Source organism: Sinohyriopsis cumingii, chromosome 13, assembly GCF_028554795.1.
Source record: "Sinohyriopsis cumingii isolate HCF-2022 chromosome 13, ASM2855479v2, whole genome shotgun sequence".
NCBI classification, from domain to species: Eukaryota; Metazoa; Mollusca; class Bivalvia; order Unionida; family Unionidae; genus Sinohyriopsis; species Sinohyriopsis cumingii.
The window spans coordinates 55,148,813-55,220,901 of record NC_142973.1 but is presented as its reverse complement, the minus strand read 5'-3'; the positions used below and the strand labels follow the sequence as shown (position 1 = coordinate 55,220,901).

General features: G+C 33.9%; 1 protein-coding gene across 2 annotated transcripts; it reads right to left on the bottom strand.

Annotated features, from left to right (window-relative positions):
• Nucleotides 1–12,926: 12,926 nt before the first annotated feature.
• On the bottom strand, nucleotides 12,927–57,596 carry LOC149785599 (uncharacterized). Of its 2 annotated transcripts, none has more exons than XM_089979407.1 (3): nucleotides 57,440–57,596; nucleotides 16,495–17,599; nucleotides 12,927–13,398 (listed from the first exon to the last, which is right to left on the bottom strand). In XM_089979407.1, the coding sequence occupies exons 2-3, from the start codon at nucleotides 17,597–17,599 to the stop codon at nucleotides 13,325–13,327; spliced, it is 1,179 nt and encodes a 392-aa protein (XP_089835533.1). In that variant the 5' UTR covers nucleotides 57,440–57,596; the 3' UTR covers nucleotides 12,927–13,324. The 2 variants fall into 2 exon arrangements, with proteins under 2 accessions (XP_089835533.1, XP_089835534.1); XM_089979408.1 differs by having other exon boundaries at nucleotides 16,600–17,599.
• Nucleotides 57,597–72,089: the final 14,493 nt, after the last annotated feature.

The window sequence follows — 72,089 nt, the reverse complement described above, 5'->3', positions numbered from 1 at the left end:
TGTGTGAGAGAGAGAGAGAGTTTTATTTCTCTGCTGAACTATGGTCTATGCATATTTAGAATTCTATCGAAAAGCCTGCTTACCGTCTCCATAATCCAAAAGTAGCTTTAGTTTCAGCCAAATTTAGAATTGCAACTGAAGAGAATGTTAACGTCTTTTTAACGTCAGTTTTTAATTTAGTCCACTATTTTCTAGACCTAGATCCAAAGCTATCTAATCGCGATCCATCCCAAATAATCGACTTATCCTGACCTTACTCGGTGATACATTGTTAAAATGTACATGTAATATACAACTTAAAAGAGCAATTGAAATATCAGGGCACGTAACAAATCTCTCTCTCTCTCTCTCTCTCTCTCTCTCTCTCTCTCTCTCTCTCTCTCTCTCTCCTACTTTCAGCTATATATTTCAAAGTTTTGTAACGTCGATTCCGACTTTTATTTTTATTTCCCTCGTTGTTGATTTAAAACAATATTACGTACACGCAACTTGCAAATATTTTACGCAACATTCTTTGCGAATGTCGAAAGACTTAGTGCCAGTTGCCGAGGGTAAATAATGTGTTTTATAGGGGTGGGTGGTGGTAGTGGCAGGAGAGAACCTACAGGTACAAACGAAATAAATTATGGCAACAATACCGCTAAAAATCTTAATACACACAGAGTAACACAGACAGAGACACGTACACACACACACACGCACGCACGCACGCACGCACGCACACACACACACCTACGTACATACATATATATATATATATATATATATATATATATATATATATATATATATATATATATATATATATATATATATATATATATATATATATATATATATATATGTAACCTTCAGGAAAGTTTCCTCCGTTGATAACATTCGATCTAGGATTCTCCTTCTCTGATGATTTAGCATCTGGATATTCTTTGGGTAAAGAATTACGTCTCTGGTCCACTGATGGTACATTTGTATCATTTCCAATCATAAATTCTTTGGTGGAGTGGCTAATCGTGAATGAACCATCTACGAGTTGTTCGTTTATACTTGCAACTGTTCTGTTTCCTATTGAACCAAGCTCATTTAGCTTGTACTGGTCATCTGAGTGTATAATGCTCGTTTGGTTTTCCACTTTAAAAGAACGCTCCTGTGTTGCATTGCCTTCATCGTATTGTGACAATTTCAAATATGGTATATTAGACAATGTTTGAAAAATATGAGATAACAGAGACATATTGACTTTGCCAGAAAACAGCTTTTCATTTATAGCATTTGGAATATACGAGACACGTCTATTCAATTTTTCCATATTTCTCTGCAAATACTTGCATGTGTCTTGCAATTTGTAGAGTTCAATTAAGACGTTCTCGATCGACGTTTGAAGATCGCCGCTTGAAGTTATGCACTTTGCTTCATTGTACCAGTTTTTCAGGTTGTCTTCAGTGTTTGTGGCGGACAATATATTCATGCAAGAAATAAAGACAAGAACTGAAGATGTACCCAGTCTGATAACACTAGAACCCATCATCAGTTTTTTAGAAATTTCAAGAAGACGCAAACAGTAACACACATGTAAAATTTATACTCCTGTGCCCGACAATTATAATGAAACTGAACTGAAAGGCGAACAGCGTATTGAAGAAACGGAAAATGATTTTCCTTAATGAATGTGAGAAACGATAAAGTTTGAAAGCAGCCACAGCTTATGGCAGCATATTTATTTATAGAAATGCAAGTGGTGTAATAAGTAAATACACTGAAATGAGCTTTGATATTTATTTAGTGAAATTTTCCCTGTCTTCCGGCGATGGTAATTAAGTGTCACCTTTATTCAATCGATATCGATATATTCCTGAATGAAAAGACTCACTTCTTATAATACGGTTCCGAAATACACATATATTGAACTCCTCCTTGTCTCAAGCTCTGAGTAGGTGTTACGCTTTCTCGTCAATGGTGAAACAATTCGTACGAGTTTAGATTACATTCCACACTGGTACGAGTTTACAGCTTATTCCATATCAGTTCTCATTTGTTGAAGACTCTTCGCTTGAAAGGTGTAGATAGTCAATCGTACGGAAACTATACCTGAATAATATCATCCAGAAATGGTGAACAACTCTTGAACGGTGGAAACTTATCAACTGCTTTGAAAGTTTTCTTGCCAAAATCTTGTTTATGCAAGAATATAATATACTCAAAGTATATTTGCAAGAAATTTGTTATATTAATGTAGAGCCGTGGTTACCTTCGGATTCAACAGAAGAAAGTCATAGTCGAAGATAGGTCGATAATCCATCTGCGTTAAAAATGAACGGCTGTATTATTTTGAACTTTCAGCCAAAGTAATTAGCCAAAGTATAAAGAATCTGAATGATTTTCCATTCATTCCTTGCCTGCAGGAACGTTTGAGACAAAAACACAGAACAAAGTTGGAAAGAAAGACCAATTAGCGTAATTAGACAAAAAAGGCAATATTTAATTTCTTCCATTTACTTGCGCATTTCTTTCAATGTGGTATATTCCTTTCGTTTTCTGAGGCAACAATATTTTATACTTTAACAGATTTGTTTTCTTGGGAAAGCTAGAGATCAGAATGTTTTTTTATTTTAAAGTGGGAGTGTTTAAGGTCAGAATAGTTTTAGAAACTGAAATATAATTTACTCTTTCTTTGGAATTATTCCATTACTAATTGTGGTTGAAAACATATTGAAAGATGTGGATGACAATTTTGTTTTCCAAGACTGTACCATAGAAGCCAATTTAATGTAAATTCTAGTGGCAAAACGTGTTGTTTTTGCCAAAATAACTGTTCAAAATAATTTTCATATAATCAGTGGTTGAAATCAAACCACTCCTAGTAGTGTCATTTAGTTCACATACAACTGACGACTGCAGGGAAACACATTCTTTTATTTTGAATAAATATGTCAGATTGTGTTGCCACGATAACTATTCAAAATAATTGTGATATAGAAAGGAGCTGAAATCATGCCACTCCTTGTAGTGTCGTTTAGTTCACATTTAACTTATACATACTTGTTCACTTATATTTTAACACGATAAACCATCTTATCTGATTGTATTTGGGCACCAAAACTGCAGTATTTCTGTCAATAAGTCATTCAATCGATCGGTCGATTAATCAATCAGCCAACCAATCAATCAACCAATTAAGCAACTCATCAATCAACAATGCACCCAACTAACCTATATATATTTATCAATCTTTAACAAAGAAATTTGGAAAGAAAACGAGAGTTTGAAGAATATGACTGTGGCAAAAACATTGCACTGAAAAATGAAAGATTCAAAAACACGAATTCGTATTGACCACGAGACCAGAGATGAAATATTAAATTACGCCCGAAAACACCGCAGTTATAGAACAGAATGGTTCATCTGAAAAACATGATAACAAGGCAACAAGTTGGCAAAGATAAAACGAGACAACATCGAAACAAGGTTAAGATGATAAACCAAGAGGTATTTGAAATATTCTGAATATTTTGCTATTAAATATTTTTTTAAACTGCGAATTTATTTTATGCCGATCGATAGACGAAATAGAGTTCTATAATATGATCAGCAACTGCAAAGAAACATGCAGACACATGTACGTGAAGTAATATAGGTAAATGACAGTGACGTCTTATTTGCATTCCTTTTCGATGTAAAAGGCCCATTCGACCAGGTACCAGTACATGTGCCTGATTGGGCATTATTACTACATGACAACGCACCAGCGCATAAATTCCAACGCCATCAAAGACTTCTTGACTGGGTACAGCATCCAAACTTTTTAACATCTTCCATAAAGACCTGATTTAGTTCTAAATGTTTTTTGGCTTGACACCGTTATCAAAGATTTGTTGAGGGGTAGACGATTTGAAAATCGCCTTGCAGTTTGAAGTTCAGTTTTCAGGCTCATGAGAAAAATACCAAAACTTCAGGATAAAATTTCATTTCCCCAAAATAAATCTTTTCTTCCCCAAAACACAATATTCATATGCAGACCACTAAACATTTTTGAAAGTGGACAGTTCTGAATCCATGAAAATATACAAATCAGAGTGAGACATGAAATTGTTGGCAGATTCATCCAAACTGGGCAATGTGGTTTCATAATCTTGCTGTCATACTGCCATTTAATACACTTAGAAGAGTTGGTGAAATTAGAACAAAAAATTCACTTTTATTTTCCAGATGAGAAAGCTATAATCAACCGTTTACACTGTTTGAGCTGATGGAACCTCTGAATAAGGCCCACTATACATCCACAGGGCCTGACGAAATACATTACCAGTTTTTGAAACACCTCCCAGAACTTTCATTAACAGTCCTTCTGGAAATTTTCAATAATTTATGGATTACTGGTAATGTACCAAAAATTTGGAAAGAATCAACAGTAATACCAGTTCCCAAACCCGGTAAAAATAGCCAGATCCTAACAGCTATCGACCAACTGCACTCACAAGCTGTGTGTGCAAAATAATTGAACGAATGATAAATTCTCGGGTTGTCTGGTACTTGGAAACTAACAATTTAATATCTCCTTTCCAAAGTGGCTTTCGATATGGCCGGAGCACCAACGATCATCTGGTTAGACTAGAAACATTCATTCGCGATGCATTTATCAAGAGAAAGAACACTTAGTAGCGGTTTTCTTTGATTTAGAAAAGGCCTATGACACGACATGGAAGTACGGGATACTAAATGACCTGCACGATCTAGGTCTAAAAGACCGTCTGCCCTCTTTCATATCCAACTTTCTCTCAGACAGAGAATTCAAGGTACGAGTGGGCTCTACTCTCTCAGATCTGCACGAGCAAGAGATGGGTGTGCCCCAAGGCAGTATATTATCTATGACACTTTTCAATATCAAAATTAATAGCATCACCAAGTGTTTGACTCCTGGTGTGGATTGCTCGCTATTTGCTGATGATTTTCTCATATGTTATCGATCAAAGCACATGCATACAATTGCAAGACAATTACAGCAAAATATAAACAAGATACAAAATTGGGCCAGTACGAACGGCTTCAAATTCTCGAAGTCAAAAACGGTATCCATGCATTTCTGTCAGTTACGACGACGCCACGATGAACCTAAACTCACGCTGGACGGAACACCTATTCCAGTTGTTGAGGAAACAAAATTTCAGGTATAATCTTTGACAGAAAACTGACTTTTATTCCACACCTAAAGAATTTGAACGCTAAATGTTTAAAAGCACTTGACCTACTTAAAGTAGTAGCACACACTGACTGGGGTGCTGATAGAAAAGTCATCCTAAATTTATATAGAACGTTTATTCGCTCCAAACTGGACTATGGTTGCGTTGTGCATGGTTCAGCCAGAAAGTCATATTTGAAAATGCTTGATCCATTTCATCAACAGTGAATAGGACTGGCTCTGGGAGCATTTAAAACATCCCCGTGTGAAAGCCTACTAGCTGAAGCGAACGAACCACCGTTATCGCATCGTAGAGAAATGCTTTCCGCACAGTATGCTCTCAAATTAAAATCAAACCCTCTGAATCCTGCTTTTTCGGCTATTTTTCAACCGAAATACAAAACCTTATACGAAAATAAACCAAACGCCATACCTACCTTTGGCATTAGAAAATCATCAGGCCGTGACATTAAAAAAATTGATCTTTCTAAAATTCAGAAAACGACCATCTCCGAAACACCACCCTGGCTACTTAAACAACCAAAAGTACTTTTTACGCTACACGATGGAAAAAATCTGAGACAAACCCTTCCGTCTTCCACAACTATTATCAAGAACTCCTCACCGAATTTAAAAACTACACAAGAATTTATACCGACGGATCAAAGGATGAGGAAAAGGCCGCTGCAGCTTTCGTTTGTGGAAATCACACAACGTAAGTTCGCTTACCAAATGGAACATCAATTGTTTCAGTCGAAATCAGAGCAAAAGACCTTGCCCTGCAACATATAGAAAACTAACGTATTTTAAACAGTATCATCTTCTCCGACTCACTATCAGTACTTCAGTCACTACACAATAGAAAACTGGAGAATCCATTAATGAAAAGCATGCTCGTTAAAAATACCAAGCTGAGTGTCTCCCACAATATAATATACTGTTGGTTACCTAGCCATATTGGTATGAAAGGTAACGAACAAGCAGATCGCTCTGCTAAAATGTCCTTTACTCAAGAACCATCTGTTTTTAAAATACCGTATACTGATTTTAAACCTACTGTCAGAAAGTCCTTATGTCAGAAGTGGCAGGCATCATATAATGATGCAGTGAATAACAAACTTCATGCAATTAAGCCAACTCTAGGAGAATGGACTCCTTCCTACAGAACCATGCGTAGGGAGGAGATAGTCATTGCAAGAATCCGAATTGGTCATATTTATATCACCCACTCCCACATACTAAAAGGTGAAGACCCACCAGAATGCGTTTCTTGCAATGAACCATTCACTGTCAAGCACTTTATGATAGAGTGTTTTGACCTGCAACCTACGCGCGATCAGTATTACAATGTGCATGACATGAAGGAACTTTTTGATACTATAAACATCACTCGTATGATAGAGTTCCTGAAAGCAGTGAATATTTACTCTAAACTCTAACTTTTATGCTATCACCTTGTGCAGTTTTATGCAATATATATACCCTCCCTTTTTAGTACCTTTTCATCATTTTTCATTAACATACAACATTTACATCCCCCGTTGATCGGGAAGCTTTATTTTGCACCGTTATCATCTTACCGTTTTAATTTCAACTATTTGTTTTTTATATCGCTGGTCGATATGAGACTGTTTATTATTTTATAAGATTATACATATAACATTTTGTTTGCTGATGCGTCGTTAAAACTAAATCAATCAATCAATCAATCAACCAGATGAGAAAACTTCTGACTGAATGTAAAATACCACTGCCTGATAACGATCCGTTAAAATGGAATAACAACAACACATATATGAAAAGTCATTTTGACCCACAAACAGTTCCTATTCCAACAGGGCATGAGTAGAGATACATCAAAGACAAAAAGAAGTCCTTGATCTGATAATTGGCCAGAAGAACATGAATATTTACATCAAACTTTTAAGGAAATTGCATCAGCTTTCTACTGTGGACAAAAACAAACATACGAGTCAGCAGGATGCACTTCTTTCTGCCGTAAAGGCCTTTAAAATGAAAATATATCCATACTGAATTGAAGTATCAGAGCAGGTGTAAGATGCATCTCGGATGCACATTTCCAAAAGAGATCATATATTACTCAGTCCGTTGCATTGCTACTTGACTGTGTTTGTAAAAGAGCCGTACATTTCCAAACCAGAATATATATTACCCAGTATGCTGGGTCGCTACCAGGCTGTGTTTTAAAGGTGACGCGGCTACTAATTCTCAGGCAGCAAGGTACAAAATAGATGTATAAAATAACGGCCAAATTTTGATAGCACACCAAAGATTCAAGTGAAATTAGTCTTTGCTATTAGAGTTGACACTATCAGATGACATGGCATGAAAATGGGTGGTATGATTGGCTAAAAAACACAATTAACAGAAATCCATTGGCTCGTTGCAACTGAGGTTAAGCGTTACCATTAATATTGTGATAGAGGAATTCCAAAAAGCTGATAAAAATGCAGTAACAAAAACACGTTAGAGAACAAACAAACAAAGTGGGTAAAATTATATATACACCAAAAACTATGACGCATTTCCGAAGTCCCTATGGAACAAACAGAAGTTATCTCTGACATGGTGACGTTAGGCGATTTTAAACAATATTTATCGTAAAATACCAGAACAGTAATTTTGATACTCGTGGTCGATAGAAATCGGTAATGAATCTTTAACAATTCTAGTAGCTTTTGTACGAATTGTGCGAAAATGCGGCTGACAAACTAGCTAAAGAGACGATTAATGGGAAGCATTCGGCTAGTAATGAAACAATGTGTCCAGCATTCTAGACTAAATATACTAAGACACAACCATCACTTCCAGGCAACTGAAACTCAAGCAATTAATGTGCTACAATTTTCTTTGCTCTTTTGGTCATTTTAGAAACAACTTACCTAGAATAACTGGAGAAAGTAGGTTACTTGGGAAGCGGAGCTTAGAAGAAGTGGGGCTGGAGTTTGAAGAAGAAAAAAAAGAGTATCACATACAACATTTGTTTTGGACAGAGCAATTGATGATATTGTCACTGCTTTTGCCATGATTATAGCAGCTCTTGTAAAAAAAACAACTGTTCTTTAAACAATTACTTGACCTTACAACTAACATAAATTTTTCCTCAGCTTGCTCTTTTCTATATTATCTAAAAAGTGCTCTCCATCTAGTTACATTTTTGTTATTTCAACCCTTTGCAACTGTTCCTGAGCATTTTTGTTTGAGTCTTTGTCATCATATTTGGCCATTGTAAGCTGTGTTTTTTAATCGTTTGCACACTTCGACTTCATGTCTAATGAACTCTATTTTTAACTGGACAAATTTCATAGCATTTGCGTGGTCACTTTGTCCCTTTTCCTCTTGACTAGTAACTAATCTTGTTTCACTTCCTTGAGTAAAGCTGCTATCGTCTTCCTTGGCCTACGCACCATATGGTTTATTTGTGTATGCTGTTTGCATCTCTGCTCCTATGCACTTGTTTAGGTAGCCTGATTATAACTGGTGGTTCAGAGGGATATTCTGGCTGTCTCTTCTTCACTAGGAATCACCAATTTCCTTTCTTGCCCCATCCAACCGAAAATAGTCAAACCCCTGCTTTCGCACATGGTTCGAGGAGCCAGTATTTTGCAACGTGCCATTCCTCGATATTTAAACCGTACGACCATATAACAAAGCGTTCTAGCTTTTATTGTCGCGAGTTTACGATCGTAGTTTACGTTCCACATTTTACCTTTTCTGTACTCATCAACATAAACCTGATGCACACATACACACATACATACATACATACGTACATACATACATATGTTGTTGCTTATACATACATACATACATACATACATACATACGTTATTGCTTACTCAATGGAAATTGTAAAAGTCTCCGATGTGAGCTATGATGTAATGACGGTTGGTGTAACACCTGATTTATGTAGCATAAAGAAACACGTATATAATACTTAGATGAAAATAAATTGTTGGTAACTTGAATGCTAAACGATGGCACCCCATGCTTTGCCGTCAGGGGATATAATCAAACCTGGCAGCAATATTAAAATCTGATACCCTTAAATACATTACAAATCATTGCAGAACGCAGAGGTTTTTCAAGTTCAAGAAATTGCTACAGCAATATCTGACTCCTTAGCCTTCACAGGGTGCACTAGTCTATTGAAGTTATCTCATCCAGATGGGTCAGATAAGAAAATGTTTAAATTGACAAACTTTAGAAGTATTTCAGAGAAACACGACAGAATTTATTTAAAGGGGGACAAAACGAATGACTATTTAAATGGAAGATTGGAAAGTCAAAATTTAGTGACTCTTTACATGAACAAGTTTATGATGCGTTTTCGTTGTATATCCCTATTTTTGATGATGGTTTTCATGATTTAAAAACTATAATCAAAAACAAGAAACGGGTGAGCCAATATAAAATGAATGAATTGTAATATTTGGTAAAAAGCAAGTAAAATAGTATTACCGGCACAAATTCATTCTAAATTGAGTGGGTTTAGTATTTATGTTGCTTACATATTTTTAAAGATTTTTTTCAGCGCATTAAAACAGCGAAGATATCGACGTACGGTAAATACAAAACTCCAGAAAAAAAGAAGACTACTCAGGGGATTAAATACCTCAGTCAGAGACGTAACTATATCACTTAAATACCCAGCAGCATTAAATTCAAATATTGAATGTATGTTTGTAAACCAAAACTTAGTCCAAATATCAAAAGCGAACTTTGTAGTTATATCATCTTGCATGAAGGGTAAAGGAGATGATATCAATGCCGTGATAAACAATTTGTGTATAATGCTGGTACAATCATACAGAACCTATGATCTTTCCAGATCAAGGACTATGTCACACGCATGCCACACATATTTCTAATTATCAGTATCCGGTTGAACAAAGAGAACTGAGCAAGACATGAACGCATAACTGAGGAAGTGGAAACCAAAACTGGCCATGTTCGAGAAACTGGAACTAAAGCTGTAGTGTTTATAATGTAATAAAAGAGGTTCGTTGCTAGTATTACCGGACATTTGTGTTTTAAAATATCTTGGGATCTTTTAACAGTATTTAAAGTTAATTCTACTATAAAATAAGGAACAGCCTTATTTTCAGTGTTATTTACGTTGCGCGAGCTTTTGTAATCTTAAACCATTCAAGGAAATATCAGCTTCAAATGAACAGCTAAGAATTGCAATATTAAATATTCATTCCATTCAAACAACCATCCTTTACTATCTAACTTGGTTTTAAAATGTCGAATAAACATTCAATAATATTAATAATTTTTCTCTGTTCAATATCTTTAGTGGGTTGTTCTGTAGTATAAAGTTTCTATACTCAACTCCTGGGCAGATAGTTTCATAATTCTGATTGTTAAGTATAATTGAGATTACACGCAACCGAATTATCTACATTTTTGAATGACTATCTTTCGGAAAGATGATTCTAGTTCATTACAGAATACTTACGTATTTTTTTGTCGTATTTTTTTCGAATTGCGATTAAATTAATCGCTGTGATCTTTGGTGGTAATTGAGCGTAAATTCTGTCAATTCGCGTGGTTTAAATGTTTTCTAGTTTGAAGACCCATTTATACGGTCATCATATTCTTCCAGCTTATTTTGAAAATGGCATTTCAAACATGCAAGTGTTCAGTTTATTACATTTGATTTACTTGACTGAGACAAATTTCAATATATGCTTAACTTTTTATTATTCAAACTAAGTATTTCACTATATATTAACTATTTTGCTTTAGTTCAACATAGCTCCTTGATTTCTGAATTTAGGTTATTGTTTATTTGCTAATTTATACATAAGGCAAATTATTTTAAGACTGTAACATATATACATACAATCCTGTACCACAGATTATGTTCACGGTGCAGGTACATTTGCATATGCTACACTCAGAAAATAAATAAATGTAATCAAGAGATGTAACTGTCAAAAAGATAATTGTACCTCCCAGCACAATGGGATTTATTTCCCTTGTCAAGTTAAATTGATGTATAAGACAAATATGAAAAAGTTTCAAAATATTGTGTTGTTCGCTAGAATTTTGTCATTTTTTATTTTGCATTTTTGCATCCTTAGAGCAGTCTAGTTTAGAAATGACTAATTGTCAATATAATTTTTTTTATAAACTGTTTGGTAGAACACGAGTGGTCGATGAAAAGAAATAAAACAAAATAGGGTCGACTCGTTATATATCTTTGATCTTATCTACTGTTATTGCCAATTCTTGATTCTCATGCAGATGAGTAGCTGCCGGTAAAAATGAAACATATGAATGTTTAAATCCGCTGCCTCTGTGACTTTATTAATTTATTTATTTTTAAATTAAATTTAAAAACCACACTTACAGGCTTGGGACAAGACGATTTGCTTCAATATTTTTCTCCTTCATTAGTTCAAAAATACTTCTATCTTTAAACACCTTTTTGCTCGCAATTTAATGTTTTATTTTTTTAAATAAAAAATACAATCTGACAGTTTTTAATTTCTCAGTTGCAATAATGAACAAGTATAAACTGTAGTCTGAGTAAAAAGTCAGATTGACAGTATTTACTTCCTAAGTTGTAATAATGAAAAAGTATAAACCGTAAAGTCTGAGTAGCACATAAGGGAACTCAGACAGTATTATAATCCTCTATGAAGAATAAAGGGCGGTAGCCGACTGGTGAAACGACACGATGTCAGAATCCAAAAGCCGCAGATTTATACAATACAGAAATGAAATGTTTTAAAATTTGTACACACCTTTGTTCTGGTGTACCAGGTGTATGCAGTGCTATAAACATCCACCCATCCGACCACCCATATAATAATGCAATAAACTGACAACGAACAGTGCGAAACTAGTATCTAGCTAGCTTGAGCGCTTTCGACTCTTTAATTAGTTTTTTTCAAAGGCAAATACAAAACATAGACTAGACAAACAAATAAAACAGAAAAACGGTTATCAGCTACAGTCACAATGATAAGAGCAGGACGGATTTACACGCGTGTTTATTTCAAATGAAATTTATGAAACTATTAGAATTAGTTCTCCATTTTACGATTAAAACTGTTCGAAGAGTTTCATACATTTTATTTTAAATGTGCAAACATGAAATATTCTTGTTATTACACGAGCTTAAATACTTATTTTTTCTTTCATGTTTCAAACACTGCATAATGGTGTAAAGAATTGACATAAAAACACATTCAGATCCTATTATCGCTTTGCTTTTGCTTGGCATAACGTCATGGCGTCATTGTAACTTTTTACATATCGAAAAACTATAATGCTGATACATAAAGGTTATTAACAAAGTGGTCACATGACGAATAAATAAATTCCTTCTATGATATATTATATCTTAGAGATAACGAATATAAAAGACTGAGACAGATAACAAGAACAACAAGTAAATAAAGCCAACTGAATGTTTGACACGCAAGCCGGCACTAAATACTGTACAATATATAAATATTTTCGCCTTTTCTAAGTAGCCATTTTCATATACCTAACTTGCTAGAGTGTACAGGAACCTACACCGTGTACATGCATATGTATGTATACATGCATCTATTAGGGGCAGGTAGATTTACAAGTGAGCAGGAATCGGTCAATGATTTAACGATGTATATAAAAAAACATAAATAATATTTAAATAAATGTAGATAATTACAACATTCGCATTTAGTGACTGCTGGGAATATATCATAGGTTTTAATTAATGAACAAGCACTCAAATAAATTACTGTTTTATTCATTTAATAGCATAGTTAAAATGCCAGACATTACAGTTTCCGTTTCAGACTTCAATGTATTTGCGTGTTCAAAGGTTTAGGCAATATTGCAGTATTTCCAAAAGAAAATCTTTAATTGGCACGTGTCAAAGTACACCCATGAAAATATGTCAAATCTACAAATGAACACTTTATTTTTATCTCTGAACTTTGCGACTGGAGTAGAAAATGCAGAATATTCAAACAAATAACCACTATAAATTTTAAAGCATCCTCTAATTCCAAGACATTAACCTATGAATATTCGATACCCAATTTGATAAGTCTTCACAACTTAGAATTGTATAGGTCTCATAGAGATTTATAATCTTGGAAGATAGTCCAATAAATCCTTTTGTCATGGTTTTGAATGGGCATCAAATGAATCCTTGACGTAGGTTCCAAGTTCACTTTTGTCCAGGAACCCATCACCTATAACGTAAAGGAAAGACATATTTTAAACGTTGCAAAACAAATATTTGTCAGTATAATGATATTCAAGTTTTTGTGAACTTACAAATATCAAATAGCTCCTAAATGTGTTGATGTTCTTACCACATATGAACAGTACAGTGTTTATTTCTCTCTCTCTCTCTCTCTCTCTCTCTCTCTCTCTCTCTCTATATATATATATATATATATATATATATATATATATATATATATATATATATATATATATATATATATATATATATATGGTCTGATGTTCCTCAGTGTCTGCATTGTGTACAACAATCGTAAATTGACATAAAATAAATCTTTGCGATTCCCAAATAAAAACAAATTCGTCTCAAAAGACAAAGAATAGTTTTCCGCATTTTCTATCAGTTGGAAAGAAGACAATTGTCAGTGAGTGTTTGCTACCAACGCCTCCTGATGATTTTCGCGATGCTATGGGAGAGGGTACACTGTTTAGACGCTATAATCCATTTGTTGAATATTTTTGAGTTCTGCTTTGATTAATCCTTGAATTGCATGCAAATATATTATTTAATTTACACGTATGACATAAACAGGGACATGTCAATAAGACATTTATAAATGGTAACAAGTCAAGATAGAACACCATGCAATCTGGTCCTGAGGCATCATTACAGTAACATGTTTAGCGATGCCAACTCTTCAAGCCAAGTAATGCGTGACTACATAAATGTAACTTTGATTGCCTTGTATGCATATTCGACCCCCGACCCATAATGGCTACATCTCTTTCAACAAAAGCACCTCTCACATTAAGATAGCTCATGGATTTCCCTTCCTATTATCTTTTATCGTAATATAATTTTAATTCATTACACTCATCTCAATATCTATAGCACCAAACTTTCTTAAACAGTCAAAACACCTTTGTCTATCCACCAGTGGCCGTTATATATATACATCCATCCACTGATACATACATACATACATACATACCTACATACACAGACCGACATATATATACATACATAAACACTCACATTACTTTTGACCGGATAGTTAAATTACTCTATATATGGCGTAAAAAATTGTGTAAGAGTTAAAACTATCGGTCAAATGCGCACACGTTTTGATAAAGAAAACTCTTCAGCATCAAAACGCGATAAAAGTGAATATATTTATTAATCTCTTGTTCCACTATGAAAATGAGATAGATCTTATTATGTTTCAGCACATTCTAAGTAGATCAAAAGTTTTAAATTTGTAGAAACTTAATAGTCATATTTGCTGATTATTTTAGGTGTGTACTGGTAAATCAATCATTCAAAGTGGCTTTAAAACGTTATTTTTGCATGCATATCATAACATTCCTTCCAAAAACTTTTTCAGCGTTTGTTATTCAAACGTAAAATTGATTACAAGAATTTGGGTTTATGTCTTCCGGTGAAATATCACATTTGACCGTGCACGCATGCGTGTGCGCGTTATCTAATATATTCTAAACTAAATCTGTATTATTATTGTCTGCTTCACTGCAATCAACTTGCATATGTTTAGCTCAGTAAAGACATGTTCGGCACTCCATGGGTTAAATGATGGTTCCATTTTCATAATTACTTTGATGTCTTTTCATAAGAAATATACGTTAACGCTATATTCTGCCTCGAGATAGATACCACATGAATTTAATAGGAAACCAGGGTTGTGTTAGCAAACAAACCACGCTTCATCATTGAATCAACCCTCGCACGCAATATGCGTTGAAAACAGGCATTGATGATTTGCTCTGTATTTGATTTGCCGAATCGAGAAAAAATCAATTACCTGAATCAGTGTTTTACTGTCTGTTAATTTGTTTTGAAGTCCCACGGCTTCTTAATCTTTTCCTCGCTAAAATACAGATTTGTGTCTGTATATTTGTAATTTGTAGCCAATCTAGATCGATTTGACTGACAAAAGAACACCGTATGTATGAGAGGCAATCCAAGTATTGATGAATAATTAAGAACTAGGGAAGCAAATTGTAACAACTTAGTCTTGGAGTAAAACCAGAATTATTGTCTTGGAGTAATACCTGAGTTACAGTCTTGGAACAATATTATATAGTTGCCATTATATATGGAGATAGAAAATTTTAAAAGATGAAATATGTAAAGTATAATCTGTAAGTGATGCGCTTGATGGTTTAAATACAGACGTCACAATGATTTTATTTTCTAAACTTTGGCCAGCGAAGTAAGCTTTAACAGGAATCGAAAATTGGGCGTGAGTATAAAAATGTAATCTCTCTTAATCTGCAAAATATATGATGTCTGCAATTTAGACGAAACTGTGGACTTCAGAAAGTGATTGAGTTATCCATAAAGGCATTATTGACACAGTAAATTGACCCAACATTCTTCGTAATAAATTCGACACAAACTCGTCAAACATTTCAGTTTATACAGGCATTGTTGATCTACAATACCTTTACTTCTTTAAAATATTTTTCCTAATTGCTATTTCTTGCAAGAGCGTCCTGTTCCTAAATGATCTCTGTTTTAAAGATATACAGATATTTCATAGAATTTATCTTATTATTCTTTTTCTTTTTATTGTCTTCATTCGTTTGCGCTAATTTACAAAGGACACTTCTTCTGTATACTCTCGGCGATTCATAGACAAATGAGATTCATAAAATATTTTCATTTTCTTTCATAAAAGTCTTACAAAAAGCAATTTAAACAGACGTGTTGTTAAGCGTCCCGATTGTTTTGGTACTTCTTGGATTTTACTGACCATTGTTTGTCATGGCTGCAAGAAATCTAGACTGTTTCCAGATAGTCTAATTATTAAATTTTGTAGTGGGAGGTCTTGCCAAACATTGAATACTATGGATTCATTTTCTTACATGGGGTACAAACCATGAATTTTAACACTACTGCAAACCAGGACTTTAAGACTCTACGTAAAATGATTCCAGATAGAACTCCCATCTCCATCGCCACCCCTTACATATCAAATAAATAGAGCATCCCCCAACCCAACCTCAAACTCCTTCAAATTTATAGATATGCTCTTTAATTGAATTCCCCACAAAATAAATAAATCCATAGTATCACGTACCATTTGAATCAAACATATCCAAAAGTACAAGAGCCAATTGTGCAGCAATATCGTCACCGACAGATCTTTTCCCCCAAACGGCTAGTCCAGCCCAGGTTCTCTTACCCCAAGAGTTAAAGTTGGACCACTTTTCCTTGTCAAGGTCTTCCATGTCCTCTCCTGTTCTTTTCCCCCATGACGCAAACTGAGACCATTTTCTTTTATCTGTATCCACACTGTCCAAATCCCGTTTTCCCCATGACGCAAACTGCGACCATTTTCTTTTCTCCTCATCTACGCTGTTGTCATCTCTTTTTCCCCATGATGCAAACTGAGACCATTTTCTCTTATCTGCGTCCATACTGTCCAAATCCCGTTTTCCCCATGATGCAAACTGGGACCATTTTCTTTTATCTGCATCAAAAATATCATCATCTCTCTTTCCCCAAGGAACAAATTGTGACCACTTTCTCTTATCTGCCTCATCTCTTTTTCCCCATGGCACAAATTGAGACCATTTTCTTTTCTCGGTTGCATTTTCTTCCTCGTCGCGTTTTCCCCATGCTGCAAATTGAGACCACTTTCTCTTGTCGGAAAGCATATTTTCATCCATGTCTCTTTTGCCCCAGGACGAAAATTGCGACCATTTTCTTTTGTCATCACTGTTTTCTTCGTTACTGCGTTTTCCCCATGAAGCAAATTGAGACCATTTCCCCTTTCCACCTTCGTTTCTTTTGCCCCAAGCGGTGAATTGTGACCAAGCTCTTTTATCATTGTCCATATTTTCCTCAGAAGGTATAACTCCTTCATTTGCAACCGATCTTTTCCCCCATGTCATAAAATGTGTTGGCCAACGTTTTCGCCAAAGAGCTATTTTTCTAGGCAACCGTTTTCCCCAAGGGGCAAAATTTGAAGTCCATTTTCTTTTGGGCGTATTTTCCGGTATACTCTTGTCCATTTGTGGCACTAGAAATCCGTTTTCTTCGTCTGCTATCATCTGAGATATGTCTTTTTGTGGTTTGGGTTCTGAGACGATGGACTGAGAGCACTCGTTAATCCTCACATTGAAGCACACAAAAAATAAAGATATAGAACACAGGCACTTTATATCCAAGGCTGGGCGCATCTGAAAAATGAAGAGATCTAGGGATTAGTAAGGTAATTCCAGGAAGGGGATGAAAATTAAGTGTCATAAGACTGTGAGATGCAAAACTGCATGTATAATCTTAGGAGTGTTGATGTGTATTTGACAAAATTCAAATTACTTGTCTCCTTTTCATACACATCCGTGTTTTATTATATTTTACAAATAAACACGTCATTGAACGCTTGCATACAATATACCTTTTCGGTTATTTCTAAAACAAATATATGCATTAGATGTGCTTATTGAAAACTATATTGTGAACTGTTTTATAAGATATATGACCCAAAGAATCAATAATGTCATATAATAAGAGCATTTATATCGTTTATATGTGCGTGATGGAATTTGATTTTATAGGTTGGATTACAATTGTTTGCACAGTCATACGAACACCTCAACCAATCGGAATTTGATTTGGTAAATGACTTCACTTCTTTATTCTCTGTATCCCATAGTTACTCTTGGCAACGCTTCTGTATGGTGTCATGATGTTAGGATTAAAACAGAGGCAAAACGTTTTAGGTTTTAGGCAAAATGTGGTTAAACGACAACTATTTTGTTCTTCTCTCATCATGAAACTCATGCTGAATTTTTATCAAGGCAGGTTTTTGGTAAATTATTTTTCTCCATCCATTACAGATTTATTACTGAGATATATTACTGTGTATAGATTCTAGGAGTCAATAAAATCATTACCTTTACATGGTATTTTTTAGTCCTCTGGTTCATTTTACACAGTACATCATACTCAGATTGTAATACGATAATTTTGAAAATAGGCTCATCAGATAACAAACATAATGAACTTTTGACCATAGACTCATCAGATAACAAAGACTGAACTTCTGACAATAGACTCATCGAAAAGCAAATGTTATGACCTGTTGATCCATGAACTCATTAGGAAACAATGATAGTGGAATTTGGGTCATAGATTATTCATATAATAAGGATTGCGACACTTGGATCATAGATGCCTCATATATTAAGGACAATGAAATTCGGACCATCCATGGTTCATAGACTCGTCAAATATCGACGAATGTGGGATGTAGACGATAGATTCGCCAGATATCAAATAATGTGAGATTTAGACGATAGACTTGAAAGATATCAAGGAATGTGAGACAATTGACTCGCCAGATATCATGCGATGTGAAACTTAGATGTGTGTGTGTGTGATTTAGGATTTTAACGTAGATTTAACAATTTTTCAGTCATATCGCTACGCTACGATGTCTGCAGTGTGGCAGTTTATAGTGACGTCTAGCACTGGGGCATCATGCCGCAGACATAGCACGATGTCCCACCCAGTCACATTATCCTGACACCAGGCTGACCAGTCCTAACACTAAGCTCTTATGGCTGAGCGCCAAGAGAGGTAGCTGTTAGTACCATTTTTGTAAGTCTTTGGTATGACTCGACCTGGGATCGAACCCACGACCTACCGCATTCGAGGCGGACGCTCTAACCACTAGGCCACCGGAGCGGTGAAACTTAGATCATATACTCGCCAGATATCAAAGAGTGAAATACATGTACATTGACGTTGAAGTCTTTTGAAGAATTACAGAGTCGGGTCTTGTGTTACATTTATGATTTCCTTCATATAGAGGAGCGTTTCAGCTCCTTCTAAATAAAGTAGAGGACTTCATATGGTATCATTAAAGAGTTTATCAACTTTTCGTTAATTTTATCGTCTCCATACCTATAATACAACAAAATACTTGTTAAAATATAATATGCCTGGTTTTTCACTGGAAAGGAAGGTGATACATCGAAAATAAAGAAGCAGTTTTGTTTGTGTCCCAACTTGCTGAACTGGGATTAAAATGGGCAAATCCCAAAGAACGTCGTATCTGCACATGTACGCTAACCTGTCTGGTCTAACTGGACGGTAATAAATGCCGTCGACAATTTTTATTTTTTATTTTGGGCTCGTTGGTTCAGTTAAATAGCATGAGACGGATTGAGGGTATATTTTCTATTGATTGAAATGACCACGATCAATCACTGTGTTTCATTACAGTCTGGCTTTTGAATCAGCAGCTGATTTATATGTAGCTTTCTGCCAGCTGTAAGATTCACAGGTAACTCCTATATCGTTATCACAGACGGGCATAAACCTTATTATCATCTAATTTCTCGTGCCTCACTCTTTTTACGTTCGTGATAAGCTCAATACACAACCTCTTCAACACGGATTGAGTCAATTATTTGTAAGATTTATGGGTTCTGCGGTTGTTTTCTTCCCACAAGTTACGTAGAATATTACCTGTATCAGAATGTGTGTATAACGTTACTGCAGCGCAAAATCCAGGTAAGGATATAATTCAAACGTTTTGGCAGTGTCATTAAATTATAACAATGGTCACACCTAAAAGGTGTCAGTTTCACTACTAAGCATTACAGTTGTTGGATATTCATGTGAGGGGATGAATACTGGATGCAGAAATTCTAGATTTACTGTGATGTATTTGTGACCGGATAATTGCATTACTTGATTTGGAACGGTAGACTATAGATGACATAGACAAGTTTCATTTCGAGACGGAATTGCATCACATAATAAGAAACTTTAACTCGTTTGAGCATTTGACTGCGTAACATGTAAACCGCTCTTGTATATAGGGTGCATTTCATGTTAAACGTATACCTCCCACCACTCCGTCCATGCCCACTATCAACTGACCAATACCTTTAGATTTATTTGTTGTTGTTTTTCTTGCTTTGGAGTTTTTCGCCATCTTTCAGCGCATAATATGGTATAGGTAGCGTAACTAGTCCCTGTGGTTTAAATTGTTTATATTCAAACAGAAGTGGCATTTCCGTTTTTTATAGTAATAGTAAAAAACAAACAGTTCCTGAAGGCGGGGTAAGGGTAAACTCCTACGATTGCAGCAAATCATTGAAGAGAATACTGCGCAGAAATTTCATGTTTCATTTTTTTACCAACAAGTATGATATAAAGTGATATGTTAGCATGCAGTCATATAAAAAAAATATTAAACTGCAGACGCCATATAGAAATTGTAATAACTGTGTGTTAATATACGAGTAGAAGATGATTTATTTTTCCTCTAAAGATGAATCAAGCCATGCATGGGCATGGTTTGACAATGCATTGTAGTTGCATACATAGGTTCTTTAAGCGAAGTGGAACATAACTGGTGTGACCTTCCCAAATTCAAATTTGCTCGTGACACTTGTACATCTTGTACTAGTTAATTAACGTCAAAAGAGGCTTTGCCATATTCACGCACAGAAAATATCGCCCGTTTTATATTCCTAATTAAGAACCAGTGAGTCTTACAAGATACCAGCGGTTTTTTTTACTCTCAGGGTAATAACGTTTTGGTGAAAGTACATTTTACAAACAAAAATGCATTGCATAAATAAAATATATATTAACCTGCAAATATTTTACAGTGCTGTAATTTTTATTGGCAAAACTAGTTCTTTGTCTATAATATGTAGTGATCATCTTTATATGTTCGAGCTTTATATGTCAAAGTTTGACAGCTTGTTTAGTCCAATAAAGAAGAATATGAACGCTTGCTGGAAGATTATGAGACTTTCATCAGTTTTCATACACTTGAAAAAAGATGTGACCATCTAAAGTCTCAGATCCGATGAAATAACTTAATATTCTACGGTTTGGATGAACCGAATGATTACGCACCATGGGAACAATGCGAAGAGAAAATCAAATCATGCAAAACGTCGTTGCAAAGAACATGACCAAGTAAAGTGAGAACATGCATACAGAACTGGAAGTGGTACCAAACCGAGACCAATAATTGCAAAATTTGTGGACTTTAAAAACAAAAATATAAAGTCAGCTCTTAAGAAAAAGCTGAAAGAAAAAGGCACAAACTGGTCAACCCCCCATTACCGAAGTCTTATGTATATCTGTATTGTGTGTTTACATTTTTTCTTTTATTATAGATTTTAATGATCATTTGTAAACAACATATTACATAGCTCATTTTTGTTCATGATTGTAGATTATATTTTAAGATAATGATCATTTGTAAGGAACATGTTTATTTGGATTTGTGTTCAGGGCTTTGGCTTTCTCTTTGGAATTTGTATGGTTTTCTCTTTGGAATTTGTATGGTCTACCTGTTTTTTGTTGCTGTCAGATTGGTTGATAATATTTAAGTAAACCGACCTAACCTTGTTTATAGTTTGGGATAAATTTACGTTAGAATGACAGATTTTATTTCTCAGATGTATATAAATTCTGAGATCAACAAGATTTTTCATTCCTATCTTAACATCAATCTTTGTTCAATCAATTTTAGTTGTGTTTAGTTATAATTTAAGAGCATTTATTTCTTTACAAAATTCTTTGGAGTTACAAAGTTCTCGACGTTTGAATTAAACCACTATTTTGGGACTATTGTGAACTCATTCAAAGACATTCTGGATTATATCATTGTGAAACAAAAATACTATAGTAACGTCAATACATTCAATACCTCTGGTACAAAATCGTATTCAAGACCTAGAATGCATTCGAACACTCTTTAATATTGGACTTATGACAGAACTTTTATTACTATTTGGGATTAATTCATGATACTGTAAGTAAATTCCTTATAAATTTTCACTTTGTATTCTACGGAAATAAATTATTTGTTGAATTTTCCTAAATTTGTTTTATTTCTGTTACTTAGTTTAAGACGTAATACGAGATTTAGATTTCTCGTCCCAAATTTGTTGGAAATATTTTATGCCTTTGGATGATGTATCCATGTCATTTAGCTAAGTCAGTCTGTACTGATCATCCAATCCTACTGCTACATACTTTGTTAACCAATCTGAACAAAAACAAAAATTTGAATTTATCAGATTTAGCTCACCAATGCAACTCTTCTATCATTTTCTTTCAGTATCGTTTTTTGGTCGTACCTTGTCCTAGAATAAGTCACGCTATTTTCTCTCTTAAAATTGGTATTTTGTCGACCATTTTGGCTACCTGATATGTGACGTAGTTGTTCTTACCTTGGAATATACAAGTGTGATCTCGTTAACATAGACCTCTCACGTGGCTCTGTGAGATCAAATTTGTCAACGAAACCTCAAGAGCTTTGTAGAATGAGACTTAGACTACTATTTGTTCACAAAGTTTAGATATAGTTCATGCACTGTAGCAATGTGGCAGACATAACCAACTTTCATACGGGTCTTTATTTACTATATATCCTGATAGCACGATGGTCCAATACACTGCAGTATTATTAACAAAAGAAGAACGTATAGATCTTTGTTTTTCAACAAGTACTGGACCACTTGGCTTTCTTTTTTCAAACTTTATATTACTTTATTTGTTTGAAATATGCTGTGTGGTGTATTTTTGGAGTATGTAGTCATTAGATATTAATCCTAAATAACTCATCGCAACTCACATTTTTCTATTAATTTACATTTCTAGTTTAAAGTTCCAAAAGAGTGAAAACCGGTACACGTCGTTTAGAGAACCTGCAAAAGTCATATCGGATGAAGATTTGGGTAATGCTATCATTGTAGCAAAGAAGAGGAAGAATTAAACACGTTGATGTATCAACAAACGGGTAATTTTAAAAATATTTCCTGACGTATTTTCCTATTATTCATTTCCCAAACTGACGAGAAATGTTGAAAGGGGCATTTTAAATAAGAGTCGCTATATTTTCGGACAAATTCGTTACAGGATAAATGAGCAAAGTTTCAAAATTGTTATATAACAATATGATACACCATATTGCTGGCGGCAGACAAAAATTTTAATAACTTTCCATTTATAAAAAATATGTTGTGTGATTTTTTTTATGATTATCTCAGTCATCATCCCCACCCTGGCTCAAAACCCCAGCCGCAAACAGACTGAATGCTCTGCTCACCTTCCATAGTTATTCTTTAGTATGTTGATAGAAATACCAATAGTCGGCTAGGAAGAAGAGCTAGCCTCCCATAACAGTAAACACATGGGTTTGGGGCAAGTAGAATATCTCAAAAACGGCTTGGATGACAACTATTTTCAATCGCATCAGCCTGTTTATTAAACACTGTTTTGCAGAATTGTCATCTAGGAAAAGGGCTTTGTGTATGCACTGTGAGCATCACATGGTGTCAAAAATGACCTTCGGACATGAAAATTGCAGGTAGAAATTAGGGATTGGGTTGCATAAACTTCTTCTGCTATGAACTGCCATTGACTTCTTTGGTCAAGTGGATAATATTCTTATGCTTTGTTTTAATACAGGTATCCAAATATATGGACCTTTTTGACCTCACTTGTGTATTTGATTTTTTATGATTTTTTTATACTAGGTCGCTGATTGCTGCATTAAATTTATACATAAAACTGGCCCCTGCCACTTTAGCATTAGTTAGATCTTGCATTGTCTATGGACCACTGAAAATCAATTATTATGTTTGTTTATTCAGGGGTGTTTGTGGTTTGTATGATTAATTGGTTACTGCCTTGTTTCAGTTGCCACCTGGAAGGTTCACAAGTTAGGCTCTATCTTCCAAGTAAAGGGGCGTTATGCATCTTCAGATTTCACGTTGTATTGGCTTTCATGGCATTTTTTTTTTATTATCAACAACTATAACAAAAACCTCGCAGCTCACCTTTATGTCAATAGTAGCATATTGCACGGGTTTTACGGTGAGATCACGTTCAAGTTGTTTCTTCCCACACTATGGGTTTTATCGTATGAGCTATACTATAGTATATAGCATACATCACTTATGTAATAATTATATAGAAACATGAGAACCAGTCTGGAGATGGGTGAATATATAATAGAGTATATATGGGTTTGACTGGCTAGGATTGGTTGACAATGAAAGTTAGATTTTAGTAAGAAGAGACTTTTGAGAGTTTATCATAGCTGTAACTGAAAAAGATAGAGACACAGGTTTATTGATGGAATTTCAGTACTTTAACAGACTTGAGTTTGGAACACACACTACAGAAATTAACACCGGACTTTTTGGTGCGCATTTGAAAGCACATGTTTCAAGCACACATATATACATATGGTTTTCTCTACACAGTAGCTGTCATCCAGGGTGCATCTATACTAATCAATATAAATTTGATCATCAACACTCAGAAATTTAAAGTTATTTAATTTTTAATATCATTTTCTTTGCATAGGTTTGCTATGGGGACTGAACAAGTACCACGAGCCCTTAAGACAACTCATAATGAACCTTATTTAATGACATACATTATATGCATTAAAACAATTCAAGAAATAATTAGTTTCTGTTGACCAGAACTGCAACACTGTTTTAATGAGGAAACATACGTTTTGATTTTCAATATAAATTATTACAAGACCCACGTAAAGTTTCATATATAGGAATTACTATCGAACTTTAAAATCGTTCAACTTTAATGTCGTCAAATATGTTGATCGAAAGCAAACAAATGTTTGATAAGAAAGACCTTGTTAGAAAATTGATCACCTTACTGTATTATAGACAGAGATCGCTATTATAGCCACAACAATTCAGGTCATTATAGATAGTAAATGTAGACCGGACTAGGCGAATGAACAAAACAAAACATCGAGATTGCATGATCTAATCTATATTAACATCAAATGCCATTCTGTGATGCTTTAGTTTGCTTTCCAGACATTAATAATCAGTCTACAGAAATTGTCATGTATTTTTAATGTGCTGCCATACACGTCGTGCATGTTTTAATTTGTTCAATATACTTTTGTTCTAAAGTAGAAAACTATCGGAGTATTGCATATATATGTTTTGAGGAACAGTTATAAATAATTCACGGTGAACTATTCAGTTCTGATTCAACGCATGTGCCTACATCATTTATTATGGACTTATTTATTTCCGAGCTACAGCATGGATGAGATTAATTTAACGTGGACTTATTTATTTCCGAGCTACAGCATGGATGAGATTAATTTAACGTGGACTGATTTATTTCCGATTTACCGCATGTGCCAACATAATTTATTATGAACTTATATATTTCCTAATTACCGCATGGGCCAGACTAATCTACCTCATGAACGGCGTTTGGGGGTGGCAAGTGGGGCCACTGCCCCAGGCCCCGCTCTTGAGGCGGCCCCGCGCTTCAGGCCTAAGGTCGTCCTTACGAGTTTGTCAAGCTATATTCTCCGGTAAATTGGAAACGCTGATACAGGCCGCACGTAATGCACGCAAAGTTGCGAAGTCAACTTAGTCAACTTCGTAACGCAGTTAATCCATTGTCCACAAACAGGATTTTTGTTATGAATAATGAAAAAAAACTAAATTCGTGCGCCAAATCGCGAATATTGATCTAGTCTAGACATAATCAGTGTTTGCAGTAGCATACCAAATCGAGATACCGATACTCTGGCCCCGCGCGATCATGGTCGGCCCTAGGCCCCGCGTATTCCTAATGCCGTCTCTGTTTACGATGGACTAATTTATTTCTGATTAGCGCATGTGCCAACATCATTTGTTATGGACTTATTTACAATGTATTTCCGAGTTTCCGCATGGATCAGATTAATTTACGGTGGACTTATTTATTTCCGAGTTACCGCATGTGCCGACATAAGTTAAGTTGGACTTATTTATTTCCGAGTTAACGCATGTGCCAAGAAAGTTTACGGTGGACTGATTTATTTTATGGTCCCAGCAATGCCATATCACCGCTCCGGCTGCCTAGTGGTTAGAGCGTCCGTCTCGGATGCGGGAGGTCGTGGGTTCGATCCGCGGCCGAGTCATATCAAAGACTTACAAAAATGGTACTAGCAGCTTCCTCGCTTGGCGCTCAGCATTACGATGGTAGTGTTAGGATTGATCGGCCTGGTGTCAGGATAATGTGACTGGGTGGGACATCACGCTACATGTCTGCGACATGATGCCCCATTGCTAGACATCACTATAAACTGTCACACTGCAAACATCGTAACGATATGACTGAAAAATTGTTAGAGCTACGTTAAAAATCAAAATCACACACACACAGATGCCATATTGGTGTTGTATAATAATACCATTTACTAAACATGGATAAAGATATAAATGTATTCACATTGTTTAGAGGGAGTGAAGAACTATATACAACGACTGAGGTCTTATGTACATGTACAATGAGTGAGGTCCAATATACAATGAATTGGGTATTATGTACATGTACAATGACTGAGGTCTTATGTACATGTACAACGACTGAGGTCTTATGTACATGTACAATGACTGAGGTCCAATATACAATGAATGGGGTCTCATATGCATGTACAATAACTGACGTCTTATATACAATTACTAAGGTCTTATATACAACGACTTGGGTCTTATATACATGTACAATAACTGATGAGGTCTTATGTACATGTACAATGACTGAGGTTCTATATACGATGACAGGGGTCTTATGTACATGTACAGTAACTGAGGTCCTATATACAATGACTGGGTCTTATATACATGTACAATAACTGCGGTCTTGTATATAATAACTGAGGTCTTATATACAATGGCTGGGGTCTTATGTACATGTACAATAAGTGAGGTCATATATGCAATGACTGGGGTCCCATAAACAATGAACTGACGGAACAAAACATAGGATTTTTATTTAAGATCTCATTACACAGACGAAATATCCTTTCACTATTATGTGATGCTTAAATTAACTTTCAGTTTGATTCTCATTTGTTACGATTTTATTTTGCGTGATTTTAAATTGAAACTAATTTAGGGAGCGAATTTGACAAAGAACCAAATTTAGGCAATGGTAACATTGTTTGCCGTCGGATGTCAAAATGGCGTTCCTAATGAGGACAACAGTTTATTAAAGTTAAAGCTTGTTTTGGCGTGCAAGTAGAATACGTTCAAAATATACGTGCCTATTTAATAAACTTCGAAAACAAAAGACGCTGACAGCGCCCAATTACGCACGAATATTTTTGTTTCCGTTTCATTTTAGTTTTCACCAGGACATGACATGGCGTTCCATTGCATATAAATGAAGTCGAAGCAATCCGAGTGACCCCTGCTAGATTTTAATGTCCTTGGCTTCAGATCGTTGCTAAATGATTCATGCGCATGATTTTTCTGTGAGTACCCTGCTTTCAGAACTATAGAAACGCACACTTAGGATTAGGCGATCTTTTTCAAGTTACCAGTAGGTATAGGATCACATAATTATAATTTGGTGATGTATTCAAGTTCCCATTAGATATAGGAACACATAATTAGGATTTGGTGATCTTTTTTCAAGTTGCCAATAGGTACAGGACCACACAGTTAAGATTTGGTGATCTTTGCAAGTTGCCAATAGGTGATAAAAGAATTGTATACAGTGTGGATTCAGCTAATTATAACTATTACCAATAATATCGTACGCATTCCCTGGTATTTTATTTATTAATGATGAGACAATTCGTCAAACGTATGCCGCAGTGGCTAACAAACTCACTTCATGGGTATCGGAAACAGACTAGGAAGTTTGCTCCAAAAGCAATCTTTGCATTCCGTACTGTATTTACTGCAAAAACGTTAAACATTTGCACCTTATAAACGTAATGTAGCCAGTACTTAGAGTATTGTACAGATATCGTAACTAATCTTGATGCCAAAGTAGTTTGGAATGATTTCCTGTCTCAGGCTTGAACGTTCTATAAACAAGAAGCCTGTTCTTCCAACGTGAAATGCCATTCACGATCAACACCTTCTCTTTTATCTTTGCTGTTGGAACTGGACTAAAAGTTTACTGAAGATAAAGTCTGCTCGTTTAAAATAAATAAACTCAATTGTTATCATCCAGACAGACATCCGATCAGAAATCCCCGTCTTATCCACATTATTGATGACAAAGTTTAGTTCCATTTTGGCGTGACCATTTTCATTTTGAGCTACAAGGGGATTCTATCAAAAACCCAAATTCAGATTGGCATAATCCAAGAAACTAATAAAGTTTCCATTCAGACTGACGGACTTTAGTCAATTTAAATGCACGTGATATGAAACTTTAAGTTTGAAAGAGCTAATATATAGGCAAAACTTTGTTATTATCTAAGCTTTAAGTTAACACGAGTATTTGCGGAAATACACAAAGATGACAGGTCCAAGAAACCTTCTCGATAATCCACGTATGAGTTCAAAGTTAAATATTACATTATCTGAATATTTAACATGCGATGCCGTGCAGTATAAATACTGGAAAGGTATAATTTTAAAACTCACTTGGGTGGTTGGTGTGACGAATGAACTTGACATAATGTTTCAATGTTTCATGACACATAACAAAGACAAGCTGTTTTCAAAATCGCGCACTTTCCTTGAAGTGGAAGTTTTAAATCAGCCTATCTAATAGAAATGATAATGTAACTCAAAAAATGTCTAGTAGAAATGATAACGTAACTCATATCAATATAATAGAAATGAAAATGTAACTCAGATTTATCTAATAGAAATGATAATGTAACTCGGATATATCTAATAGAAATGATAACGTAACTCATATCAATATAACAGAAATGAAAATGTAACTCAGATCTAATAGAAATGATAATGTAACTCGGATATATCTAATATAAATGATAACGTAACTCATATCAATATAACAGAAATGAAAATGTAACTCAGATCTATTAATAGAAATGATAATGTAACTCAAAAATGTCTAATAGAAATGATAACGTAACTCATATCAACATAATAGAAATGAAAATGTAACTCAGATCTATCTAATAGAAATGATAGTGTAACTCGGATATATCTAATATAAATGATAAAGTAACTCAGATATATCTCAGAGAAATGATAATGTACTTCATATCTATTTGAAAGAAATGAAAATGTAACTCAGATCTATCTAATAGAAATGATAACGTAACTCATATCAATATAATAGAAATGAAAATGTAACTCAGATCTAATAGAAATGATAATGCATCTCGGATATATCTAATAGAAATGATAATATACTTCATATCTATTTAAAAGAAATGAAAATGTAACTCAGATCTATCTAACAGAAATGATAATGTAACTCAAAAATGTATAATAGCAAGATAACGTAATTCATATCTATCCAATAGAAATGATAATGCAACTCATCTCTCTCTAAAAGAAATGATAATGTAAAATGATCTAATGCATAAATATTAATGTAAGACATTTTCTTCGCCTTTAATGGCGATTTGGTTTTTTTCCATTTTGTTCTTTGAAAGGAAAAGCTTCCTATCACCATAAAACTCCAGTAATTTTAGTAAGAGGTTTAACGTGTTCGCAAAGAAAAGGCCATTATTTCAAATGGTTGTTTCTAACAATGGGGAAAGTTTAGTACGCCCCTAGTAGATTGGTTGTCGAAGCTCAAGATTTACACACAATTCAGTTCCAAGTTTTTTTTTGGTGGGGGGGAGGGGCGGGGGAGAGAACCAGTTTATGTTAGCGGAAGGACTCTTCGAGCTGCACGAAAATCATACGCTATACCAAATAGTATTTTCCTCTAACTCAGACCTAATGCGTGTTTCTCAATATTACATATCCACTCTTTAATTATTTTTAAATATTTTAGCTGTACTTTGGGGTTTATGTCACAAGTTTGATTTAGTGCATTTAAGTCAGTGAAAACACCTAGGTTTATCCAATCTGGGCGTATGAAAAAAGACAGTCAAGAGATTGCTTAAGTAAAGTAATATAGGTAGTGTAGAATGTTCTCCTTTATCAGAATCTGTCACATGTTTCGTACTTTTGTTAAACATTTAGAAGCGATTAAATGCATAAAGGCAGCTTGAAGATTTCCTTCCGATCAAATTTTCATTGGAATCCTCATATATTTGTGAGAACTCATCCAAGTATACATCGATGGAATTAAATAAGTTTAGTTTAATTTCTACTTATGTCATTTAATTTTAGCAATCGAGCACGGAATTCTACAGGAAATAGTCTATTACGCTAATTTAAAATAATTACACCCCCCCAGATATATCTATCTATCTATCTATCTATCTATCTATCTATCTCTCTCTCTCTCTCTCTATATATATCTATCTATCTATCTATATATATATATATATATATATATATATATATATATATATATATATATATATATATATATATCTTGAAGTCTAATGCAGAGCTAGCTCACTACTACACCACCCATTACAAATATCTGCATTTGTCCCCACCCGCAAGATCATATCCTTAAGTCTAAAAAAATCTTTCTTTAATGTTGTACGAGTACCTGTGTGACATTACACAAAAAAGCGTACGTACGAACGCATGAACGCACGTCTGTAAGAAGCAGATTAACAGTATCTTCAATCTTTTATTTCAAAAAGAGCGTGGGTAAAAATCAAATTACCAATGCAATACAATTTCAGATTTTCGCCGTCGTGAAGTAGATGACATAAACAAGGTGACAATAAAATTCTCCATATCGGCAATCTATACTTTTTATGTAAGACAGCATTACTAACAGTCGTCGTGCATAACCTAACAATGTTTACATCTATTCTGCACTAAACTGGTGATTGAGTAATTACAGAAAATCAAATTAGACTCAACTTAGTTAGGATGATTTGCGACATACACATGGTAACTGAAAAAGATAGAGACATTGAGCTAGGCCGATTGCGACACACAAATAACAACAAAGTACGATGTGTCCTTATAGTTGTTTTTCCAGCCTTAAAAAAGCAGGTGTCGTAAGCCAAACATTAAAACCAGAAAATTCCATTAAAAGAGTTCATCAGTATAACATTATTGTAGTGGCTACCAATTACACATTATTGTAACGGCATGCAATTTCAAATTATTGTAATGGTACCAAATTCCACATTATTGTAAAGGGTACAGTCACACATTTTTGTAACGGCTACTAACTTTACATTATTGTAACGGCTACAAATTCCAAGCTATTGTACAGGATACCAAATCCAAACTATTGTACAGGATACCAAATCCAAACTATTGTACAGGATACCAAATCCAAAATGTTGTAATGGCTACGAATTCCACATAACGGTGAGGATGACCAATTCCACAGTATTGTAACGGCTACCAATTCCATATTAATATAACGGCAACCAAATCCATATTAATATAACGGCTACCAATTCCATATTAATATAACGGCTACCAATTCTATAGTAATATAACGGATACCTATTCCATATTAATATGAAGGCTACCAATTCTATATTAATATAACGGATACCTATTCCATATTAATACAACGGATACCAATTCTATATTAATATAACGGATACCAATTCTATATTAATATAACGGATACCAATTCCATATTAATATAACGGCAACCAAATCCATATTAATATAACGGCTACCAATTCCATATTAATATAACGGATACCAATTCTATAGTAATATAACGGATACCTATTCCATATTAATATAAAGGCTACCAATTCTATATTAATACAACGGCTACCAATTCCATATTAATATAACGGCTACCAATTCTATATTAATATAACGGCTACCAATTCTATATTAATATAACGGATACCAATTCCATATTAATATAACGGATACCAATTCCATATTAATATAACGGATACCAATTCCATATTAATATAACGGCTACCAATTCTATAGTAATATAACGGCTACCAATTCCATATTAATATAACGGATACCTATTCCATATGAATATAACGGCTACAAATTCCATATTAATATAACGGCTCTTTAGGATCTGATTAGTCCTAATGGCCTTCGTTCTAATTCAATTCTGGTATTCTTCTGAATATTTCCATTTTCAGGTAAACGTTCTTGTTCCAAGGAAAAGAAAATAATATTGGACCTGCCATTGTCGCATAAAGATGGGATTCGATTTCAAAGACGGCATACATCAAGAGCTGGAGAAATGAAGCCCTTTGAGTAATTGGGCAAAATTATCTGGCACATCCTGAAATAATCTATTTTCGTAATAAAGGAGGATGTGTTGCGTCATTCCTTAGCAAAGATAGGGAACTAAGAAAAACCGCTAAAATTTCTTTTTTGCCAAGAGGTCATTTAGTGAATGAACAAATTATCAGATCGTAAATTCTAAAAAGGTGTAACTCACCAATAACTATTTTGTCGCGTGTTTCTAATTTGAAACTCGCCATCTTATTTTGTGCATTTTTCCTTCTCGACTTGTTAAGATCCCCAAGATTACAGTCATAGCTCTTCCTGGAGAACCAATAACATCAGTTATTTTGCCTCTTTAATGATCGATTTTTTTAAACATAATGTGGTTGTTATACAGATTTGTTACTGACAATTTTCATTAAATAATAATGTGTTTTTCTTAATAATCCTTATAGGTTCAGTCATCGTCTGACTTGACTTAATCATACCACGGCTGTTCTTCATTTACTTTCTTTCCTAACATTACTGGTAGATTCAGTGGTTAACAGTTAGCGCGCATGCGTTGGGAAGTTCGAAATGGAGGGCACATGTGAAGTCGATTTAGAGAGGGGTTGCTAAAACAGTTATTATGCAATAGATTGGTAGAGGAGGGATTTGACTTTCAGAATTTCTATAGGGTGGTCCCTCTATTACTGAATTTGTCATTGTACAGTTGTTATTCGTCACTACCGCCACTAATGTAAAAAAAATAAGAAAAGGTAACATAAAACAACGTATTTATCTATCCCGGGAATTTCGAACGCATCAATGGAAACCCATAAGCAGTAGAAAAGCAAAGAAAGTAGTAACGTACCTAGTAAAGTCTCGTAATGTTTGGACCTAATTGTACAAAAACATAGACTCTAATCAGCTGTCTCATAAAACTCCGGTAGATCTGAATCTATGTTTCTTCCGTTACTGATTAGTCCTAACAAACCCGAATATACTCAGATACGTCTTATATAGGTATATGTTATATGTTCTTTTGGTTCGTCCTAACACACAATTTGGACCTAGATATGAAGTCGCATAATGACCCGGCAGACCAGGGTCTACTCCAGTCTTTCTACTTAAGTCATTTGTTTCTCGGGAAAGTATTGATGCAGTTTCAAATATAACTATTGTTTTGTAAGCTAACTTCTACAGCAAAATCGCTAACATTTCTAAAATCGAGTATAATAAAGTCTACCTATAATAATAAAATAGGCAAGAGCCATTATTTAGCGAAATGTATTCATCATCAAAAGCACACTAAAGCTATCTCCACCCAAGTTATTTGTACAGAAAAACATAATCTCAGTCGGAAATCTGCATGGCTAACGCAGTCACTTTGAATATAAGTTGTTCTGGCTTCCATTCTCAATGTCTACTGCTCAAAGAATGATCTTGGTCACGTGTCTTTTTGTCACGCCATGTTTCAGCCTTTGTAGCATTTTCTCGACTATGTGTCATCTGATTCCTAAACATTCGAATGCTTTCCTGAACGAATAAGTCTTTGAATATATTCTTAGATTACACTTCTTAGATTTGATGTGTTTGCTAGCAAACATCTAACGTCTGATGTCACCATTGTTGTATCTGCTTTGTCACTTGTATGAAGCCAGTTGTTTCCTGTATTTATTCGATTACTCCCTTCAAAATCATTCTATAATTTTTGGGCTTGTGATGGGACATTTATGATTTCTTGGAGATTAATTCACATTACGGTAAGTGTATTTTAATTTTTCACTTTGTATTCTAGCGGAATAAATAACTTGTTGATGAATTTACGTCAAATTGTTGGTTTCTTTTGTGTAATTTAAGACCAACATTCATATCAGTATCGAATCAACTCCACGATAAACAATTTAAAAAAAAAAACTGTTACGTTGGAACTGTGTCTGCTAAATGATTTAATCGCCAATACGTCGGATATTTTCCTCTGCAAATATATTGATAAAACGCGACTTCTTTCTGGTAGGTAATACTTTTCAGTCCATTTTTAAATTATCTATAAACCTATAGTCAGGTTGAAAAATGGTGGCGTATGCTGTTTGAATTTGGTATTATAAAAAGGCACTTCATCTAACTATATTCTCCTGTCATTGTTTGGTTTAATCCACTTACCCTCCTACCCCAAGATATTACACCGAAGAGCTGCTTCACGCTGGTTAATGTTGTTTCCCCTATCATGTGAGGTCTACTGAACAAGCAAAATTGACACTCTTTGCTACTTATCAGCTATAATAAACTTGGGTTTGGAATGAATATGTTGAAATGGTGGCGCTCAACAGTTTCATATTTTGCATAGGGTTAGATTTTCAAAGGATAAGAATTTTCCCGGTTTTCCTCACTGTTCATACTGGCTATTGAAAAAAGACCTCGTTAAAACAACTTTTAATTCCTTTTCTTGTGGTTTATGCATTATTGGTGTAATTCGGGTTATCGAGTATACAACTTTACCTTACTTCAGATGTGACACCTATCAAAACACTGCAAGCTCCGCGTGGTCATTTCAATTCCTGGATTTCAGAGGAAATTTGATTTTAAAAAATTTTGTGATAACTTTTGTAAAATATTTTATATATTTTGTAATTCATTAATGGCACTTTCAGAAGCCGGTATGGCCTATTCTTTTAAAAGATATCTATTTTAGACTAATTCAGTCTGATTGTTTAGCATATGGGATCAGTCATTTTAGTAAGCTGTATTCTTAGATCATGTACAAATTCAGCAAGTACAATATACAAGAAACATTTCAGCCAGATAAAGTAACATAGTGCTATAGTAACATTCTCTCCATTGTGCATGTTGCAAATGGGATTAATCTAACCATACACTTGCCACTCTCTCAGAAGCAAGCAGTTGTGTGTAAAAAAAAACTTGTTCAAAACATGGAACTTTATACTGCAGATATAACTGAGCTTAAATCTTAAAAATAATGCAGAACTATATGGATACCAAACTGAAAATCTGATTACCATACCACGTACACTAAACCTGAATTTATTATCGCCCACTAAGACCTGACATTTCTAGTATTGCCATACAAATTACATGCCTGCAAAAAGTCTTGGAAACAAGATCAAAAGCAATAACATTTAACATTCATTGATTCAAAACAAAATGTATGGCAAGGAGAAAATAACAAGCAACATAAATGGAATATAAAGTTAGGAATAGATAGGGAAGGGAAGATAAATGATGTAATAAAGAAGAAGAAGGGAATGTGGTTGACTTTGTCCCATATAATGCGGTATAAATTTTAATATATTTAGCATGGTCTTCAACAAATGAGCATGCAGTTGTACAAATAAAGTCTATCTTATTACTCAAAACAGAGGAGAGAAAAGTAATGACATTTTAGCATTTATAAAAACATACACACAAATGAGCAAAAGATCAAATAAAATAAAAAAAAATATCTAAGTAACATATATACTACGTTCAGAGAAAATGTAAAGCTTTTTCTTAGAAAGTTTAAAGTTCATTCTCAGAAAGGTTAAATAATTGAATTTAAATTGTTAAAATATTTAAAGAAGAAAAACAAACGCTATCAACATAATTCCTGCCATAAGTGATCTAACGTCGATGTTAGATGAATCATGCCAATACTGATAATGGCACGTAAGAAAATAGCACCGAGATATAAAAAAAAAGAGACAATATAATTGATTGCATACACGGTTCTGTCGAAATAGACGTAACAGACGTACAAAGGATCCCCACACCATAATTGCTTGAGATTTTCGCTTTTGATGTTCCCACTAAAGACTCCTGATTAATGGGTCAGTTGTTTCCGCCGCAAAGTTGATCTGCCATACGTCTGAACATCAAACACGCTGGGCGGCGATTTGTCAATTATTAATCCAACCATTATACTTTACATGGTAACGATAATGAGGATCGTAGATAAAATAATAAGACCGTCTTGGAAAAGACAACCTATCATAAATGAGAGAAAATGGAAAGTGATTTAAAATAGAAACCTTTGGACTAATTACTGTCAACATCTTCGTGTTTAAGTATGACACCTGATACGAAGTGACGGTAGTTGATAGCTTTATTTCTTTCACGTGGATGGCACATTCCATTTGTCCTTAAAAAGCATCACTGTAACAAGATGCATGTTGCATTGCTAGTTTTGTTTCACAAATATCTGCACGGTATTTTATTTTATAAAGTGGCTTCCAAATGACGAACATGCTTTAGAGGTGTCTGATTGCCGTAAGCAAAGGTAACTATAAGAGAATATATATATATATATATATATATATATATATATATATATATATATATATATATATATATATATATATATATATATATATATATATATGTCAACAAAAACTGTTATACGTCCATGGAGATACATTTTGCTAATATTGTTATTTACAGATACAAACAGAACTAAATGCAAATGATGAGAGAGATATCAGATATGACCAAACGAATGACCGACCGAACGCCTTCATATTTTCAATGCTATAACCATACGTATTTCTCCGATATTTATTTAACAATTATAATCTGTTTTACAACGACATTGTTACTTAGGAAGTTTTATTGTTTGATATTTATTGTTTTTCACCTATATAGAAACGCTCGAAGATTGTTTTACAAATATAAAATAAGCAATATGCAATTGTGTACATAGGATTTAAAATGCCATTAAAATTAAATGGACAATATAAAACAATTAATTGCAATTTTACAGAGAATAACCAAAACTGTTTTACATACAGCGTTGTCGACCACGAGGATTCTTCTGTCTAATGCAAATTCTATCTAAACATACACTTTAAACTCTATGTCATAAGGATTCCAGTTCCCAGTGCAAATTCTAAGTAAACTTTCATTTTCAACTGTATCACATAAAGACTCCACTGTCCAATGCAAATTAAGACTCCACTGTCCAATGCAAGTTCTAAGTAAACATACACATTTAAACTGTATGTCATACGGATTCCATTGTCCAATGCAAATTCTAAATAACTATACACTTTAAACCGTATGTCATAAGGATTCCACTGTCCAATGCAATGCAAATTCTAAATAACTATACACTTTAAACTGTATGTCATAAGGATTCCACTGTCCAATGCAAATTATGTCTAAGTAAACACACATTTTAAACTGTATGACATAAAGACTTCACAGTCCAGTGCGAATTCTAAGTAAACATACACATTTAAACTGTACCAAATAAGGATTATACTGTCCAATGCAAATTATATCTAAGTAATCATACACATTTAAACTGTATGTCATAAGGATTCCACTGTCCAATGCAAATGACAAGTAACTATACACTTTGAACTGTATGACATAAGGGTTCCACTGTCCAATGCAAATTCTAAGTAAACATACACATTTAAACTGTATGACATAAGGATTCCACTGTCCAATGCAAATTCTAAGTAACTATACACATTTAAACTGTATGACATAAGGATTCCACAGTCCAATGCAAATTATATCTAAGTAAACACACATTTTAAACTGTATGACATAAAGACTCCACAGTCCAATGCGAATTCTATCTAAGTAAACATACACATTTAAACTGTACCAAATAAGGATTCTACTGTCCAATGCAAATTATATCTAAGTAATCATACACATTTAAACTGTATGTCATAAGGATTCCACTGTCCAGTGCAAATTATAAGTAACTATACACTTTCAACTGTATGTCATAAGGATTCCACTGTCCAGTGCAAATTGTATCTAAGCAAACATACACTTTTAAACTGTATGACATAATGATTCCACTTTCCAATGCAAATTCTATCAAAGTAATTATACACATTGAACTGTATGTCATAAGGATTCCACTGTCCAATACGAATTCTATCTAAGTAAACATACACTTTTAAACTGTATGACATAATGATTCCAGTGTCCAATGCAAATTCTAAGTAAACATACATTTTTAGACTGTATGACATAATGATTCCACTATCCAATACAAATTCTATCTACGTAAACATACACTTTAAACTGTATGACATAATAGTTCCACTGTCCAATGCAAATTCTATGTACGTAAACATTCACTTCAAACTGTATGTCATAAGGATTCCACTGTCCAATGCAAATTCTATGTAATTAAACATACACTTTAAACTGTATGTCATAAGGATTCTACTGTCCAATGCAAAATCTAAGTAAATACATTTTAAACTGTAAGACATAAGGATTCCACTGTCGAAAGCAAATTCTAAGTAAATATATGTTTTAAACTGTAAGACATAAGGATTCCGCTGTCCAATGCAAATTCTATCTCAGTAAGCATACACATTTAAACTGTATGACATAAGGATTCCAGTGTCCATTGCAAATTGTAAGTAAGCATACACATTTAAAATGTATGACATAAGGATTCCACGGTCCAATGCAAATTCTATCTAAGTAAGCATACACATTTAAACTGTATGACATAAGGATTCTCGAACGTGCCGTATATCTAATTTTGTATACATCTTTCGAAACTACATAAATATTAAATATGGTTTATAGACTTCTTTTTCTAGGCGAAATGTCACAATAACGACATTTTCAATGCAAATAGCTATGTTCGATAAAAACAGTAAAGTCAAATTACTTGTTATCCTGCTTGCACGTTTCTCAGAGGTTGACAATAGACGTTCCCAACAAACACGCGCGGTCGTAATTTTCAATCAGATTACAAAGTACAAAAATGGTATCGCCGTGAAATATTTTGCAAACGTATTTGAACTGAATTGTGTGTTTAAACTTCTCAATAACACACTGCTTAAAAACTTCGGGCTTAAGAGGTCAGTCGATGACAACTCCATATTGAGTTAAAAAGAACCTGCGGTCAGTTTAGTTTTTCGAGATAAGGAAACCTCATACACAGTTATCCAACACAACTTTCAGTTCAGTGTTGTTGTTCTTCGTGCAATATTGTGTTATAAATATTTGATTTAATTTAATTGTTTGCATGTTTTAATTTTTTATTTAATTTCATTATATGTGAAAATAATGTATTTTTGTTTACTAGGAACTTGATATTTTTTTCAGGAATTACTTTGACTTTGACTCTTCAGTTGTAAACACCTAAAGCTGACCTAGTTCCCAACCTTGATTTCAGAAATCGCTCAGACAAGTAAACAACTTTTTATTTTTATCTTATTCTTAGAGTAAAATGATTGGTTTTGTCAAGGTCATACTGGGACTACGTGTTTCTAGACGCAAATATTTCTCGAAGATTCTGGAAAGTTGACCCTCATCCTGGAATGTGTTATGCGGTTCAAGTTACTGTATAACCTTTGTTTATAGAGATATCTCTCAGTCGGGGCTTTTACTTTACACTGCAAACCTGTCTGTTGTGTCAGTTGGAGTAACAATGTAATTTTTATTTAAATTATTTGCATTCTATAGGATAATTCTTTTTCCTGGAAATATATGAGTGCTCATGCAGAATTATTAGACAAAGACATTTCATTAATTCGAACACCGGATTATTGTTTGAGAATAACACAGAACTATAGACCTTACAACAGTACAAAAGATACAGTATACGTCATCGCCTTCCATCTTGGACTTTTCGTCAGGACTCGAACTTGAATCCATTAGAACATATCATTACTAGGACTTCTAAAATTTAATTCGTGGATTATTCTTGGATTATTTTTGGATTTGATTCTTAAAGCCGTAAGTTCCTATTTTTTCATTTTTATAATATTTTTACAGGGAAATAAATTATTTGTTGAATGTTTCAAAGCTTGTTGTTTTCACTCCTTTTTTGTTACTGTTTGTTCGAGCCTAAACACGTAAAATAAAAATTGTTTAATTCAAAAAACAATTGAGAACCCCCAACTTATTTATCAATATTGGTTATATCAATCTAAGCTTTTTCTGTTTGAAATCACTTACTTATCAATATTGGTGATATAAATATAAATTTTAAAAATCCACTTTTTGGCAATATTAGTGATATCAATATATGTTTAAACAAAAACACTTACTTGTTAATAATGGTGATATCAATTCAAGTTTCATTGTACATTTTCTAATATTGGTGTTTTTAATATAATGTTTATAAAATAAACTTACTTGTCAATATTAGAGATGCAAAAAAAACCACTTGTCAATATTGGCGACATCAATATAAGTAAAAACAATACACTTACTAGTCAATATTGGTGATATCAATATAGTTTTAAAAAAAAACTCTTACTTGTCAATACTGGTGATATCAATATAAGTTTGTTTGTTCTTTTTATTAATAAAAAAAACAACACTACTTTTCAGCATTGATGATCCAATATAAGTTTTTAAAAAAAGAAGAAAATTCATCTCTCAGTCATACACCTAATGATAGCAGAATTGAAGATCTAATTATAGACGTTAGCATGTAATTAACTGAGCACGGAATGCTATCTAAATTAAACACTATAATTAAATTTACATTAAACAGTCAGCAATTGAAGGCTTCAAAGACTGGATTCGAAAGAAATTTATCCTTAGCATTCTAATGCGATATACTTCATCATTGCTTGTTTCATTATGTGCTTTGTATTTATGCTCTGCAACAATTTGCTGCTCCTAATGTTGTGCGCATATTACTTCTAATACAGTTCTAAGCAAATTATTTCATAATCTTACCACGACCTACGTGTGATTTAATTATTATTGCCTCTCAGAAATATATGCATGACTGGTTTTAATTATTACCTTTCTTCTTCTTCTTCTTCTTCTTCTTCACCATCATCATCATCATCATCATCATCATCATCTTCTTCTTCTTCTTATTATTATTATTATTATCATTATTATTATTAGTATTGTGGTGGTGGTAGTCATCGCTAAAAGTGATGATTTTAGTTCCGTAATAGAAAACGCAATAATAGGCGTACTATACGAGGTGGTAGTAGTAGCAGCAGTTGAAATGATCGTTGTGTTCTTTTTATAAAATAATTTTATGTAGTTTTCTCTCTTTTATAGTTAAGCGGTACATATTTAAAATTAATTCGTTTGCTTATCTTAAAGCTGCATATAATGTGTTCCATGAAATCACAAATGAGTATCATTCGTTAATCCATTTATTTATCTTCTTGGTATATTTTACATTCTCCATCCAGTGTAAAGGACTTTCGCCTGGCATGATGATAATTTTTGGGTAGCGGAATAATAGAATTTATTCAAAAATGCATTATTGACCTCGTCTACCCGTCTGAACCACTTCACAGACCAAAAGAACGACAAGAGACCAGTCTATACGTCACCATTTTTATAAAGCAATACAAAGTCTATATTCATTCATTTGAAGAATGTATTGACTCTGTACTTATCCTCCTAGCTCGTCTAATTCTAATGATAAATACAATCCTGACGTACCGTTGCTTTTTATTTCCTAGACAAATTAGTGTCACAGAAAACACTAACGTAATTATTTTCCCGATTTGCTCAGCTATATTTTAAAAAATCTATTATTACTTAATTTGAGATTTTTGCACATAACTGTGGATGTGGTCCCATTAAGTACTGATTGTTTTGACTTTCAGTTAGTTTAAGTATATTTCATTCTCATATCAAGGAAGTAATTGGGGTTAGGCAACAAATTCTTCAGTTAGTTACAGCCTTCGTTATCCAGAGAAAGTACTTCGTATAGTAGCGGTACCTGATGTGGCGATGGGGAGGGGGAAGGCTGCGAGTGATAAACAAGAATACGCGAAGCACAAATAACATTATTTGCATAGATATTACGAACTGACTAATTTACAAATGTATCAAGCATATCACAGTTTCATTAATAAAATTTTTCATAACTTTAAGCACTCTACAATATGGACCACGTGCTAGTTGCGATAATTTTTAAGTAGCAGGTTAATCGTCACAGATAAAATCAGGTATTTAAGATTATAAATAATCTCCTGCGTTGATCCTCATAACAGTTACACGTTCAATTGTAATGGGATGCAGCTTCAGGTTCATCCGTACAATTGCATAAAAACGATTGAATTCAGTGATGAACAAATAAGTCATTATTAAGCTCACTTCATTTGTTGCTGATTCACACAAGGAGATAGAATATTGCTTCTCACCATACGTATAGCATTAGGACGATTCTGGGCTATAATAAAACATACGCGTTCTGAATTCATGATTTGATTAGGGAAGTCGCACGTGTTCAGAAAGGTTTTCGGTAAGGTTGCTGAAATGATATGCGGTCAAACAACCTTGATATTTATAATCTAAAGTCTGGAATTTCCAAATGAAATATCGTTTTCAAATATAAATTGAATTTGAGAGGCGGTAATAAATCTGCATTGATCTTCAACTTGGTAACATAATTTAATAACATTTTCATATTTTACTTTACTTTGGCCAGCAAGTTTGCTTTCATTCTAGTATTTTTGGAAAGTCCAGGAAAAATTCGTGCCGCCTCAGATTGGAGTTGTTCTAAACTTGATTGGGTCTTCTCGTGAACAACCGTCCAAGACAACATCTGCCTACTCTTTAAATTGGTCGGAAATGACGAGTATTATACTTCCTGGATAATTAAAAGTGTTGGCGTAAGCGGACCCATCAGTTTGGATGAAGGATTTCAAAGATCATGTGTATGAATGATCATTTTCCATCACTACTTAAATTGCACCCATTTATGTGACATTTATGTGACATGGTGAAAAGCTAAGTACTTCGTTCTCAAGGACTAATGTGTATGTCACTTTGGTCATGTATGCGCATTTACCTGATTTAAATTAAATATTAATTGTTGTTCTATAATTTAATACTATAGTTTAACCAAAGTCAATTCATTGCTGATCATTTAATGCTCTGCACCTTAACTGTAATTTAAACAAAAACGTTCAGACGGAAATTAGTGTATTGCTCATTATATACTTTTATAATGATAGTCAGGCAATAAACTAGATCAAGAAAGGTGGATCTTGGGTCTATCATAACAAATAACAAGGTAGTACGAATTCTCTTCAATACGTGCAGCTTTCATCATGACATCACAGCGCGCGATATTCAGTTCGGTTTGTACTGGGTCACACCTTTAGGTTGACTTCGTCCAAAAATTCCCATATACTTTAACATTAATTTTGCCATACGTTTTTATCGCGGATGGTAATAATGACCAGGTCTTGTGTTAGACCACGTCATGTGTTGAACCAGGTCATGCGTTAGACCAGGTCTTGAGCGTTTTAAGATCATTCACACTCTTTGTGTTCCTATGTAAGTCTGCAGACGTGTTTTATATTATACTTAGATGTTTTTCGAGAGGAAACAAATTTGTTTGGACTATTCAGAGGTGATAGAAAGTGCTCATTATTTGGACACTAATATTATTCTGGACTTATTCGAAAGAAATGTGGACAAAGCCATCTTGATAAAGTCACGGATCTTGGAGACCAGTACATTTCCATTGAAAATTATAAGGGACTTTTCATTCGTTTAGGACATTCATAGACCTTTATAAGGGCTAATTTTGATTCACTTCATTGTACTCTAAGTTCCTCTCACATACATGTATCACTTTAATAATTACATTTTTTGTTAAATTGTAACGAAATTGTTGGTTTTGCTTCTTTTCTGTTACTTAAGTTCTGACCATAGAGTCGTAACGCTGTCCTTTGATATATATGCCTTCCATAATTAGTTAAGGAGTGTATTTATTGTAAAACAATAAAGAGGTGCCAGTAGAAAAACAAACTCCAAACCACATCAAGTACATTTGAGATATTTAGCTTCTTCAAATAATTTTCCACATAAATCATCTATCACAATTTATTATATTGTCTTGTCTTACCACGATCCGTTTCTATTCGATATTCATCTATTGTCATCGACCCAGCGTATCCTGTCTCTTGTCAATATTCAGTGTCACCTATTGCCATTGACCAAACATACCGTGACCTGTTTATATCTGGAATTCAGCGTCACCTACTGTTATTGACGGTACATACCATGACATAATTCTAACCTCACCAGACAAGGTGCAGGCTGCATATTAAACCCTCTTCTGTTCAATCTGTTCATCAATGATTAAGTATCAGGCCTCCGATAAACGTGTTTTAATGGTACCTTATTTTCGCAAGAAATATCTGACATTATTGTTCTGTTTTATGCCGATGACGTTGCAAACTGCGCTGATACTGTGGATTCAATACAAAATCAAACTTACTTTGTGGAGACCTTTTGTGAAATAGTCTAATGTGTGTTAATTTAGATATTTTAAAAAATGCTGTATTCAGAAACGGTGGCTTATTGAGGAGCAAAGAAAAATGGTAAAACAAATCAGGGTAAACAAATCCTAACAGTGTCTATTTATAAGTACATGAGACTATATTTCACTCCTAAACTTTTTGGGAGGAAAGCAAAGCATGCATCCACAATTCCAGCAAGCAATGATCTACATACAGTGAGTATAATTCAAAACTTACCGGGCACGTTTTCCATGTCATAAACTTTACAATTATTTGATGTTATAATTACACCGTTATTAATTTACGCTGTTGAAATCTGGGGCTATGAATATTCACAAACAATTGAAAAGGTACATGATATATTCTGTTTTAGATTTGTATACCTTTCAAGACATACATGCTCCATTTTACGAGATAAATGCGGAAGATTACCTCTAGTTTTTAATTTTTATTGTCAATGTATTGTCACGGAATTGTATAAATCCTTTTATTTATTAAATGCATGTTCTCGGGTTTCGTTTTTTTTTTGTGTACAACGATAACCGAGGGTAATGTATATATTTATCCTATGCCGCACGTACGAAGTGCTTTCAATGGGAAAAACCGAATGCTTCTAGCGCACAGACAAAGTATGAAGACTTCGTCTGTGTATAAATGCCTCACCGTTAGATTAAATCTTCACATTACTGAACGTTTTGTCAGTGAGCGGTCTACTTTAAGGACTTGCACAGCTTCAGCTGTAGAGGTATGTGAATTATTAATTTCTTGTGTTTATGTTATAACTATTGTACTACCACGTTTATCTTTGCATGTTTTGTATGTAGCGTTGGTTTACGTAGAATAATACAAATATTTTCTATTCTTGTTTTTGACTTAGCAAGAGATTTATATTAGCAATATAAAGCTGCATTTTTAAGAAACATTTAATACCATAGGATTCTTGTCGGGTACGGTTAGGTTTACTTCTGAACCTGTTTGTTGTTTTGTAATTATTGTGCCGATAATATAATCTGTATAACTTACCGTATATAACGTCATTATGTTTTATTGTATATGCCCGTGTCATGCATAGTAAACAGTATTAGATGTATTTTCATCTGACCAGAGTGACCCGAGTGACCGAAGCGATCCGAGTTATCGGAGTGATCGGAGTCGTCGTGGTACAAGCTGTAGAGCTAACCATATGAATTGACCACAGCAGCTGTGAAGCTGAACCATAGCAGCCGTAGGGCTGAGTAAGGTGTTGCTGGTCGAGTAGCAGGTGATCGGGCGTTGCTGACTGAGATTGGTGGGCGCTGACTGCTTGATTGACCAACCTGGAATACTAACAGCTTGATTGGCCAGTGTGACTGGTAGCCGAGTGTGCTGGTGACGTAGTGTGTAACTCAATACACGTAATCTTTTAGCCGTGGGCTAATTTTGGGGGTTTGTAAAACCCAGTGTGTTTTTGGGACTGTAAAAATAATTTTGTATATCCGTCCCTTTGGTTTACATAATTTCACTATTTGAGTGATTACATTTTACTGTATGAGTAAATACAACATTTATTTTACTATTTGAGTAAAATACATCAATCTTTTCGTTGTAAAATCGCTGTGAATCATTCACCCCTTGTCCTTTTACTGTGTAGGGTCATTTATTTGTATTTTCATTATGAAGTCCGTGCGTTTTATGTTAATTGATCCAATATTTGGATCATATTCAAGCCATACAAATCATAATTAATTATTCATTCAAGTCGTTCGTTATTAAACATTGTATTTGGTTCACCATCAAAAGTGTTCTGTTGTAAATCCGAAATCCCACCGGTTATCTTGTTACGGTATGAAGTATTGGATTAGACTGACTAGAATGCGTGATAACTGATATCCAAGACATTGTTATATTATGCTGAAAATAATTGGGTAAAGGTAAATGGGTTTCTAAAGACATGCTATTGAGATATGGGTTTGACTAGATTTGGATCGCACATGGTGTAAGAAATGGAATGTATTTTAAAACAAAATTTCAGTCAACGTCTTAAAGACAATTTAATTTAGGATCAGAATTTAGCAGTATATATATCACATAAGGCTTATCTCTATAATACATTTTCTGATACTTCTCTGTTCAGTTTTAAACAACCGTTAATTTTCCTACCGTCTACAGAATGCATTAACCAGAGCCTGATGATCCGTTCATTATTTAGCTACAGAGGAAGGACGGCATAATGACATCGTTCCAAATAAATGTATGTCATGTGATACAAACCAAATAGAAGATGAATATCACTTTGTTTTACAATACGCTTTTTATGATGATCTCAGAAACAGATTGATACCAGGAAGTTTTAGCAACAAAAAAAAAAAAACCAAAAAAAAAAAAAAAAAACACCCATGTGAAGAAATCTTCTATTCTCTGATGAAGTCAAAGACCATGTCATCATACCGCAACTTGCACAATACATCTTTTCATCATTCCACGGAAGACATCAACTGTACATGCAACTATATTATTTTTAAAAAATAACTTTATCGTTATCAACTGAACGTAACATGCGCTGTTTCTAACCGACATTCAGTGTCAGTTAACGTTATTAACTGAACGTATCATACACTGTTTTTGACATTCAGTGTCACTTATTGTCATTTTCTGAACGTATCATGTACTTTTTCTGACATTCAGTGTCACTTATTGTTATTAACTGAACGTATCATGCACTGTTTCTGACATTCACTGTAACTTATTGTTATCAACTGAACGTATCACGTACTTTTTCTGACATTCAGTGTCACTTATTGTTATCAACTGAACGTATCATGTACTGTTTCTAACTGATATTCAGCGTCACCTATCGTCATTGACTAAACATACCAAGTACTGTTTCTAACCAACATTCAGTGTCTCCTATTGCTATTAACTGAACATACTATGGCCTGTTGCCAAGTGATATTCAGTGTCACCTATTGTCGCTGACCGAACATACCGTGGCCTGTTTCCAAGCGGTATTAAGTGTTAGCTATTGTCGTTAACCGCATATACAGTGGCATGTTTCTAACTGTTCTTCTCACCCATTCTCAGTGGCCTGTTTCTAACTGTTCTTCTCACATATTCTCAAAATACCTCATACACTCATAAAGGTAAATTAGAAATTATCGAATGTATATATAACTAAAACTTTATTTGCTAGCGATTTTAAACCTCACCACACTCATAAAAACATTAAATAAAACTGATATCGATGAGTGTCGATACGGAACTTAAATGACCATCGAAATCTTCATGAACTGTTTGTTACTGAACAAGACTTCCAGTTAACGAGGGTCACAAAATTCATGTTTGAATCCAGAGATAGCAAAATAAATACTCTGTCGATAACAAATAATCTCATAATCATGTAAAGTTTCCAAAGATGCTCCTTAAGATGTAAAGTCTATCAGATTCGATAGCTCTATGATGCTGCTCACCCCATCGATATATCCGCAATGAATCGTGCAAATAATATATTTAAGGAAGAATAGCCGCTTCAGATTTGGCATAAAACAGAAATAAATTAAAAACACGACACTTCTTAGAGCATTATACGAAGGATACATTCTTTCTTCTCCCAAAATTACTGTCATAAATTATTATAACATTTTCTGAATTGCGGTTTGATCGTCTACACGGTTAATATTACTGGCCTGGACATAATGGGAAATCGTCATGCAAATGGATGAATTCCGTCATTAAAAAGTAAACAAACAGAAAATACGGCTTTTAAGTAGATAAAAGCACATATTAATAGTGAAGTTATATTTCATTACAAAGGCTCGTATGTTTGCATACAGCATACCTACAAATCATTTATGTACTGTACAATCCTACAAATACGGACATTTCTCTATCTTCTCGTGCGACCTATTAATCTGATACCGCTGTTAAGACTAGTTCCCTGTAAAATTACTAGCGGTAGCTACATAGTGGTTCCCTCTCATTGTTCGACCAAAAATATACTGCGCCTATTAATAACCTTATTTAACCTTATCATGGCCTTGGCGACTTGTAGCGTGGCGAAGTGGAAATAGGTTTCTGAAAGGTATGATAGTAAATCAGACTTTGTGTAGGCGTAAGAACTAGAATGCCTGAGCTAAACATCTATAATAATAAATAAAATAAAAATAATTAAAAAATTACCCACCACGAACCATGTCTTGAGATACCAACGTTAATTCTTAAATAGGTAGCGTGATGATCAGAGAGAAGTGTCCTCACTTGTAGGTTTATAGTACAAGTTCGGCCAAAATGTAAGTTGCATTACGTTAAGTTTTATTACTGCAAAAGGACGCAATGCTATTTAAATTATTTCTAATGATGATAATACCATTAAAAGCTGCTGTATTTGACGCCACACATTTGGACTTAGTTCTAAAAACGTCCATACTGTTCCTTGATATTTCATCCTCAAGATATTTTTTTAATAACAATAATCAAGCAGGTCATCATCACTGAACTCTATAATAATAATAATGATAATTCCAAATCTAATGCTTCGTCTTAAAATAAAATCTGAATTATTGGGGAAAATCCAGGTGATTTGAACTCATTGGTAAAAAAGATTATAAAAAAAAAACAAACAAAACACACATTTTGATACAAAGCAATTTATTAATCTCATCTAAGAGCTTTTGCTGAGTTATTTCCGTAACTCGATTTAAATTAATTCTAACAATGCCTCGATGTCTTTTAACGATTAATTTATATCTAATAAGAAGGTTTATGAGTTAAGTGGGCGATCAAATTGAAAATAAATAACTTTTAATTGTTCAATTAGGACAAAATGTCATTTCCCATTTCGTTTTACTATTTGAATGGCGTTATATATTGTACACTCAAAATAGCTGTGACGTTGAAGCAGTAATACTTTAGTTAAAATATGTATTCCTGCACTCATTATTTTTAGGGTTAATGCCTCCTTATGTCAAGTTAAAGCCTTGTCAAACCAGATATTTAGATTATCCATGACGTCAGCGCTCTGTCTTAGTTATGCTAAACATTCAGATTGGCTCATAGTTTATGCACAGTCAATTTTAGTAATTTCTACATATTAAGAAATACAAAGCGTTCCTTTCTATGAAATTTTTTGATCTATTTTTGAAGGAGCTGGTTGTATTGTATATGAATAAAGACCAGTTTTATCACCGTTTTGAATTAAGAATAATGTTTTATGGTAAAAATAATGCAGGCGATGATTTCAAAGATGATGATGGCATAATGTGCATTATAATTAAACGATACACAGAACCGCTAGCTCAACAAAACTGATCCGAGAACTCACTCGTTCCTCTCAGTTTTAAACAAGTATCGAACAATGGATTTATTTAAAATCTATTCATAAAGAGATGTTCAAATATATCAGTGGGAGAAACGTGTATCACCAGAGTGGCGATACCACTTCAATCGCCACAATGGCAATACCACGTTTGGAACTATTTTTTTTCCCCAAATATATCTGCTTTTAAGTATATTAAAATCTATATTTTCATATTTATGAGTATTTCATTTATTTTCTTCTTCTGATCCTTCTCTCACCCCACCCCCTCCTCTTGCCGGCAATTGGAATAAACAGATCTTAAAATGTGTCGTCACTATAAACCAATATAGTGCGCATTTATTTGATAAATCAGGAGCACCATTTAAGAAAGTCTAAAATGGACTCCAAGCAACAAAATGTAGGCTTTAAGTATAAACTATTTTTAATTAGCTCTTCTCATTAAATCTGTAAATTATTAGTCACTCAACGTTTGCTATTTGATATTATGTCACGTGCGGTGTGCCTTTTACACTTTACGTAAAAAAGGACACATTTTCAGGACAAAAATCTACTGGTTAAATACAGTGATAAATTGTTGATGTAGCGGTTCTAACTCTCATCACCATCATACTCATGTTTGAAAACTCTGGCTAAATCGGACATTCATTGATTTTGAAAGCCCATTTGTGTGACAATCGTAAATTTGGATAGAGAGTCTATTACGGAACAGTGACAATAGAAATTTGGACACAGAGTCCGAACAGTGGCATTCGTCATCCCCTGCATTACCGAACTAGACTGGAAGTAAACATTAAATATATTGTTTATGATATTATGCTCTGGAATGTTTGCTAGATGTGACACTTCCATGATATTTCCACAATATCCCTACCCCAATAATGTCTACTATATCGATTCGCGCAAGGAATGTGTTAACGAAAAACAAATCTATTCATTTGTCTCTGAAAACAGTCATTACTTTAACAAAATACATAATTTTAAGCATTATTTGTAGAAAATAGATTTGTAACATTTCGCTGACCTAAAAATATTTTAAATTTCGAATTTTTTTTTTAAAGTAAGGCGGCCGTTAATCGCACTGGAACAGAATGGAGTAAACATCAATTTAAATCATTGACTTCTGCCTTCGAAAATATATCACAAAAAGAAACCCAGTTTCTTTTATAAAGCATATATAAAGAAATATTTCACTCGTAAAGTGAAAGATTTTTCGTGGTTATTCGTGATAATACAATGTTTCACCACTCACTGGTGAAATATTACCTTATATCAACCCAAATACATAGATATCCTCAATTTTTCAATAGACTTTTAAAAACAATTTTCATAAACAGCCACTGTACAGCTTTGGACAAAATAAAGTATTATTCAAATGACATTCATGCGTTGTATCCCAAGAATTAAATGAAGGAAACGTTTCTAACTCATATATTTCGGTTTTTTCGCGTAATCTGTTGACATTAGGTCAATAACCATGAATTACCGTCTAACTAGAGGTGAAACAGAATAAATCTAAAGGGATTCGTATTCTTATATTTTAATTGCCAGTAGGTGCATATTGACAATTTACTATTAGACTGATGCCAATTTAAATGTTAAATCACAAATATTTGAATAAGCACAATTCGTAAGTAGCAGTGAAGCTAGCTCATTTATATACATCTAACCGATATATGGGAAGCTGACATAATCCTTACTTATCTCTCAATAAAACGAATTAAATCAACGATCTTACCTTTTTATTTAAAAACTGTAAGCCTTTGGGATGCAAACTATCTTTAGAAAAATCTTTCTAGTTGAAATATCAATTGGTTACGCGCATCAAATTTTCTTAGTGACCTTCAAAACATGACTAGTGAGTTTTATTTTTGGTTCACCTCATTGGTGTCTTTAGCTAAAGTTATTTTCCTTATATGGTTATAAATTAGAACGAAACATTTTTCTTGCCACATCAAGTCTAAATAAATGAATTTTAAAAAATCATTGATGCAAACATATTGTTAATTAACTTCAGTGGTTGAAGCATATTTATAGTTTTACCAGTACAATAATGACCCCCCCCCCCCACTCACCCTGTATTTCCAGTAGAGCTTAACCGGAAATAAACGTTAAAACGTTACGGCGTACCTGACAATACCGGCTTCTTTGTATCACTGCTTAGTCCCTACTGGCCAAAGTCTCGTGTGGCAAGCCTGTTCTCTAATATGTATCTTTAAAGACGAATCAGCCCTAACATTGCTCTTTGAACACTACATACATATGGATTAAAGAAAACAATGTGCATGTTTTAAATGCTCTATATGAGCAATTTCCTTTTTTTTACATCCAAGATAGACTTCTCAAGTATTTCCATCAGAAAAATGTTTAATAATAACAAGGTAATAGAGAATCTGTAACTAAGAACGTATTCCGACTTAATCTTGGATAATGCTAGCTGAATAGGCGGAGTGTTTATATCATGTATGGAACTGAGTATCGTGTCGTATTGGTATTGGAGAGATCTTGTTGAGTATCGGGAGAGAACTGAAGGAAATTGTATGGCCGTTGGGAAGTTTGTAGTCACATGTCAAAAGAACCCGAGCACATATTTATTTGCATATCAATAAGCCCTTTGTTTTCAATCTGGAAAATTTTAAGATTATTGATAGACGCCTTCAGGAATAAGCTTTTGCTAAAAAAAACTTCGTATTCGTCAGTTGATCAGGATTTGCTTATCTGAAACACATCTAGTCATAAAATTAATTTAAAGTTCAATGATGAGGGACTTAAACTCTACATCATTAAAATAATGTGTGCGCCTGTTAAAATGGATATGTAAGATATTCAATTTTTTTTCTTCACCGGGTTCAAACATTTCATTTTCTTATTGATTTTGGAAAATGCAGTGGTTGTTCTTCTGTCATTATATTTCGTACCCGTAAAGGCCTGCAATAAAGTTCTCTTTATGTAGGATCCCAATTATAAAGGCTTCTTCTAAGAAATGTGGTAAAAGTCAAAAATCTATTTGATGATAAAATGGCCACATAATTTCATTTAAGTTGATGCAATCCTGTTTTTTTTTAAATCAAAGAAGATACGTTGTGATACATGAATTGTGACTTTTTCCTATTTTTCAAGTTTTGTTTCCGTCACAGTCTGATCTAAAATATATATATTTCGATTCAAAACTCTTTGATAACTGCTAATAGTGGATGCAAGCATTTCTGATGTTGTATGATAAAAGCGGCCATTCTAATTGTCCTCGACTAAGGACACGTAAAACCCAGCTTTACAAATCGCAAGCCCTTTTTCTGGAAATTTAACACAATGTTTTGGGTGATTATATTCAAGTATGCCTTAATGTGATGAAACTGACACAAGTGCCAGCCATAATCGTGATATAACCTGAGTTGTACAAAAATGCATTTGAGAAAAGAAAAGTAATTAACTATTGAACGGTAGCCAAATGTGAATGCAACCAATCCAAACTAAATTAGGTGATATTTCTCAAATATATAAGAGATGCTTCAATATTGCAGAATTTGATATACTTGATTCGTTTGTTTGTTCTGATGTTTTAAATGTTGCTGATTGAAAGAAATGACTTGTAACATTTTCTTTGGTCGTCAATATTTCCCTATCTTGAACAACACATTTTCATTGTCCGTCAGTAAATCTTAGCTTGCAAAAGAAGCATTTTCTTTGGCCGTCAGTATTTCTGTAGCATATATAAGAAAACACATTCTCATTGTCTATCAATATTTCTGTAGCTTGTTTAAAAACATTTCCTTTGGTTGTTAAAATTTTCTGCCTGAACAAGGCATCTATGAGGGAAAATTGATTTGTTCACATATGACTGGGTAGGATATGATGCTACATATCTGCGGCATGACGCCCCAGTGCAAGATATCACTATAAACTGACATACTTCAGACACTGGAGTGACATGACTAAAATTGTTAAAGGTACGTTAACCCCAACCCCATTCAGAAAAAAAAAATCAAACAAAACAAAACCGACTCACATTGGCTGTAGATTATGGTGATGTGGTGATGCGATACACTACATGAAAGAATAGAATTCGTTCAATTATTGATGTTCAGCTTGGTAAAAATAAAGGCTCTCAAAATGATTTTGTTGCAAATAAGTATAGGCACCAGCAGCATCATTATTTATTGCTGCAGGTTGGAGAAAAAACTATATTTTTAAAAGGCTTATGTTCATGCATTGTCGACCATTTTTGGGATGAAAATATGAAAATTCACAAAATTTCATTAAAGGAAACAAAATTACACACATCCGTGTATGTAGAATTAATTAGCATTGTTTGTTATATTTCTTTAACTTTTACATTTTATGATATGATATGGGTTGTGTTAAGTTTTGCTTTTGTAGTTGATCTTGTCCAAAGTCAGTGACAGTTTTGTAAACAACACTGTTTGCCTTTTTCTGACTGAATGATAAACATTAGGATCAGTATCTTGGTCTGAGTCAAGGTCGTTGTGTTTACCATATTCTTCATCATAATTTTAGTAACAGACGTTCTAATTGTAGCTAACATTTTATCTTGTAAACATTTGGGACATTCTAGAATTACACTTTCCATTAGTAGTTTGTTTTTCGTTTTTCTTTTTATATAAAGAAAATGCTAATTGTGACATAGGACAGGTAGATGTAAATCTTGTTTATGGGGAAAATTATTTATTCCTGCAATAACACCTGTAGCAGAAATTAGTCGTACGGTTATGGTCAGTATTTTTATTTGGGTAGGAATTAATTGATTCAAATTATTTATTCACTGGAAATACAAATTGCTCGTCTAAAATTGTACGTTTGGAATTAGAGACTTGTATATATAGTGAAATTCAAATAACAAATGTATGTTGGCACATCATTACTATTCAGGCCATCACTGGCACGTCAACACTTCCAGCGTTGGATTTATTTTGGAATACCACTGAAGTTTATTCAGAACTTTAACCATTAGGACTTTGTTATGAATATTTGAGAGTGGTTATCCCCATATTAACAATTTTAGTTTTAAGACGAATTTAGATAAAATAAACATATGCATCCTAAAATGCTGATGAAATTAAATGTTTTGAACATCCAACTCTAAACTCTATAGACCTGGTCCAAGCCATGTCTATCTAAGCCATGTCTATGCGTAGCTTAAACAAAACATACGTGATACTGATTCCTACTAGATTGCCAGTGTCCCTAAATATTTAGCATTTGACAACGAAATTACACCACTAATTTCCCATCTCTCAAACCAAAATTTATATTTGTATGTTCGTTGTATTATAATGTGTGATTCCATGTGATGGTGTCAGACACTGTAGTTACACTTATATTTATGCACAGACGTTGCATTTTAGGTTTTAAGCTTCTATTATTTAGGACTACTTAATGGTTGATTCTCAATCAAATATATTATACTGAGAAAATGAAGTTATTCTTCTTCTTCTTCTTCTTCTTCTTATTATTATTATTATTATTATTATCATTATTATTATTATTATTATTATTATCATTATTATTATTGTTATTATTATTATTATTATTATTATTAGAAGTCGTAGTAGTAGTAGTAGCACTAATAGTAATGGCAGCAGCAGCAGCCGCAGTAGTAGTGGTAGTATTTACCCAGCTTTAAACAATGTCATACACCTATCGGTATAACTATTCGCAGTGATGAAAATAGTCATTACATATAAACGATCTATGTAATTCTGTATCGAAAATTATAGGATCACTTAGGGCATTAAAATTCAAGCCAACCAGGAATTATTAAAAACATTTGTTCAAAGTTGTTGAGCTTGTGAAGAGCTTCTAAGACTCAGTGAGATTAGAAAAACTCCCATTAGAGGAAGCAATAAAAAAAATTACCGGCAAATACTATATTTGATAATCAGTGTTGGGTTATTACTAGTGTGGAAAAAGTATGCGAAATACGGACATTCATAAATTATGTACCTTTTAATAAATTATACATAATAAATGTGAATTTATTTCATTTTGTTTGATTATCACCTTGCAGATCAAACAAATTATAATTTAAAGTTTACAAAAGTTAAGATTACAAATGTCGAGGTCATTTATTTTTTGGACCTTACCTTAGTGAAATACCTTACTGAAGATGCCTGAGTTGTCCCATCCTTATGTGATTTTAGACGGCTTATAACGTGCGAAATATGTGAACCACCCATATAGTGATATGAAATATTATAGCCTTTCTAAACCATAATCACCTACTTTTGCCTGCGACCATCTTAATCACCTACTTTTGTCTGAGACACTGATGGTTGACCTGTTACTTCAAGGTTCATCGTAACTAACCTAGAATCTGAATTGTAAAATTTCTAAAAATTGATCAAGATTTTATTTTCGAAAAAAAAAAACGATGATTTTCCTGATTTTTTTCATATGTTCGTAAATGACATCTTTCAATAACTGCACAAAGTAGTATCGGCTGTATCACGCAAATCTCTCTCTCTCTCTCTCTGTGTTTCTCTCTGTCTCTCTCTCTCTCTCTCCGCTAAGTGGTTTTACGAAGGTGAAGGATTGTACCTACTTTGGAGAATTTAACTTACGTTGTTAACAGGGCAATAAAATGTGTTTAAAACAAAACACATAATCCGATCTTAGGCTAGGGAATCCACAAAACATACAATTACGACGTCTAATTGTGCTCACATTTCCAATTATTGTCTTTTTTGCAATACAAGCGTATTGTCAAACAAGATGACGAGGAATCTCTACACTAACTCACAATGGACTATGTTTAAGTGATATTCGATCTCCACGAAATAGTAAAATGAAATACGGCGATTCTCTCATTAAAATTTTCTCTGATCATAAAGTTAGACGCAGGCACCAAAACTCAAGATAATGCACTCCCCTATTCTTCTTTTGGTGAGTCATACATGTGCGTCTGTCTGTATGAGACGGAGAAATGCAGTATTTGAAAGATAAGAATGAAGAATGACCGAGTCTCCATTGTAAACATGTTATTAGAGATGTGCAACATATTTGATTATATATATATATATATATATATATATATATATATATATATATATATATATATATATATATATATATATATATATATATATATATATATACATATACATATATATATATAAGCAATATAGTTAAAAAAGACAAATACCAATAGTGTGGATAAGGAAAACAAGGTTTGCAGTTTTCATGTTTATACTGAAATTAAATAAAGTCCATGTAAGAAAGTTTAAACACAGCATCTTACTCCTGAATGAACACTGAAAAAATATACGTTACAGTACGTCTCGTTTATACTGAAATAACATATTTAAATTAAAAAAGCTCAAATTTAAATTACTACTGGATATACAAACTTAAACTTAACTACTGGTTATACAAGAGTTTGCTTATAGTTATTTACTTGATATCCAATACTACACAAATATAAGAAATTACCTTGCTATAATGTATATTTCCTACCTTAATTAAATAACTACGTCCTCCTTAGAACTGATCAAATTAACTTCTCACGAGTTGTATTCCAGCCTGTTCTGTGACAAATAGTTCCCTGCTGATGGACGTTGTATGAGGTATCTTATATAGCTAGTAATCATCAATACTCAAACGGCTATGAAAGTTGTGAAGGCGGACCACATAGCTTAATGATTCCGCTATGGGAGACGTGGCCAGTCAGCTCTGGAGCAAATCATCCAATCACAAATCCGCATCGATATTAACACATATGATGTAAGAACAATTGGATATTTCTAAGAATGGTTGGAGCTTGTTTTGGATTCGTGAGAAGCTAACAATGTAGATGCAATTTTACATTCAAGTTAAAATATGCGTAAAACCTACGCACAACTCAGGAAATAATAATGCATTTGTACAACCTTAATATTGTTATACCGAATACTAACAATTTCTGTCCTATTGCTTTTTGTGGGGACAATCGTGTTCCAACTTATCTTATTTCAAGTTAATTATTGGCAATAACTAAAACATATAGCGAGGAGCTGTGTTGAAGGAAACGATAAATCTTATGGTTGGAAAATAATATTTTTGAAGCATGATGAATTTTCATCCTAGCTTGAAGTAAATCTGAACCCAATGAAGGGGAAAACTCCAAACTGTTAAGGCTATTATAACTGAAAACTTATTTTACCTTCTCTAATGAAAGAAAAGGAATGAGATCTTGACAACTAATCAGTACAGATATAAATAACTTTAAGAAAACATAATTACTCTGTACGTGTGTGTGTGTGTGTGTGTGTGTGATTTGTATTTAGAACGTAGATTTAACAATTTTTCAGTCATATCCCTACGAAAGGTTAACAAATATCTTGTATCACGCGAAAATATGCTTACATCATAACTAATGTACATAATCAGTCATAGAATTTGTAAGCTCTGAAAGATTACATACAATTTGAACAGAGCTCAAAAGCATACTTTGGGACCTTTCATACGCGATTCCTATATGAGAGTTGTTGTTACAAAAGTGTTATGGTAAATATTTCTACTGTAGAAGTATAAGAAAGGTCCGTTGCATACCATAGACTAAATTTTCCTGGCATTCGATCTTTAAAAAAACTTAAGAAATGCAAAAGTATGTTCCTTGCTCATCTAGTTGAAAAAGGGATGGGAGTGGATTTCCGGACCTGAAGAAACGCCCAGGCATGTTCTGTTAGCTTATAGTAATATAATTATATTAACTTCGGTAGCCTTTCATTACCCTTAACACATGGGACAGAATAAACTAGATGTTAGTGACAACGCCACATAACACAGGCTACAATAAATAAATAAATAAATAAACAAATAAATAAATAGTGCACATATACCTAATTTTCTGTCTGACTTAATTCTCATAATATGGGCTACTGCTTAATAATAAGATAACAGTTGACTTAGGTCGGTTAAAAGGCGGTAAAGCCTGAACGATATTCAGAAAATGTCAGCACGTTGTTTGACCATGACATTTCCACTTAAGACAATAGTGACCGTTGCTGTTACTAATCATACTGATCATGGTTAAAGAATGTTGTAACAAACTATCCCAGTCCCAGGGAAACGAACCATTCCAGTCCTAGGGAAACGAACCGTTCCAGGAAAATGAACCATCCGAGTCCCAGGGAAACAAACCATACTAGTCCCGGGCAAACGAACTATCCCAGTCCCAGTGAAACAAACGACCCGAATCCCAGGGAAACGAACCATCCCAGTCCCAGGGAAGCGATCCGTTCCAGGAAAATGAACCATCCCAGTCCCAGGGAAACAAACCATCCTAGTCCCGGGCAAACGAACTATCACAGTTTCAGTGAAACAAATGACCCCAGTCCCAGGGAAACGAACCATCCCAGTCCCAGGGAAACGAACCGTTCCAGGAAAATGAACCATCCCAGTCCCAGGGAAACAAACCATCCTAGTCCCGGGCAAACGAAATATCTCAGTCCCAGTGAGACAAACGATCCCAGTCCCAGGGAAACAAACCATTTCAGTCCCAAAGAAACAAACCGTCCAAGTGGCGCGGAAACAAACCATCCCAGACCCGGAGAAACGAGAGAAAACAGAAGATTCACTCAAGAGAGTGCCCAGGACCCCACATTTTACATCAATTTGCCGAATGAGGTGAACTGCATCCACTGTTGGTTATGGTCATTTCAGGCATTGTAAAGGGGCATTCGTTTTACCTTTGTCCATGTGTCCGTATGTCAAACTTTATTTAAGTTTTGTTTTTATATCCTTTCAGGTTCTGTGCTGGGGCATTCGTGTGCTATTGACATATTCCTAGCTTCTGTGGAACCTGCCTACGTCCATCTATTCAGACACTAGATTAACCTCCATTTAGAACTTCCTCTTTCTTGTCAAATTAATCTAATGAAAACAATCAGTTTGGGAATAGGTTGGAAAAGATAATCAAGCTACCTTACAGCCGTGACCCGGAATGGTGATAGTGCCTTTTCATTATAGTACTCGCGATAAGATAACAACCTTCACAAGTATGCAATCAATGCAAGTTCTTAACATAACACATTAAACACTTCCTTCTCGCGTAGTTTAAGCTTTTTTCTCATGTCTTAAATTTGAATCTGGAAAGATTCATTGTTTGTCTTTGAAATAATGCTAACCTTAGTTAATAATGTATTTGCAATTGCGCCTTAGTTTGACGCACTGACTCTGTATATTTATGGTTGTGTCAGAGTATGGTGCTTAAGGTTCGGTTAAATGAAAAAAATAAAATGTTTTAGTGCAGAAAGAAAGACCCCCTATAAAACAAACAAAAACAATATTCCAATTGAAAATTATTAGCAATGCTTTTACATTATAAAAGTATTTGAAATAGAATCGGCTTAATTGCCTGGCAACCATTGCAGATAATGATCTTCCCAGACATCAGCCACCTTTAATGACACTATATACTTATGATGGAAGGTGAATTTGAATTGTTCATATTTGGTCTGTTTTAGGGATAATGCAAACTAATTTGGATCAATTATTAAATCTAGTCTGGATTCCTACTTACGCAATGAGATTTTCTGTAGGTAGACACCACGTGAGCATGGTGCAATTTCGCAAGAGCGAATCAAAGTTAAATGACTAGACAGACATTTGACCATCCTTCACAAGTTGTTCAAATATGGAGTTGCTTCAAAGACACGGTTATCCTGAACTAGAAAGCCAAGTTTCTTTGAGAAACCATTGAGAGACATTGGAAGCATAATGTTTCAAGCATAACAAAGAATACACTAAGTTAAAATCCTATTATAAAGAATATAAGATAAATGATCTAAACAACTTTCATTGCCAAGTGCTTTCTGGGGAATTTAAACACCTTTCATTGCCAAGTACTTTTATGGTTAATCTAAACAGCTTTCATTGCCAAGTACTTTTATGGTTAATCTAAACAGCTTTCATTGCCAAGTACTTTTATGGTTAATCTAAACAACTTTCATTGCCAAGTACTTTCTGCGTAATTTAAACTCCCTTCATTGTCAAGTGCTTATTTGCGGAATCTAAACAGCTTTCATTGCCAATTTCTTTATTGCATAATGTAAACAACTTTCACTTCCACGTACTCTTATGGGTAATCTGAATAACCTTCGTTTTCAAGTGATTTATTTCGTAATCTAAATAACTTTCTTTGCCAAGTGCTTTATTGCATAATCTAAACAAATTTCGTTGCCAAGTACTTTCTGCGTAATTTAAACACCCTTCATTGCCAAGTGCTTATTTGCGTAATCTAAACAGCTTTCATTGCCAAGTGCTTTACTGCATAATGTAAACAACTTTCACTGCCAAGTACTTTTATGGGTAATCTGAATAACCTTCTTTTTCAAGTGATTTATTGGGAATCTAAACAACTTTCTTTGCCAAGTGCTTTATTGCATAATCTAAACAAATTTCATTGCCAAGTTCTTTATTACATAATCTAAAATACTTTAATTGCCAAGTGCTTTACTGCATATTCTAATCGACTTTCATTGCTATGCGCCTTATTGCATAATTTAAACAGTTTACATTACCAAGTGCTTTTTTGCATAATCTAAACAGGTTTCATACCCAAGTACTTTCTGCATAATTTAAACAATTTTCACTGCAAAGTGCTTTCCTGCAAATCTAAACAACTTTCATTGCCAAGTGCCTTACTGCATAATCTAAACAACTTCCATTGCCAAATGCTTTATAGCATAGTCGAAATAATTATCATTGCCAAGTGCTTTATTGCATCATCTAAACAAGTTTCATTGTCAAGTGCTTTAATGCCTAATGTAAACAGCTTTCATAGCCAAGTACTTTCTGCGTAATCTAAACAACTTTCATTGGCAAGTGCTTTATTGCATAATCTAAACAATTTTTAAATTGTCACGTGTTTTATTGCATGATCTAAACAACTTTCACTGCCAAGTACTTTTATTGGTAATCTAAACAACTTTCATTGCCAAGTACTTTATTGCCTAATCTAAACAGCTATCGTTGCAAAGTGTTTTATTGCATAATCTAAACAACTTTCATTGCCAAGTACTTTATTGCATAATCTAAACAACTTTCATTGCAAAGTGCTTTTCCGCATAATCTAAACAACTTTCATTGCCAAGTACTTTATTGCATAATCTAAACAACTTTCATTGCCATGTACTTTATTGCATAATCTAAACAACTTTCATTGCAAATTGCTTTTCCGCATAATCGAAACAGCTATCATTGCCAAGTGCTTTATTGCATAATCTGAACAAGTTTCATTGCCAGGTACTTTAATACGTAATCTAAACAACTTTCATTGCAAAGTGCTTTTCCGCATAATCTAAACAACTTTCATTGCCAAGTACTTTTACGGGTAATCTAAACAAGTTTCATTGCCAAGTACTTTATTGCATAATATAAACAACTTTCATTTCCAAGTGCTTTATTGAATAATCTAAACAACTTTTATTGACTAGTGCTTGTTTGAATAATCTAAACAACTTTCATTTCCATGTGCTTTATTGCATAATCTAAACAACTTTCATTGCCAAGTGCTTTATTGAATAATCTAAACAACTTTTATTGACTAGTACTTTATTGCATAATCTAAACAACTTTCATTGCCAAGTGCTTTATTGAATAATCTAAACAACTTTTATTGACTAGTACTTTATTACATAATCTAAACAACTTTCATTGCCAAGTGCTTTATTGAATAATCTAAACAACTTTTATTGACTAGTACTTTATTGCATAATCTAAACAACTTTCATTTCCATGTGCTTTATTGAATAATCTAAACAACTTTTATTGACTAGTACTTTATTGCATAATCTAAACAACTTTCATTTCCATGTGCTTTATAGCATAATCTAAACAACTTTCATTGCCAAGTGCTTTATTGAATAATCTAAACAACATTTATTGACTAGTACTTTATTGCATAATCTAAACAAGTTTCATTGCCAAGTACTTTATTTCATAATCTAAACTTTCACTGCCAAGTATTTTATTGCGTAATCTAAGCAGCTTTCATTGGCAAGTGCTTTATTGCATAATCTAAATAACTTTTGCTGCCAAGTACTTTATTTCATAATCGAAGCAACTTTCGCTGCCAAAGTACGTTTTTTATACATTCATTTCAGTAAAACATATAAGTTATTTCTGAGTAGACAAAACTTGCATCTTTTGCATGAAATACAATTAATATAATTTTGTTAAAATAAATAAAATGCTATATCTCAAATATATAGCATGCTCCAAACATGCCCCAGCTACCAAGTGCAGAGTATCGATTCAAAGGTGTTCTCCATGGTATAGCAATGTTAGGGACCAGCTTCGCACTGCTAAAAGAGACCGCCGTAAAGCTGAGAGGCTTTGGCTTTCCACCAGACTCACGATTCATAAGCAAATCTATGAAGCCGCTGAGAAGAATGTCACAAATATAGTCCATGCAACGAAATCAGCCCACTACGCTACTAAGATCATGGAAAATTTTAGCTGCAGAGAGCTCTTCGAGATTACTAACAAGCTAATGTCAAGGAACAACTCTACACCACTTCCAACTACCTTCTCTCCAGTCGACCTTCCGGACATGTTTGCAAATTTCTTCCGTGACAAAGTACAAACCATTAGAGATAAGCTTGACACCACAATTTCAATTGACTCGTCGTCACCATACAGTTGGGATACAGAATTTCAGTGGCAACCATTAGCAGCATTTGAACCTGTCTCTATGGATTTCGTACGAACAATCCTGATGAAGAGTGCACCAAAGTCATGTGAACTTGATCCAATCCCAACATCACTGCTGCTTGAGTGCTTAGATCCAGTATTGCCTTCACTAACTGATGTTATTAATACATATCTCTCATCAGGGGAATTTCCATCATTTTTCAGAACTCCATTGTAAAGCCTCTGCCGAAGAAACCAACACTAGATCATAACGATATAAAGAACTAACGCCCAGTTCTAATCTCTCATTCATATAAAAAAAAACTTAGAAAAAGTTGTTCTACGCCAGCGTGTATTTCATCTGAATTCAAACATTTTTTTGAGCAATGTACAATCTGCATATCGCTCTTGCAACAGTACTGAAACTACTCTTCTAAAAATAGTTAATGACATTCTCTCTGCTTTGGATAGCGGAAAGAGTAGAGTCCTCACCCTCCTTGATTTGTCTGCAGCATTTGACACAATAGACCATGATATATTACTTCACCGTCTCCAGCATGTATTTGGCATTCATGATACAGCCTTACTGTGGTTCAAATCCTACTTGGTCAACAGGACACAAATTGTGTCTGCAAATGGAATACTCTCCAGCTCAGTTAAACTATGCGGTGGTGTTCCACAGGGGTCTGTTCTTGGACCTGTTCTCTTCATTCTATACACTCAGTCGCTCTCAAGTGTCATAGATCATCGTCCAGTGTCTTACCAATTGCACGCGGATAACACCCAAATATACAAATCTAGCCACCCAACTGAAGTTGATGCTACCATCCAAGGTGTAGAGAGGTGCATTTCTGATGTGAAATCAAGGATGACATGTAACAAGCTGCAGATGAAAGATGATAAAACTGAGGCCATTCTGATCACAACATAAAGACTCATTCACATCCTTTACCTCAAACAATAAATATCAGCAACATCAACATTAAATTCACACGAAACCTAGGTATTACTCTGGACAGTACTCTCACATTGCACCATGTAATGAACATATGCAAGGCTGCATATCTTGAGCTGAGATACATCAGCTCAGTTCGCAAATATCTTTCAGTTGATGCCACTAAAACACTTGTGTGTTCATTAGTACTTTTAAGACTGGACTATTGTAACTCAATTCTGTCTGGTTCATCTCAATATCTGCTCCAGAAACTGCAAAAAGTTCATAACAAAGCTGCTCGGATCATACTTAGAGTACCATGATCAGAGCACACCTCCCCGCTGCTCTGTACCCTACACTGGCTATCCATTCGATCCAGAATCAAACACAAAATTTGTTCTCTGTGCTACGTTTCACTGACGGACTCCAGTCCAACATACCTATCCGACCTCACCCATGTGTATACACCAGCAAGATACGTACGCTCCTCTTCTGACAATCGTATACTCATTATTCCCACTATGAAAACGAAGTCATATGGACAACGTTCTTTTGCATGCCAGGGCCCAGCAACGTGGAAGGAATTGCCCACTGAACTTAGACACAAAGACACAGTGATCCCATTCAATAGTGCTCTTAAAACTCACTTATTTCGACTGCAAGAACAATTTTAAAAACCTAATAATATTTCCTACCTTAATTATTTTCAGCATGTTTTTTTATGTTTTCTAATTTCATGGTGTTTTCTTTTTTGTAATCATATCATTATTTATGTTTTTATGTTATAGGTGTTGTCTAATGTTGTAAAGCGCTTAGAGCTTCTAAAGATTAGGCGCTATACAAAGTCCTCATTATTGATTATTATTATTATTATTATTATCATTATTATTATTATTATTATTATTATTATTATTATTATTATTAAATAAGTATCATTTGAAGATTATGGATATTTAAATGAAATGCTCAGCGACGACGTAAAACCTATTCTCAAAAAAATGCTACAGGGGTAGGTGGGTCTGGATGTACGTATCACTTCATGTTTTGAACTTGAACTGTACATTTTATTTAATCTGCGATAGTAGTATATAGGGGCTGTTTAGCGACAATGGAAATCCCAGTCACAAAGGTCTTGGGCTCGATTAGCGAAAAGATTTTTACTGACATTCTGGGGACATTTAGCGAGAATGGGAATTTAACATGGAGAATATTCGGCCTTTATAGCGACAAATGAAACATGGATTATTGTATAGGGACATTAGGAATTGAACAGGTGAGGTGGTCACGGTACTGGACATTGGTAACAATGTGGCAAGGGTCTAACATGAATACGCGCTACTTTTGATTTAGTATTTACTATCCACTAACCACAAAGAGACATAGACATATATATCACATATACATAGACTGTTGAACATCAATATATCACGACCTAAGCTATAACATCGCCAAAAACATGTAGGCAAGAAACAAACCTTTTTGAGGCATATGAGTGTCCCTGAAAAGAGGCTTTTGTTATTTTTCTTTTACTCTACCATCTTCTTAGTTTTGTCTTCTTCTTTTTCATTTTTTCCTCCTCGTGTTTTTCATTCTCCTCTTCCTCTTTCTTCCTTTCATTTTCTTCTTCCTTTTCTATTTTGTTATTCCACTCTTTCATCCTCTTTCATCCTCTTCATCCTTCTTCTCCTCCTTTTTTTCTTTAATCATTTGTCCCAGTTGTTATTTAGCCTTTTCTAAATTGTTCAATTCCATTTTTAAAATGTGTGGACTATAGACTCCATTTTCGATTCTCACTAGTAGTACCTCCACCATGCCTACCGTGTCCACCACTTCCTGTAATTTCAACAGTTTATCCATTTGGTTGCTTGCCATCTGCTTTGGTTTTTCCGTGTAGAATGGCACGAATACTGAACGCTAAAGTTTATATACTTCAAGCACGGACATGAATGTAAACATCCATTATACTAACTTCACATATCATCTACTATCCACATAGAAGGAAGAAAAAACTTAGTATTTACTATCCACTAACCACAAAATCTACCATCCACACAGGGGAAGAGGAAAAAAACAAAACAACCCAAAATATGCTATGCACACAAACGTACGCGAAGGCATATAAACACACGCTCTACTATTCACACACGGGAAGACAAGAAAAAAAAAAGCACAAACTATACTATTCACACAAACGTACGCGAACGTATACAAACCCCAAATCTACTCTCCACACAGAGGAAAGTTGAAAAACAAGAAACTCCACATATACTATCCACACAAAGGTACGCGAACGCATACAAACACACACTCTGCTATCCACACTAACGTACGTGAACGCATAGAAACACAATATCTACTAATATCTACTATCCACACAAAAGTACGTGAACGAATACAAGGCCCACATATACTATCGACACACAGGAGGAGGAAAAAAACAAACACTAAATCAACTTATCCACACACGGGAAGGAGAGCAAAAACAAACCCCAAATCTACTATCAACACAGAAGGGATGGAAAACAAAGCCCAAATATACTATCTACATAGGGAAGATGAAAAGAATCCAGAACAAATCACATATCTACTACCCATACAAAGGTGAGAAGTAAAAAAAAAAAACACCATATTTACTATCTACACAAGGGAAGAAGTTAAAATAACCTAATATACACAATAAACACAGAGGGAAGAAGAAAATAAAACACATAATATATTAACCACACAGATGGAAGAAGAAAACAATTATATGCTATCAACACAGAGGGAAGAAATAACCCATTATATACTATCAACACAGAGGGAAGGAATAACCCATTATATACTATCAACACAGAGTGAAGAAGAAAAAGTTTTTAGAAAGCAGCTAAGCCTTCACCTGCAATGACCAACTCTACCAACCACCCACACCCACACGCAAACTATAAAACCCATTTAACCCGTTATTTCTCTGGCGTCAGTGTGATTTGATTTGGTCGTTGATTTGATGAGATTCGTACGAAAGTGTATAAGTGCTGACGAAGTTTGCTATATCTGCAAAGTAAATGGGTATTTGTCTCCAGAATACCTGCTTCGTCCAAGAAAGAGAGACAAAAGTGAACATACATGTAATCGTTGTCAGGAGAGAGGACACTGGGATTCAGAGTTCCCTAAGAGAAAAGAGAAGAAGCAGAAACAAGAGAAAGTGGAGAGAGATTAAGAAGACGAAGAAGAAATTTATGATGAGGAAGAACTTGTACCAGTGAAGAGATGGAAATGGAAAAAAATGTATTATTTGAGCCGATGCGTTAGCCCTGATGTGAAATTTCATAATAACTTTGAAAAGAGAATAGACCAGAAAGAAAACGTAAGTGTCTCTTGATTTTGACTTTTTATGTTAAGGATGCTGTGTTTAGTTTTTATTGACACTGCATGCTCTTTCACCTATCTCTGTCCCTCTGGGTCATTTTTTAGTTAGAGTTGAAACGGACTTTAAGCATGCAAGTAGGTAAAAAATAGTCAATCAGTTCATCCATCATATTGTGTCTTGTTTTTTCCCCTTCTAAAATCAAACACTGACGCCATAGAATAACGGGTTAAATTGGTTTCGGAGTGTGAGTGTGGGTGTAGGTGTTTAGGGTAGAGTTGGCCATTGTAGGTGACGGTTAAGGTCCTTTCAAAAGACTTTTTTCACTCTTTGTTGATAGAATATAATGTGTTAGTATGGATAGTTTATTTGGGTTTTGTTTTTTCTTCTTCCCGCTTGTGGATAGTAGAGTGTGTGTTAGTATGCGTTCGCGTACGTTTGTGTGGATAGTATATATATATATATATATATATATATATATATATATATATATATATATATATATATATATATATATATATATATATATATATATATATATATATATATATATATATCTTCCCTCTGCTTACTTACATCTGGTTTTGCTAAATTTAAATGAAAGGCAGATTAGTTATAATTGTATCTAAGAAGTTGTTGTTTTTATTTCAGCTATGTATATCTTTGAAACTCACACCGTATAAATGAATTTAGCAATGTATATCTTTGAAACTCACTACGTATATATTAATTTAGCAATGCATTTCTTTGAAACTCACACCGTATATATGAATTTAGCTATGTATATCTTTGAAACTCACTACCCATGTTCCTCTTATGTCATGCTCAAGTTTCACTTCTTCCTCATTTTTGTTCTAACTTTATGAACATTTTCATTTACTAGTCAATATTTTCATTCACTAGTCAATAGTTTGCGGAGATACGACTAAAAACTGCGGGAAACATGCGATCCATCGCTGAAAGTGAAACACTGTACATTATGATTATCTTTTATTTTTTGTTTTAAACACAACTGTTGCATCTTCATTTTTATTTAAATGTGTGGCTTGACTGGGCAGGAATTGAGGCAAATTACCTTCATAAATGGATTAGTGACAGTGCCGGTTTATCTTCTTTAAATCGGTGCTTTGTAGCAACTATGAAATCTATAGAAATTCTACCCAGCACATATATCGATAAATACATTCATAAATACATACACGCAGACATACATGTTAAAGTGTTGGGATAAAGCAATTTAATCGACCAATACTGTTTCCGCCCATGGCGCATGAATTCGCAAATATAATCATGATTTAGACTAGTCTTTTGCTTCTATACTGTCCACATCATTGATGAATTTCCACTTATTACTCATTATTGGCGTACGAAAATAGCGAGAACAAATATTAAGAATCCCCATTTTTTAAATGAATTAAACAACGTACACAATTTCATCGATATTCCCCCTGCTTTCCCTTTATTTCCCTAATTCTCATTCATAAGGGACAAAACAGTAGAAAGCTGTGGCGCGAGAGAAAAAAGAAAAAAGAAATTGTGCTGAATGAAACCATCGAACTTCAACTTACAGCAAGTAAACTACACAAACCTGGTTCGTCGTAATGCTATATTTTTATATGTTACCGATTTTCGCGACTAAACAGCAACTAGCAATCACTAAAATAACTTTATTGAATTACTTGGCATCTGATTTATTATTTTTTAAACATTTCTGCAACATTTAGTTGCTACTGTCAACAATATTAAATGACCTTTGACAATTTGTATTACATTTTGTTTCAGACATCTGTTATGTATATTTAATTTAATTGTTTATTAGTTTTAAATTTATTTTTATTTCATTACATGCTATTGTAATGTAACATTGTTTGTTGGACTTGACCTTGCCCAAAACTGAGTTCATTTCTGCTTGACCTTATTGGCTCTTTTATTTTATTTTGTGTAAACAACTCATACTAACTAAATGATTCTCTCTTTGTATGGGCATACTATCAGGATGATTATTAAAAGAAGAAGTAAATATGTTTATTTCGGTCTAAGTTTTGGAATCTCCTGAGTGTAATCCATGTTATGATTTTAATTTGGTAAGCATCAGGTTCATTCTAGAGGGTTATTTTCCATTAGGTAATGATTTTATTTTTAGAAAATGTTAATTGTGACCAAAGGTCAAGTAGAGAACTATATATATATATTGTAACTGTGAGGAATTGGTCATTCGTGCTTTAACATCCATCACTTTCAGTTTGTATTATGTTGTTTCCAGATGGGATGAATTTTATTTTTTCAAATGACTGAATTTAAGTGATTATCTTCTCTGGAAATATAAAAGTACTCTGATAAATTATTGTGAAAGAGACATTCGTTAGACATTTTACTGAATTTAAACCTGGAATTATATTACTGTGATTCAAGAAAAGACTGTTTACACGTAAACATTCTAGAAGTTATAACAGACACGTCGTCGCCTTCAGTTTTTGGATTTTTTCGGGACTTGAAATTATTGGGACTTGTGTCTATAATTCTTGGATTTTTATTGGATTAAATTTGCAATACCGTAAACAAAATTCTCTCATTTTCACTTTGTATTCTAGGGAGATAAATTATAATTGTTAAATTTTACAAAGCTTGTTGTCTTTCACTCTTTTCTGTTACTTGTTTTAAGAGCGTAGACTCGTAAGACATCACCTGTCAATATGTTTACTTGTTCTCTTTCCTGTTTTCTTTCTCTCTCTGTCATACTGAGAATACGAACACTTTTTATGTAACCAGAAAGACTAACAAGTCAAACGTTCACTATAGCAGTTTTGGATTAAAAAAAAGTCTCTGCAGAATAATATATTCATCAATGTCAAAAATCAAGAATTTTATATTTAAGACATTGGATGACTCTTGGAAAATTGCCTCTTTGAATCACCAGGAGTTGGGGGATCCAGTCAAAAGAAAGGAGTTTTTGAATTACCTAAATAAGAAGGAATACTCATTATTTCTATTGAATGATACGCAGTTTAGAAAACGATGGCACTAGATGTATATTAAATTGTCTTGGGGTTACGAATGTATCTTCAATTCTTCTGCAACTTATTCAAAGAGTGTATGTATTGTATTGAACAATATCTTTCACTCTACCATACATAGAGTAAAAGTAGGTGTAAATGGCAAGAAAATAGCTCTAGAAATGCAACTCAAAATTACAGGTACACATTTATAAATACTTATGGACTAATGTTGACACCAAATTTCGACACTAAAGTGAGGCAAGATATAGGGGACTTTAAAACGTAAGCATATAATTATTGGAGAGGACTTAAATTTAGTTACGAATCAGGCTCCTGCTACATATAATTACAACTCATTAAATAAGCCTAAGGCAAGAGATGCAGTAATTGATATCTCTGCTGAACGTAATCTAATTCATATAAGGAGACCAAGAAATATGGATTCAAAAAGATACACTTGGAGATAAACCCATCAAGCAGGCAAGGCTAGATTTCTTCCTAGTTTCAGAAACTCATTTTACAATGGTAAACGATGCCTCTGTAGAACCAAATTATATAGCAGTCGATTCCCTTGTCCAACTAACCCTTTATTTTCGAAAAAAAGAAAAACATGGAACATTTTAGATATTTAATACTTCTTCCTTGAAAGATTTAAAATACACAGAGCTCCTTAAAAATTCCGTTTAATAGTGATTTGTAAAAATAATTTTGTTAGAAATAAGAAACAAAACCATTTCTTATTCTTCGTTTTTAAAAAAAAAAGACAGCAAGCTCAACAGCAAGATCAAATTACAAATGAGATTACACAAAGTAAATCCATGAATGGTTCCATTACTCTAAAAGAAGCAACAAGAAGTCATAAAATCATGCCTAATAATAAATGTCCATGATCAGATGGATTTACAATCGATTTATTTAAAGTCTTTTGGAGAGATATTGGTCAATATTTTGTAAGAGCAATCAATTTTGCCCATAATAATGGTGAGCTATCTTCCACTCAGAAAGAAAATGAATAAGACAAAACAATTTTTAAGAAACTGGAGACCATTATTTACTTAGTGTATCATAGAAACTGCAAACAGACTTAAACCTACACTGCCATTAATTATAAGCAGTGATCAAACAGGCTTTATAAAAGGCAGATACATAGAAGAAAACATCCGTACTCCTTATGACCTTGTGTTTTATTCGAAAAAAATGCAAACTACCTGGACT

Excerpts from the sequence above, each read along its gene's own strand:
- LOC149785599 (XM_089979407.1), bottom strand. The coding sequence starts at position 17,599 with ATGCGCCCAGCCTTGGATATAAAGTGCCTGTGTTCTATATCTTTATTT. Across the intron at positions 13,399-16,494 it reads GGATATGTTTGATTCAAATG|GTGATGGGTTCCTGGACAAA; the intron begins GTACGTGATACT and ends TTTACGTTATAG.